Source organism: Ambystoma mexicanum, chromosome 9, assembly GCF_040938575.1.
Source record: "Ambystoma mexicanum isolate Mex_15411 chromosome 9, UKY_AmexF1_1, whole genome shotgun sequence".
NCBI lineage: Eukaryota > Metazoa > Chordata > Amphibia > Caudata > Ambystomatidae > Ambystoma > Ambystoma mexicanum.
The window spans coordinates 18119160-18190164 of NC_090931.1; the positions used below are offsets into that span (position 1 = coordinate 18119160).

A 71005-nucleotide genomic window follows, 5' to 3' on the forward strand; every position below is an offset into this window, starting at 1 on the left:
GTCATATGCCATGCACTGCGATACCCACAGCTCTAGCCTAACCCTAGACGACTTCATGCATCATGTATTCATATCCCATGGCCAGTGATACCCACAGCCCTAGCCTAAGATTAGCAACTCCATGCATCATGTAGTCCTATGCCATGCAGTGCCATACCCACAGCACTATCCTTACCCTAGGCCACTCCATGCATCATGTAGTCATATGCCATGCACTGTGATACCCAGAGCCCTAGCCTAACACTAGACCGATCCATGCATCATGTAGTCCTATGCCATGCACATAGATACCCAGAGCCCTAGCCTAACCCTAGACCACTCCATGCATCAAGTAGTCCTATGCCATGCACTGTGATACCCACAGCCCTAGCCTAACCCTAGACCACTCCATGCCTCATGTAGTCCTATGCCATGTACAGAGATACCCAGAGCCCTAGCCTAACCCTAGACCACTCCATGCATCATGTAGTCGTACGCCATGCACAGAGCTACCCAGAGCCCTAGCCTAACCCTAGACCACACCATGCTTCATGTAGTCCTATGCCATGCACTGTGATACCCACAGCCCTAGCCTAACCCTAGACCACTCCATGCATCATGTAGTCCTATGCCATGCACAGAGATACCCACAGCCCTAGCCTAATCCTCGACCACTCCATGCATTACGTAGTCATATGCCATGCACAGCGATACCCAGAGCCCTAGTCTAACCCTAGACCACTCCATGCACCATGCAGTCCTATGCCATGCACAGCGATGCCCACAGCCCTAGCCTTACCATAGACCACTCCATGCACCATGCAGTCATACGCCATGCACAGCGATGCCCACAGCGCTAGCCTAACCCTAGACCACTCCAGGCACCATGCAATCCTATGCCATGCACAGCGATACCCACAGCCCTAGCCTGACCCTAGACCTCTCCATGCATCATGCAGTCCTATGCCATGCACAGCAATGCCCACAGCCCTAGCCTAACCCTAGACCACTCCATGCACCATGAAGTCCTATGCCATGCACTGGGATACCCACAGCCCTTGCCTAACGCTAGACCACTCCATGCACCACGCAGTCCTATGGCATGCACTGTGATACCCACATTTCTACCCTAACCCTAGACCACTCCAGGCACCATGCAGTCATATGCCATGCACTGAGATACCCACAGCCCTAGCCTAACCCTAGACGACTCCATGCATCATGTATTCATATGCCATGGCCAGTGATACCCACAGCCCTAGCCTAAGATTAGCAACTCCATGCATCATGTAGTCCTATGCCATGCAATGTCATACCCACAGCACTCTACTTACCCTAGGCCCCTCATGCATCATGTAGTCCTATGCCATGCACTGTGATACCCCCATCTCTACCCTAACCTGCGACCACTCCCTGCATCATGTATTCATATGCCATGCACAGCAATACCCACAGCCCTAGCCTAACCCTAGACCCCTCCATGCATCATGTAGTCCTATGCCATGCACAGCGATACCCACAGCCCTAGCCTAACCCTGGACCACTCCATGCCTCATGTAGTCCTATGCCATGCACAGCAATACCCACAGCCCTAGCCTAACCCTGGACCACTCCATGCATCGTGTAGTTCTATGCCATGCACAGCGATAGCCACATCCCTAGCCTAACCTTGGACCACTCCATGCCTCATGTAGTTCTATGCCATGCACAGCGATACTCACATCCCTAGCCTAACCCTAGACCACTCCATGCATCGTGTAGTCATATCCCATGCACGGCAATACCCACAGCCCTAGCCTAACCCGCGACCACTCCATGCATCATGTAGTCATATGCCATGCAATGTCATACCCACAGCCCTAGCCTAACCCTGGACCACTCCATGCATCATGTAGTCCTATGCCCTGCACATAGATACCCAGAGCCCTAGCCTAACCCTAGACCACTCCATGCATCATGTAGTCCTATGTCATGCACAGCGATACCCACAGCCCTAGCCTAACCCTAGACCACTCCATGCATTACGTAGTCATATGCCATGCACAGCGATACCCACAATCCTAGTCTAACCCTAGACCACTCCATGCACCATGCAGTCCTATGCCATGCACAGCGATACCCACAGCCCTAGCCTTACCCTAGACTATGCCATGCACAGCGATGCCCACAGCCCTAGCCTTACCCTAGACCACTCCATGCACCATGCAGTCCTATGCCATGCACATTGATGCCCACAGCCCTAGCCTTTCCCTAGACCACTCCATGCACCGTGCAGTCCTATGCCATGCACTGCAATACCCACAGCCCTAGCCTAACTCTAGACCACTCCATGCATCATGTAGTCCTATGCCATTCACAGAGATACCCAGAGCCCTAGCCTAACCCTAGACCACTGCATGCATCATGTAGTCCTATGCCAGGCACAGCGATACCCACAGCCCTAGCCTTACCCTAGGCCACTCCATGCACCATGCAGTCCTATGCCATGTACATCGATGCCCACAGCCCTAACCTTACCCTAGACTATGCCATGCACAGCGATGCCCACAGCCCTAGCCTTACCCTAGACCACTCCATGCACCATGCAGTCCTATGCCATGCACAGTGATGCCTACACCCCTAGCCTTACCCTAGACCACTCCATGCAGCATGCAGTCCTATGCCATGCACAGTGATGCCCACAGCCCTAGCCTTACCCTAGACCACTCCATGCACCATGCAGTCCTATGCCATGCACTGCGATACCCACAGCCCTAGCCTTACCCTAGACCACTCCATGTATCATGTAGACCTATGCCATGCACAGCGATACCAACAGCCCTAGCCTAATCCTCGACCACTCCATGCATCATGTAGTCCTATGCCATGTACAGAGATACCCAGAGCCCTAGCCTAACCCTAGACCACTCCATGCATTACGTAGTCATATGCCATGCACTGTGATACCCACAGCCTTAGCCTAACCCTAGACCACTCCATGCATCATGTAGTCCTATGCCATGCACAGCGATACCCACAGCCATAGCCTAATCCTCGACCACTCCATGCATCATGTAGTCCTATGCCATGCACTGTCATACCAACAGCCCTAGCCTAACCCTAGACCACTCCATGCATCATGTAGTCCTATGCCATGCACTGCGATACCCACAGCCCTAGCCTAACCCTAGACCACTCCATGCACCATGCAGTCCTATGCCATGTACAGAGATACCCAGAGCCCTAGCCTAACCCTAGACCACTCCATGCATCATGTAATCGTATGCCATGCACTGTGATACACACAGCCCTTGCCTAACCCTAGACCACTCCATGCCTCATGGAGTCCTATGCCATGCATTGTGATACCCACAGCCCTAGCCTAACCCTAGACCACTCCATGCATCGTGTAGTTCTATGCCATGCACAGTGATAACCACATCCCTAGCCTAACCTTAGACCGCTCCATGCCTCATGTAGTTCTATGCCATGCACAGCGATACCCACATCCCTAGCCTAATCCTAGACCACTCCGATGCATCATGTAGTCCTATGCCATGCCCAGCGATACCCACAGCCCTAGCCTAACCCTGGACCAGTCCATGCATCGTGTATTCATATGCCATGCACTGTGATACCCACAGCCCTAGCCTAACCCTAGACCACTCCATGCATCGTGTGTGTATTCATATGCCATGCACTGTGATACCCACAGCCCTAGCCTAACCCTAGACCACTCCATGCCTCATGTATTCATATGCCATGCACAGCAATACCCACAGCCCTTGCCTAACCCTAGACCACTCCATGCATCATGTAGTTGTATGCCATGCACAGCAATACCCATAGCCCTAGCCTAAGCCTAGAACGCTCGATGCATCATGTAGTCCTATGCCGTGCACTGTGATACCCACTGCCCTAGCCTAACCCTAGACCACTCCATGCATCATGTAGTCCTATGCCATGCACAGAGATACCCAGAGCCCTAGCCTAACCCTAGACCACTGCATGCATCATGTAGTCCTATGCAGGCACAGCGATACCCACAGCCCTAGCCTTACCCTAGGCCACTCCATGCATCATGCAGTCCTATGCCATGTACATCGATGCCCACAGCCCTAGCCTTACCCTAGACTATGCCATGCACAGCGATGCCCACAGCCCTAGCCTTACCCTAGACCACTCCATGCACCATGCAGTCCTATGCCATGCTCAGTGATGCCTACAGCCCTAGCCTTACCCTAGACCACTACATGCAGCATGCAATCCTATGCCATGCACAGTGATGCCCACAGCCCTAGCCTTACCCTAGACCACTCCATGCACCATGCAGTCCTATGCCATGCACTGCCATACCCACAGCCCTAGCCTTACCCTAGACCACTCCATGTATCATGTAGTCATATGCTAGGCACAGCGATGACCACAGCCCTAGTGTAACCCTAGACCACTCCATGCACCAGGCAGTCATATTCCAGGATAAGGGACACCAACAGCAGTGTGATATGAAACTCTTGACCATTGTGAATTATTTTGCAGGTGTCCCGGCTGAGGGGCTTCATCAACCAAGACATAAAGCTGGGAGGTCTTGGTCCTGACTACCAGGGGATGAAAGATAAAGTATGTATTTTTCTTTTACTCTGTGTATTTTGTTGTGTCTATCTACAATGTCCTGCTAAATTGAAAAGAAATGATAATACCCTGAGTATTTATGGTCATGAGGTCAAAAGTCCTCACAGTGGTATAATGCAACGTCAGTGGCGCTGACGCAGGCCCCTTCTTCATTACTGCATTGCTTGATGCTCGGTCGAATGCTTGTGCACAGCTGTCTTAAGACCTGGGCTTAATTATGGACAAAGCAATATGAATGCACTGAGTTATTTGCTAATTACCACTGGAACTAAAATACTGCCCATTACAAAGGAGAAAATAGGGCGGTGGTCAACTTAATGGCAGTTTTAAAAGGTATTCCCAAATCTGGAGACCCTTCCACTGGCACCCAGGGCTGCTACCCAGTACCTGCGCCCAAGATCCAGTCACTAGTCGCTGGCATAATCCCCAAAGGCTCATTTCAGTACTCGTGCAGATTGCCCTCCATTTCTGGCTAGTGGTAGTATGTTACTACTCGGTGTGCATGTTTAGCCCATCAGTAAGTACTGAAAGTGTGTCGAGGAAGGAAGCTGGCACAAGGGTGGCCTTTTGGCTGCTACTTTTGTAGCACAAGAAACCCTCATTATCTCCATCTCTATCAGCAGTTTTCCTGCCTAAAACTAATACTAAAGCATCTGTCAGAATGTCCCTCAAAATCACACTCCACTGTCCTGTGTCGCAACCTACTTCTATCCCAAACATCACAACTAAAGAATAACACAATTCAACAAAAGGATCTTTCTCCAGGAGAATGACTCCCTTTTCCTGGTATATGGGTGTGGTTCCCAAATGTTCTCTTGCATAAGTATGCCAGGGCAAGTACTTCTTTCTGCTGATGTCTCTGAAGTCTGCTAAAAAAAGACCTGGTGCCACATCAGGAATCTGGCAGTATCCCGCTCGGTCCGGCACTACTAGCGCCGGATGACGAGTAGCGGTACAATGGGGCTGGGCCGCTATTACTACTGGCGCCAATTGCGCCAGCGGTAATAGCACAGAAAACCGCCGAAAGCGGGTGGTAAGGGGACATTTTTACCTCCAGCAAAAGGCTGGAGGTATAACTCCCACTTACTGCCTGACTCATGATTGGGCCAACCCTTAAATGCGGCAGTAATAGCATTACCGCTGCATTTAAAGGCTAAGGCCCAACTCTTGATGAGGCTGTTAGTTTCCTCACTTTGAGAATGACTCCCTTCTCCTGGTGCTTGAGAGTTCTTTTCCTTATCTTTCAAACTTGGGGTTCTCTTGCTACTCTCGCAATGTATTTGCAAAGTCCCAAGTCATTCTCTGGGTTCCAGTGGACTTAACTCTGCAAATGCCTTTGAGGATATTTTGCCCCGATGCCTATTTCACTTGTGTTGGGGTCACAGATCCTTCTCTCATGACCAGTGAACTTCTCTCTGCCTCTCCTACGACGAAGATTTCCTGGGACAATTAGTCCAATTAGGTGGGGGTCCCAGACCCTTCTCTGGTGGTCAGTGGGCTTATCTCTGCCACTGCCGTGAGGACAACTTCCTCTGATGTTTGCTTTGCTTATTTCAGGGTCCTAGACCCTTCTCTGGTGGTCAGTGGGCTTATCTCTGCCACTGCCGTGAGGACAACTTCCTCTGATGTTTGCTTTGCCTATTTCAGGGTCGCAGACCCTTCTCTGGTGGTCAGTGGGCTTATCTCTGCCACTGCTGTGAAGACGGCTTCCTCAGATGTTTGCTTGCTTATTTCAGGGTCCCAGACCCGACTCTGGTGGTCAGTGGGCTTATCTCTGCCACTGTTATAAGAAAGATTAACTTGGATGCACTACTGACCCTTCTTAGGCCTAACATCCGTATAACTGCTCATGAGTCGAGGAAGCGTCAACTGAGCCCACCCTACTTGCACCCACATGTCCCCTTCGCTCTCCATTACCACCTGTTCCCTTCACTAGGGCTTTGGTATAACACCGAAGCTTCCTGGTAATGGGGTTTGTCTCTCCAGCTTCTCTCCTCCGCTCTCCCTGCACCGCAGCGTTTCAACGCGTGGCTCTGCTCAGCTTTGCTTCTCCTCGGCTTTGTGTCTGGGTCCATTTCAGCAATACGCCCGGGGAACTCTGTCAGCTGCTCACCGGCATCTTCCATTCTTCCCTTCCTCAGGTCTGCCGTCCAGGTTTGAAACTCCCGCTCAGGACAGTCTCTACCTCTGCTGCCTCTCCTGGCTGGGCTTGACAACTTCTTTAGTCTGTCGTCTCTTTTCATACATTGTCCCTCCCTGACCGATTGTCAAAGTCCTTTGTTTGTTTTGACACTTTGATCTTTATGCCTCCTCAGGGCCAACTCATAGAAATACTAGCACAGTCACTAATCTTCATGTCTTCTGTGCTATTCTTCGTCCTGGTACTCTCTGTTTTGGCTGAATCTCTTTTACTACAGTAATACATTGGTCTACTCTCAAGGAAGTGGTTTGGAATGGAATGGGGGCTAGGGAATGTTGGGGTATGATGTTGTTCAATGGGCTGTAGCCCAGGTGGTCATCTTTGTCCTCATAGGGGGAGTCCCTCCCCATGAGGTCCTACCGCATTAAACCACCCTTAGGGGGACTATTGGATAGTGGCTGCACCTCTCTAGCCTCATGGCAAAGGACTCACCCGCTGGGGAGAAGTGACGACACCTGGCAAATCATCACAGTAGAAGGATAATGATTTGTTCTGCCCATGGTATTTTTACCACCGACTGTCATTACGACTAGCAGCGTGTATTAAACATGGTAGCGGCAGATCATTCGTGGTGGCAAGACCCAATTACCTGGAATAACAGAGTCAATTTTGAAGGGGAAAAGTTGGTGATTGTGCAAATATACGGACCAGGAAATCTGCACGCTAACAAATGCAACACTGGGAGGTGGTATAGGGGGGTCCCCTATAGATCACTCAGTCTGCCCTTAGAGCCACTGCTACTCAGTCTGCCAGTGCTGCCACTGCAGCACAGTCTACCAGTAAAGCCACTGCCACACAGTCTCCCACTGCAGCCACTGCTGCACAGTCTACCAGCACAGCCACTGCTTGCACTCTGCCAGTACAGCCACTGCCAGCCAGTCTTCTGTACAGGGGGACCTTCCCCCACACACACCCCACTCCTCCATCAGACATCCATGGATTCTCATGCTCCCATCCATTAAACAGACAGGAAAAAACAGACGCCTGGGAGTCAAAACGTGTTTTTGGTCATCGAGGAAAAAAGAACACACACTCAATGCATTTCTGCCTCCAACCTATCTTTATAGATTTTCCAAGGTAGGCTTTAATAGGGCAAGTTACTTAAAGGGCAAACATCCCTTTGTTACCATTGGATTACTTTATCACATGTGCACAAACATCATATCTTTTTAGAAGATGCTGGCAAATTGTCTTACTCCCATCATCAATAGGTCTAAATGTTCCAGATTGCTGATTTTGCTGCCAGAATTCGTGCGTCAGTCCTTCTCGCTTATCTCAAGACCCCTCGGCATGGCTTATAGTTCCCCAGTATTCCTGGGTTCCATGAGGTCGAGCAGGAGCTCCCTCTACCACCAGCTGCAGGAGCAACCCCATGCAGCATCAAGCCCTGCCTGATGATAGGTACGCCGGGAGGCTAAACCTTTTGCATCTAGGCATCTCCACCTCATCATTTTGAAAATCGCCGAAATCATTATCTAATTTAAGGCCCTCCGCCTGTGCAGCCTTACTAAGCACATCAGCCCTTTCCGAATCTTGGGCACCGAAAACGAAGTCCACATCTAGAATCGTAAATGTAAAAACATGAGGTTTTTGCAATTTAAAGATGGCCGCTGCTTCCTTCTTCTCACTTTGCTTCTTTGCCAAACCCCAGAAGCCTGTTGCCCCGTGATTGGTTGCCTGCTGCCTCTTAACCAATCGGGGTGCACCGGCAGGCTAAAGCTGGCCCCCGACGAAGGCAACCGACAAAGGCTCCTCCTGACTGAGCCTGACCGAGCACTGGCCGTGCTCGCCGTGATCCAGTGCTCGCGTTAACCAGGTGAGATAAACGCCACTCCTGCTTCTCATACGCTCACCTGTTAACCTCCCTCCCCATTCTGCAAGTCACCACATTGTGCGCCGACTGCGACCTGCTCCCGAGCCCTCCCAGCTATAGCTCGTTCGCTCAAGTGACCCTTTTCAATGCCAAGCAGCACGCAAGCCAAGTACATGGCTGCGGGCGCATCTCCCCGCTAAAGATCCTCCTCCTACATCAACCCCATGCCTGCATGTAAAACAAAACTGTACAATGCTCTGGTCTTCAAAGGTATCCTATGCTATCGTGCACTGAACTGAATGACATTTCGCATTCTGGACATGCTAATTTGCTCATCATATGTTGCGCACTGCATTTATAGCTAAACATGCCATGCCCTGCCTCTTCGTAGATGTTCAAGTGCTGTATCTGCTCTAATGTTTAACTGGCCCATCCGTCTGCTCCATTGCACACTTGCCCGCATTATGTCTCCATTAGAAGCTTAGCTAACTTCAGCGTCTCTGGAATTACTGGACACACCTGAATACCTGATAAGCCATTGCCTCCATTTGCCAGATCCTTACGCCCGGCATCTTAGCACTGATATCTGAATTGCAAGCTGTCTTGTGTATAGGCGCGTTACAAATATCATATCATATCATATCTAGTAGCCACCACCTGTCTATGCCTGACCCATTACGAACAATCGATTCCATCAGCATGGTGTGCACCATAGAAAATGATCCTAGACATTGTATCAGCTCACCTGTCATCAGAATCTAAGCATTGTGTCTGCCTACCTGAAATTCGAATCTAAGCATTGTGTCAGCCTACCTGAAATTTTAATCTAAGCATTGTGTCAGCCTACCTGAAATTTTAATCTAAGCATTGTGTCAGCCTACCTGAAATTTGAACCTAGGCATTGCACCAGCCTACCTTGAAATTCGAATCTAGGCATTGCACCAGCCTACCTTGAAATTCGAATCTAGGCATTGTGTCAGCCTACCTGAAATTTGAATCTAAGCATTGTGTCAGCCTACCTGAAATTTGAATCTAGGCATTGTGTCAGCTTACCTTGTAAAGCAAATCTTGGCATTGTGTTAACATACATAACATCTAGGCTTTCTATTGCGCTGCATAGCCGTGGGGTGGGGGTGAATATCTGTGTACTGTTTAGCCTATGTGCCTATCTCGCTTATCCTGCAACCCCAACTGATTGCTAGCCAACTGCTACTTGACTACTATATCCTACCCATAACTACCCCGACCTCTGAGTACATCCTAGCCACATATGCAGTATTTGCTGATTGCCACACACCCTACCACCAACCTGGCCATCCACCTTCAACAAAATGTTCCTGCCAGGCATCTACTCAATACTGTTGAGAACTATTCTCCACCTTATTAATTCTTCATGCCCTCCCAGTTCCACCCTGAGCTTGGCCACCATAGGCACCACTCCACCACCCCCCATAGAGCCTTACGCCACAACCATGCTGCTCCAACTCTCCCTACCATGCAGCCTCTCTGAAAGAAATACCAGATTACGGTCCAGACTACATAACTCTATCCAGTCCAAACTGACTAATCTTTCCACTTACATTAGCACCTGCGCCAACCTTACGCTGGAAATATCCAAGTCCAGCCCACCTAATATTATGCCCAAACACAAAACCTACAACATAGCCACCATCCCCACCACCACTAAGACTATTAAGACCACTAAGACCACTGCCACACCTTTAAAAGGCTCCCTCATTAATGCACGATCCATAATAGCCAATGCTACAGATATAGCGGACCTCATTCTAGCAGAAGATCTAGATTTCTTAGCCATAACCGAGTCCTGGCTCCATGCAGCCGCAGGTCCAGCCCTCTCGTTAGCCATCCCTGACGACTACATCATCCTCCGAGCGGATAGAACAGAATCTAGAGGCGGTGGCCTGGCTGTAATTGCCAAAACACATCTCAACATTAGACTCGACTCCTCGACCCACCTCCCATCATGTGAATCACTCACAGCTAAGCTGCCTACTACTAACTCCCAAACAATATCCATTCACTTACTCTACAGACCTCCCAGACCCTTAGGATCCTTCGAGGAAGACCTCAGCACCATCCTCACCAATAAGCTAAAAAACACCTCCCAGAGCCTTCTCCTAGGAGACTTCAACCTAGGCTTTAAAGACCCCAAAGATCACCAGGCTACCCTCATCAACAATACTCTTTCTGAATTAGGCTTTACCCAAAAAGTATCTGTCCCCACCCATAACAAAGGGAGAACCCTCGACTGGGTAGCAGACTACAACTGCGCGGCCTCCATCACCAATAACTCCCCTCAACCATGGTCTGACCACCTTCTCCTCTCCTTTACCCTCGAAGCCTCGAGCCACATCACCAACAATGTGCTAGCCACAGCCATCCCGAGAAGTAAAAAAAATATCACAGTGGAAAAACTGATCCCTCTCATCCTCCCCACACTTAACCAACTCCCTGCTACTTCCAACCCCCACGACCTTGTAGAAAGCTATAACAAAACCATGCGCACAGCCTTAGACTCCATTGCACCATTAAAACTAAGAAAATGTAAACCGAAATGCATCTCAACCATTGGTTCTCTAGTCACCTTAAAACTCTTAGACTAGAAAAACGCAAAATGGAACAAGCCTGGAGACAATCTCCCACAGACCATAACAAAATATTTCTCAATAAAATAACGTCCAACTACAAAAAAGAAATCATAGCTGCCAAACAAGAGTCGTACAACCAAAGAATTGCACAATCCAACTCCAGCACCAAAGAGCTGTTTACGATCATTAAAGAACTGGAAACACCTGTGCTAACTCCAGACACTTGTGTGAAGCACAAACAATGGTGCACCAGTGTCCAAAATGCCCTAAACAATAAAGTCACAGGCCTACAAACTAAAATTAAAAATAAGAAAGATTCCATAGCTAAACCAACCAACTCCACTAACACGTCCCCGCACCCCACACCCCACACCCCAACACCCTCTTCCCAACACCACTCGCTTCAGCTTCTCCAAAGTCCCCACTCTTGAAGTGGAAAAAATCATTCTCAGCCTAAAACCATCTGTCAGGGCAACCTTTGCCCCCCACAAATTATCAAAGATGCGGCAAGAGACCTCTCGCCATTCATCACAAGACTCATCAACGCCTCCTTCTCCTCAGGCACCGTCCCCAGCAACCTCAAAAAGTCCTGGGTCCTCCCCCTTCTCAAAAGGCCCTCTCTCGACCCCTCCATTCCCACCAACTACAGACCTATTACCACTGTTCCTTTCCTGCTCAAGATTTTAGACAAGACAGCCTACCAACAAATCCAAAAATACCTTGAAATAAACCATCTCCTCGGTATTCGGCAATCTGGCTTCAGACCCCAACACGGGACAGAAACGGCCCTTATCGACCTGAAGGCTCAAATTGACACTCTTCGAGACAATGGGAAAACAACTTTATTGCTTCTCCTTGACCTCTCTGCGGCATTCGATCTAGTCGATCACAAAATCCTATGCAATCACCTGGATTCAGCTGCCCACTTCTCCCAAGAAGCCATTGGCTGGATCGAGTCATTCCTCAGCAACAAATCCATGCATGTCTTCTCCACCACAGCTGCCGCCGACCCCATTCCCATCACATGCGGAGTCCCCCAGGGTTCATGCGTCTCCCCTACACTGTACAACGTGTTTTCTCAAAGCGTCTGGGTATCACCTACACTAACTATGCCGATGATACCCAGATCCTCATCCCGTTGAAGGGAGATTACAACCATGATTTGGCCTTGGTGAACAGGGTGTACCTCATCATCCATGCATGGCTGGCACCTCACAGTCTATGCCTGAATGATGACAAGACTGAACTCACCATACTTGGTTCCACCGCAAACCTAACCAAATTGGACCACAACTACACCAGCTTCATTATAGACGGGAACCCGATCAAAGTAGCCAAGGAAGTGAAAACCTTAGGAATATACATTGACTCCTCCCTCTCCTTCCATAAACAGGTTAGCTCTATGGCATCCTCCACGGCCTACACATATAAGCTTATAAGAGCAGCCAAACCCTTCTTATCCACCCAGAGGTGCATTACGTTAGCCAGAGCCCTTTTATTATCAAAACTGGACTATTGCAATGCCCTCTACGTAGGAGCTAGCAAACAAGTTACTAACAAAATACAGACGCTACAAAACAACGCTCTCAGAGCAGCGCTTAGCGTCCCCAAGAGAGAACACATCTCTAACATTAGGAGAGCCCATAACTGGCTCAACACTACAGATACAATCCTGCTCAAAGTAGCCTCACTCACACACAAATGCCTCAACAATGCTGCCCCCCGCTACTTAGTCGACAGAATAAGTAAATACACATCCATTAGACCTACTAGAACCTCCAATGCTAATCTACTCGCAGTTCCCAGGTTCAAACACACCAAAATGGGTGGCAACAGCTTCCAGGTGAAAGCAACCCAACATTGGAACTCCCTACCACCCTCTCTAAGGACACCCCAAACCTACACACACTTTAGACGCAACTACATACATTGGATAAAGAACAATGACCGCTAATACCATCCTACCCACATCACCTCTATAAACTATGTAAATATGTATATTTGTAAATCCGCAAACTCTTGCCTTTATCGTGACTGCTTCAACCTTCTATTGCCCAACTGTAATTATTGTAATGCATTGTAACGTGTAACCAAGGTGTGAATAACCCTGTTGCTCCTGCGCCCTCATACCCTCGGGTCTGGTGCGCAATACAAATGAATAAACTAAACTAAACTAAACCAGACCCGGCCTTATGGGCCTGGAAACCATTTGCATTTGAGTATCCATTATAAATACATATTTATCTGACACTGTGCTTTTCTTCTATCAGGAATCTATATTCTGCATTTATTTAAGCATTTTCATTTTGTAGACACATTATTCATAATATATCCTTGGGAACTTATGGAGGGTGCACCCTTCATTTCCCCTGCACCCCAAATCAAGTGTGTGTAGTGTCTAATGTCCTTTTTACTTTTAATGAAGGCAATCTAATCCTGATTTCTGCAATAATGGACAGGAGAGTGAACTATTTGACCTACCTACCATTTTATCCATATATCAGTGAGGGCGGAGAAGTTGGCACCCCCTCTACACTCCCAGTGCAGTCACTGCCACCCAGTCTGCCAGTAAAGCCACTGCCAGCCAGTCCCCCAGTGCGGTCACTGCCACCGAGTCTCCAGTTGTCACGCCTCTGCCTTCCTTATGGCACAGCACTTACCTTTCTTGGCAAACCCGCTGGTGCCTGTGTGATCACCTTCCAATGTGTCTATAATGGCGCAGTCACTGGTCCCTTCTCATGGGGGCCACCATCTTGTGGGCTGCACGGAAACTGGCGGCCGGTTTCCACGCATGCACTGTGCATGTGGCTTGTCGTGGTTGCTACGGGTTACCTGGCAAAGCCAAGGAGCCTCAATATCACCAGGGGATACGCGTAGGAACCAGGCGTTGCTATCAGCAGATTGCAACTTCCTCTGCTCAGCAGAAATGTCTCTGCCAGATCTCTGGATCTTTGTCCTAGCATCTCTCCTGTTTTTGTCTCCTGGCTCTGTCTGTTTTCCATGTCCCTCTTCATGAGGGTCTCCTTCCAGGTCCTCTTCAGCCTTGGTCCTGGGCCTTTGTTTCTCTTGCCTTTCTGCCTCTGTTGTTTCCTGCATCTATCTTCTCTACTACTCATTCCTTCCATGCTCTTCCTTGCCTCGGACTCCCGTGTCAGTGTTTACACTGCCTGATACCACGCTAATACATTGGTCCATTCCTGTGGTGTTGGGCGAGGACTCCCGGCCTATGGCTGAGTCTCCCATACTGGGGGCTACGGTAGATCTTTCTTCCCATAAGCTCCCTGGACCGGATTGGACACCAGCACCCGAGGTAACCTGGACCGGCACCAGCCAAGATCTACAGGTACGCCTGAGTCCCAGGGATGGGGTGGACCTAGAGACCAGTGCAGCCACTGCCGCCCAGTCTACAACTGCAGCCACTGCCATGAGCCCCATGACCAGACCTCTTCTGAATCCAAGTTAGAAAACCAGGTCTGAGAATACAATTTAAGAAACCTCATCCAAAAGCACTCAACATCACTCTGCACCCTTGATCGTTGCCCAGAGCTCCCTTCAGATCCTATTCAAGAGTCCTGGGACCTGAGAGTCTGCCGAGCAGCGAGCAGCCCCTTAATACAGGTTTCGGAAATCACGAGACATGCAATCATGCAAAGCTACAACCCATGGGATGCAATTGTCAGACCTACGCTACGCTCTGTAGCAAGTTGATCCCTCTGGGAGCGCTGGGGAATGGTACAGAGTCCTTCTCCTGTTCTGTGATGCACCACCTTGAGCAGTCAGGTCTTTTTCCAAGATGCCACCTGCCAACTGCTCTCTGGCGTTACTGGTGTTGCGGTCATTTTAAGAAACGACGACACTGATAAGTTAGTCTGTCCAGGGAATCGAAGGGGCATCACGCTGGGTGCTGGTGTTATAGCACAGTGAACTCAATAACTGTCTCTGTGTCTCCTTATTGTAGCAGGCACCTGTGTGCATCCTCTGCACTGGAAGGGGTGCACAGCATTGGCAATAAGGCCTGTGTCCTGTGCCTCTCTGTGGTGCCGGATCAGAACATGTGGGGCAGAACATGATATATAGGTTTTGATTACAAGGAGGCTGCCTCATATACTGTTGCAACTGCTGCATTGAATGAGTACTTTAGCCCCATAGTCAATATAGATTATGAACGATTACTACCCTGAGATGCAAAGCAAAGAAAGGACGAGAAACTCAATGCATTTGATGCAAGACTGCGTCAACTGGCGTTCATATGTGTGCTATTTAATGAAGAAGCTGAGATTCGTGATCAGATAATTCAAGGTTGTTTCTCTGTCAAGTTAAGAAAGCAGATCCTGTGTGATCGGCATCACTCTGGCCCATATATTGGAACTGGGACGATCACATGAATTGTCTGATGTGCGTGCATCCACAGTGAATGCCACGTTGAAGCCAGTCAAATTAGAGGATGCCATCGCTGTGAGTAAACAACCAGGCAAATCGTTCAAGAAGGGTGGTTATGTTATACTATGTCAAAGCATTTCTAAAGCGCAGCCTTCACTGACTACGGGCTTACGGTGCTGAGAAAGCAGTACTGTACAGGAAGCTAGAAATCAAGGCTGGACTCAGACTGAAAACAGAAAGGTCGTCGGGGCACGCCGGAATGGCAGATGACCACAGATCTCGTGAAGGGATAGCGGAATTGCTCTGCGTCAACTGTAAAGGAATGGCCTCCCTCCCGAGAGTACTTAAAACATGTGACAAGGATACGCAGGGCAGTGGCAGAGCACGGCCAAAATTTAGTTTGAAGATATTTGTGTCCCATTTTATAGAATGCCCGATGAACAATGCGAAGGGCCTTCCACTTGATCCTTCACTGGAAGACAGTAAAAGGAGTTCAGGATGGGAGAAATGGAAGAGTAGCGGGAGGCACCAATGGCCAACCTAGCTGCAGAGTTCAGAAGGATTTGTAAATGATGTAGAAGGTAAGTGGTTGTGCAAGATAAAGAGAATTGCAATGGTCCAAAGATCCTGAAATCGGGGAAGATACAACCAGGGTACAAAGCTGGCGGTCTGGGGGTAAGGTAGTACTTTTCTCAGTATATGCAGTTTGAAATGGACAGACTGGTACACCACACCTACCTGAGCCTGCATAGACAGAGAAGCAGAGAGCTTCACACCCAGGTCTTTAACCACTGCAGAAAGTATTGAAAGGGCGCCAAGTTCAGTGGGCCAGAAAGCCGGAGATCAGGGCACAGTCTCAGGTGAGGAATCAACTATTAAGACCTCAGTTTTCCCACTGTTAAGGCAAAGCTAGTTGTTTCACACCCAGTGATGGACAGCAGAAAAGCAAGAGCAACAGTGCTTGGCAGTAGGTGGGAGAGAACGATCAAGCCGCACCAAGATCTGGGTGTTGTCCGCGTACGTGTAACACCGAAAACCAAAACAGTGAATCAGTTTAACAAGATGCTGAATATAAACATTGAAAAGAAGCGGAGAAAGAGCAGAACCCTGAGGTACACCACACGTGAGGGGCATAGGAGGTGAGATGAAAGGAGAAAGGGAGAGAGACTGAGAGCGAACAGTAAGAAACGACAGAAAACAACCCAGGACCGTGCCGGAGATACCCGCCGATGACAACCTCTCAACTAAGATGCCATTGTCAACGTGTCAAATGCAGCAGAGTGCTTGAGCAGGATCAGGGCCCTGACACCACCCTGATCCACGATCTGAGCCAAGTCATCGACTGCAGACACAGGGACATATTCAGTTCCCCGGCTAGGCCGAAACCCAAACTGGAAAGGATCAAGGAACCCGGAGTCCTTGAGAAATGAGAGAAGAAGAGGTGTGACCAGAACTCCAAAAGCTTTATAGGAAAGGAAAGGAGAGAAATTGGGCAAAAATTCAAAGAGATAGAGCGATCCAGATTGGCTTTTTAAGAAGAGGACTAATCAGAGCATGCTTAAGTGCTGCAGGAAAATGACTATAAGCAAAAGACAAGTTACCAGCAGCAGATACCAAAGGTGCAATAGAGGAGAGGATAGCTTTAAGAATGCTGAGCGGAATGGCGTCTGCCGGGAAAACCGGCTTCAAGCCCTGTGTGACTAAGATTATATCACAGTCCTTAAAGATTGGAAATTCGGACCACGAGCTGCCTGGAGGTAGCAGTATCTACAGTGGTGCGATGAAGAGTGAAAGAAATACGGAAAATGCAACTTGTAAGGAAGGCATGGCATCGAGCAGTAGACACAGACACAATGGATACAATTTTGAAAAACTTTATTTACTAATTTGGTTGGGATAGTAGAATTCCTAACTTGGTCTAACTGTAAATGGGAGTAATCTCGACCATCAAACAATAACTAATACATCCAAGTCAGTCTGGTCAAAAATAAAAAAGGCCTATTCTAAGAAAATCTAACCTTGCCCTCCTTCTCAAGATAATAAATGTGTTAAAACTGCCAAAACGGAAATGTAACACTTAGAACTCCTATAGAAGGTGTTGGAAAGGGTCCGGTCATTAGGACTGACGCTCCACAGAGATAAGCGTGTGTTTCTGCACAAAAGGTTGAAGTTCTAAGGCTACATTTTTCAGGAGGAGGGCATTTAGTACGATCCCAGGAAAGTAGCGGACATTCTTGCCCAAGCCTTGGTTAATGCGTCTGAGGTGAGGAGTTTTCTGGGCATGGTCACGTACTGTGGACATTTAATCAAACATCTGCTGATGTTTTTTTAGAGTCCCAGAGGAGTCTGACTAAGAAGGACATGTCGTAACAGTGGACCCCGCTAGAAGAGACTGCCTTTCTCGATATCAAAGCAGCTCTCGTGGCCGAGAGCACCATTGTGTTTTTTTACCCTAGCCGATTATCAGAACCAGTGGTAGATGCCATTCCTTTTTCAAGTGGATGAGGGGGGCAGTGTCAAACCTGTGGCATATAGTAGTAGGGCACTCTCTGCCACAGAGCAGTACTATTCTCAAATGGAGCGCAAGGCTCTTGTAGTTCTGTGGGGTTGTCACCACTATCACCTTTTCATTTACAGCAAGCCCATTTTCGTGGTTACAGACCAGAGACCACTCTTCCCCATTATGTCATGGTCATTCATATGGCCCCCGGCTCGAATTGAGAAGTGGCTGTTGGTGTTGGAAGAGTATGATGTAATTCTTCTGTATCGGCCAAGGGCTGATAACTCTGCGGATTACCTGCCCAGACACTCCTCCTTACGTGGTCCAGAGACGGTGAAAGAGGAGAGCATCACAAAAGACTATGTATGTTTAGTTGCGAAAGCTGCAATTCTCAAGACGATATCAATAGATGAGATAAAAGAAGCATATGGGGAAGATAATTGCTTCAGGATCATACGACAAGCTATCATGAATGGGGAATGGAAGCAAGTGCTCGCTCATCTGGACAAGTGCACCCAGCAAGCCAAGATTGCCCTCGAGCAACTATGGAAAATTAAACGTGAATTGACATTTGCATCGCATGGTCTGGTGCAAAGAGGGTCGCAAATTGCTATTTCTGGCCAATCTGGTCCCAAAAGTGATTAACTTGGCCCATCATGGGCATCAGGGAATGGCAAAAATGAAGGCTCGCATTCGACAAAAAGTGTGGTTTCTGGGTCTGGAAGAGAAAGTAGATGAATATGCAAAGACTTGTGTGTGGTGCCAGGGTGCATCCCCAGAAGTGAAAGCTGCCCTGATTCAGTCGATGGAGAGGAGCTCTGAGCCACGGGATAAGATACACCTTGTTTTCGGGTCCACAAGCAGAGATGACCACTTTCTTATTCTGATCGACCAGTGGTCACGCTACCTTGATGTGGAGTTTATACCCTCAACAACCTTGTCTTAAGTAAAACAGGTGATGGGGAAAATGCTTGTGATGCATGGGTACCCCGCTGAGGTCTGCTCTGACAACAGCCCCCCGTTTCAGGGTGAAGGTTTTCGCACATTCATGCAATCGTGTGGGATTCATCACCGCAAGAGTACCCTGCTCTGGCAGCCTAGCGCCAATGGTGGAGCGGAGCGCTTCATGCGCACACTAAACAAGACATTTCGTATCGCTCATAGTCAAGGCATGTGCCTCTGCCGGGCACTGTATCCGTTTTTGCTGGACTACCGCCTCACCCCTCAATGTTCCACAGGGGTTGGCACAGCAGAAGTGCTGTTTCAGCGATGTTCAAAATGGCTGCTTCCCAAACACGAGTCTCAGAACCTCTGTGACCATTGACAATGTGATGTTATGTTATTTGGCATTCATATAGCGCTCTATCTATCATTGGTATGACCTCAAAGCGCTGGTAGGTTGAACGCCCTCGGGGACCGTAGTCCAGGTCAGTTGAGAGAGTAGGGTGTCATAGGGTGCTAGGTGTCTTAGTGGCACAATGGCTCTGTGATAGTGGAGAGACAGAGAGTGAATGAGAAGGCGCCTGCAAAACCATCATCTGGTGATCAGAGTTTCAGTGCTACTACGAAAAATGCCCCTTACCTGCAACCCTCACGCCTTCCATGTGGTGGACACCTATGATCAAAGTGTCCCATGGGGGAGAAGCACTGACCAGGAACTCCATTTTCTTTGGGACGTTTGAGAGGCCTTGGGTTGAGCTGGAGGATGGAGCTAGCATGGTGGGGGCGGATGACCCTCCCGGGGATGGGGATGACCCGGTCCAGGATGATGAGGACGAGAATAGTGGTGGAAAGGCAGAGTTCAGCACCACAGGAGAGGATAAGAGTGATGATCAGGATGGCACGAAGCAAGTGAGTCAACTGGTCAGACTGGGAGTAGGTGGTACCCCCTGAGAAGCTCCAGAGGGCTGCCGAGAACCTACGTAACTATATCATAGTTGTAGAAGTGAGCACTCAGGTGAACAGGAAGGGTTGATGGCACTGGTGAGGTCTGTGCAGTTTTTGGTCATATTATTTGTGGCAATGGCATTGGTTTGTTTTATATTTATGAAAAAGGAGGAGTCCTCTAGTCCCTTTAAGAAAGGATGACACTGATGCATCACTATGTCCAGGGAATAAAAGGGGTGTCACAATGTGTACAGCACGAGCGGACATCGTGAACCCAACAACTGTCTCTGTGTCTCCTTATTGTAGCAGGCGCTTGTGCACCTTCTCTGCACCAGCGGGGGTGCACAACAATTAGGAGCTGCCAAGCAGAGCCGACTGTGTTGAAACCAGCTAATCCTTTCCCTACCTGCTGCTCCATTTTTCTGCCTTCCTTGACCTCCCAGGGACTGTTTTCTCACCTCTGTGGCACTCTGCCCCCAGAACTCCTACTTCCCTGTACCTCCTTCCCTGCCATGCCGTGTCTCTCTCCTGAGCTCTTTGCCTGAAGTCCTTGGGAAACTGTTCTTCCACTGTCCACTGACTTCCAATCGTGGACATGTTTTACCTCTTTTTCTTCTTGAGGACTCTAGTTAATCTCACCCACTTATAGCTTTCGCTCACTGATTACTACCATCTGCATTTCCGTCCTTCTCCCTCTTCCCATCGGTCCCATCTGAATTTCCGTCCTTCTCCCTCTTCCCATCGGCCCCATCTGCATTTTTGTCCTTCTCCCTCTTCTTATCGGTCCCATCTGCATTTCCGTCCTTCTCCCTCTTCCTATCGGCCCCATCTGCATTTCCGTCCTTCCCCCTCTTCCCATCGGTCCCAGCTGCATTTCCGTCCTTCTCCCTCTTCCCATCGGTCCCATCTGCATTTCTGTCCTTCTCCCTCTTCCCATCGATCCCAACTGCATTTCTGTCCTTCTCCCTCTTCCCATCGGTCCCATCTGCATTTCGTCCTTCTCCCTCTTCCCATCGGTCCCAGCTGCATTTCCGTCCTTCTCCCTCTTCCCATCGGTCCCATCTGCATTTCCGTCCTTCTCCCTCTTCCCATCGGTCCCATCTGCATTTCCAGCCTTCTCCCTCTTCCCATCGGTCGCAGCTGCATTTCTGTCCTTCTCCCTCTTCCCATCCGTCCCATCTGCATTTCCGTCCTTCTCCCTCTTCCCACTGGTCCCATCCGCCCCATCTGCATTTCTGTCCTTCTCCCTCTTCCCATCGGTCCCATCTGCATTTCCATCCTTCTCCCTCTTCCCATCGGCCCCATCTGCATTTCCATCCTTCTCCCTCTTCCCATCGGTCCCATCTGCATTTCCGTCCTTCTCCCTCTTCCCATCGGTCCCTGCTGCATTTCCATCCTTCTCCCTCTTCCCATCGGTGCCATCTGCATTTCCGTCCTTCTCCCTCTTCCCATCGGTGCCTGCTGCATTTCCATCCTTCTCCCTCTTCCCATCGGTCCCATCTGCATTTCCATCCTTCTCCCTCTTCCCATTGGTCCCATCGGTCCCATCTGCATTTCAGTCCTTCTCGCTCTTCCCATCAGTCCCATCTACATTTCCATGCTTCTCCCTCTTCCCATCGGTCCAATCTGCATTTCTGTCCTTCTCCCTCTTCCCATCGGTCTCAGCTGCATTTCCGTCCTTCTCCCTCTTCCCACCGGTCCCATCTGTCCCATCTGCATTTCCGTCCTTCTCCCTCTTCCCATCAGTGCCATCTGCATTACCGTCCTTCTCCCTCTTCCCATCGGTCCCAGCTGCATTTCCGTCCTTCTCCCTCTTCCCATCAGTCCCATCTGCATTCCTGTCCTTCTCGCTCTTCCCATCGGTCCCATCTGCATTTCTGTCCTTCTCCCTCTTCCCATCGGTCCCAGCTGCATTTCCGTCTTTCTCCCTCTTCCCATCGGTCCCATCTGCATTTCAGTCCTTCTTCCTCTTCCCATCGGTCCCATCGGTCACATCTGCATTAACGTCTTTCTCCCTCTTCTTACCGGTCCCATCTGCATTTCCATCCTTCTGCCTCTTCCCATCGGTCCCTCCTGCATTTCCATCCTTCTCCGTCTTCCCATCGGTCCCTGCTGCATTTCCGTCCTTCTCCCTCTTCCCATCGGTCCCTGCTGCATTTCCGTCCTTCTCTCTCTTCCCATTTGTCCCATCTGCATTTCAGACCTTCTTCCTCTTCCCATCGGTCCCATCTACATTTCCATCCTTCTCCCTCTTCCCATCGGTCCTGCATTTCCGTCCTTCTCCCTCTTCCCATCCGTCTTTCTCCCTCTTCCCATCGGTCCCATCTGCATTTCCGTCCTTCTCCCTCTTCCCATCGGTCCCAGCTGCATTTCCGTCTTTCTCCCTCTTCCCATCGGTCCCATCTGCATTTCCGTCCTTCTCCCTCTTCCCATCGGTCCCTGCTGCATTTCCGTCCTTCTCCCTCTTCCCATCGGTCCCTGCTGCATTTCCGTCCTTCTCTCTCTTCCCATCGGTCCCATCTGCATTTCAGACCTTCTTCCTCTTCCCATCGGTCCCATCTACATTTCCATCCTTCTCCCTCTTCCCATCGGTCCTGCATTTCCGTCCTTCTCCCTCTTCCCATCCGTCTTTCTCCCTCTTCCCATCGGTCCCATCTGCATTTCCGTCCTTCTCCCTCTTCCCATCGGTCCCAGCTGCATTTCCGTCTTTCTCCCTCTTCCCATCGGTCCCATCTGCATTTCCGTCCTTCTCCCTCTTCCCATCGGTCCCAGCTGCATTTCCGTCTTTCTCCCTCTTCCCATCGGTCCCATCTGCATTTCCGTCCTTCTCCCTCTTCCCATCGGTCCCATCTGCATTTCCGTCCTTCTCCCTCTTCCCATCGGTCCCAGCAACATTTCTGTCCTTTTCCCTCTTCCCATCGGTCCCTGCTGCATTTCCGTCCTTCTCCCTCTTCCCATCGGTCCCAGCTGCATTTCCGTCCTCCATCCTTCTCCCTCTTCCCATCGGTCGCAGCTGCATTTCCGTCCTTCTCCCTCTTCCCTGGTCCCATCCGCCCCATCTGCATTTCTGTCCTTCTCCCTCTTCCCATCGGTCTCAGCTGCATTTCCGTCCTTCTCCCTCTTCCCACCGTTCCCATCGGTCCCATCTGCATTTCCGTCCTTCTCCCTCTTCCCATCAGTGCCATCTGCATTACCATCCTTCTCCCTCTTCCCATCAGTCCCAGCTGCATTTCCGTCCTTCTCCCTCTTCCCATTGGTCCCATCTGCATTCCTGTCCTTCTCGCTCTTCCCATCGGTCCCATCTGTTTTTCTGTCCTTCTCCCTCTTCCCATCGGTCCCAGCTGCATTTCCGTCTTTCTCCCTCTTCCCATTGGTCCCATCTGCATTTCAGTCCTTCTTCCTCTTCCCATCGGTCCCATCGGTCACATCTGCATTAACGTCCTTCTCCCTCTTCCCACCGGTCCCATCTGCATTTCCATCCTTCTACCTCTTCCCATCGGTCCCTCCTGCATTTCCGTCCTTCTCCCTCTTCCCATCGGTCCCTGCTGCATTTCCGTCCTTCTCCCTCTTCCCATCGGTCCCTGCTGCATTTCCGTCCTTCTCTCTCTTCCCATCGGTCCCATCTGCATTTCAGACCATCTTCCTCTTCCCATCGGTCCCATCTACATTTCCATCCTTCTCCCTCTTCCCATCGGTCCTGCATTTCCGTCCTTCTCCCTCTTCCCATCGGTCCCTGCTGCATTTCCGTCCTTCTCCCTCTTCCCATCGGTCCCTGCTGCATTTCCGTCCTTCTCTCTCTTCCCATCGGTCCCATCTGCATTTCAGACCTTCTTCCTCTTCCCATCGGTCCCATCTACATTTCCATCCTTCTCCCTCTTCCCATCGGTCCTGCATTTCCGTCCTTCTCCCTCTTCCCATCCGTCTTTCTCCCTCTTCCCATCGGTCCCATCTGCATTTCCGTCCTTCTCCCTCTTCCCATCGGTCCCATCTGCATTTCCGTCCTTCTCCCTCTTCCCATCGGTCCCAGCTGCATTTCCGTCTTTCTCCCTCTTCCCATCGGTCCCATCTGCATTTCCGTCCTTCTCCCTCTTCCCATCGGTCCCATCTGCATTTCCGTCCTTCTACCTCTTCCCATCGGTCCCATCTGCATTTCCATCCTTCTCCCTCTTCCCATAGGTCCCAACAACATTTCTGTCCTTTTCCCTCTTCCCATCGGTCCCTGCAGCATTTCCGTCCTTCTCCCTCTTCCCATCGGTCCCAGCTGCATTTCCGTCCTCCATCCTTCTCCCTCTTCCCATCGGTCGCAGCTGCATTTCCGTCCTTCTCCCTCTTCCCATCCGTCCCATCTGCATTTCCGTCCTTCTCCCTCTTCCCACTGGTCCCATCGATCCCATCTGCATTTCTGTCCTTCTCCCTCTTCCCATCGGTCCCATCTGCATTTCCGTCCTTCTCCCTCTTCCCATCGGCCCCATCTGCATTTCCATCCTTCTCCCTCTTCCCATCGGTCCCATCTGAATTTCCGTCCTTCTCCCTCTTCCCATCGGTCCCTGCTGCATTTCCATCCTTCTCCCTCTTCCCGTCGGTCCCATCTGCATTTCCGTCCTTCTCCCTCTTCCCATCGGTGCCTGCTGCATTTCCATCCTTCTCCCTCTTCCCATCGGTCCCATCTGCATTTCCATCCTTCTCCCTCTTCCCATCGGTTCCATCGGTCCCATCTGCATTCCTGTCCTTCTCGCTCTTCCCGTCGGTCCCATCTGCATTTCTGTCCTTCTCCCTTATCCCATTGGTCTCAGCTGCATTTCCGTCTTTCTCCCTCTTCCCATCGGTCCCATCTGCATTTCAGTCCTTCTTCCTCTTCCCATCGGTCCCATCGGTCACATCTGCATTAACGTCCTTCTCCCTCTTCCCACCGGTCCCATCTGCATTTCCATCCTTCTGCCTCTTCCCATCGGTCCCTCCTGCATTTCCGTCCTTCTCCCTCTTCCGATCGGTCCCTGCGGCATTTCCGTCCTTCTCCCTCTTCCCATCGGTCCCTGCAGCATTTCCGTCCTTCTCTCTATTCCCATCGGTCCCATCTGCATTTCAGACCTTCTTCCTCTTCCCATCGGTCCCATCTACATTTCCATCCTTCTCCCTCTTCCCATCGGTCCTGCATTTCCGTCCTTCTCCCTCTTCCCATCCGTCTTTCTCCCTCTTCCCATCGGTCCCATCTGCATTTCCGTCCTTCTCCCTCTTCCCATCGGTCCCAGCTGCATTTCCGTCTTTCTCCCTCTTCCCATCGGTCCCATCTGCATTTCCGTCCTTCTCCTTCTTCCCATCGATCCCATCTGCATTTCCGTCCTTCTACCTCTTCCCATCGGTCCCATCTGCATTTCCGTCCTTCTCCCTCTTCCCATCGGTCCCAGCAACATTTCTGTCCTTTTCCCTCTTCCCATCGGTCCCTGCTGCATTTCCGTCCTTCTCCCTCTTCCCATCGGTCCCAGCTGCATTTCCGTCCTCCATCCTTCTCCCTCTTCCCATCGGTCGCAGCTGCATTTCCGTCCTTCTCCCTCTTCCCTGATCCCATCCGCCCCATCTGCATTTCTGTCCTTCTCCCTCTTCCCATCGGTCCCATCTGCATTTCCGTACTTCTCCCTCTTCCCATCGGCCCCATCTGCATTTCCATCCTTCTCCCTCTTCCCACTGGTCCCATCGGCCCCATCTGCATTTCTGTCCTTCTCCCTCTTCCCATCGATCCCAGCTGCATTTCCGTCCTTCTCCCTCTTCCCATCCGTCCCATCTGCATTTCCGTCCTTCTCCCTCTTCCCACTGGTCCCATCGGCCCCATCTGCATTTCTGTCCTTCTCCCTCTTCCCATCCGTCCCATCTACATTTCCGTCCTTCTCCCTCTTCCCATCGGCTCCATCTTCATTTCCGCCCTCCCTCTTCCCATCAGTCCCAGCTGCATTTCCATCCTTCTCCCGCTTCCCAACGGTCCCAGCTGCATTTCCGTACTTCTCCCTCTTCCCATCGGCCCCATCTGCATTTCCATCCTTCTCCCTCTTCCCACTGGTCCCATCGGCCCCATCTGCATTTCTGTCCTTCTCCCTCTTCCCATCGATCCCAGCTGCATTTCCGTCCTTCTCCCTCTTCCCATCCGTCCCATCTGCATTTCCGTCCTTCTCCCTCTTCCCACTGGTCCCATCGGCCCCATCTGCATTTCTGTCCTTCTCCCTCTTCCCATCCGTCCCATCTACATTTCCGTCCTTCTCCCTCTTCCCATCGGCTCCATCTTCATTTCCGCCCTCCCTCTTCCCATCAGTCCCAGCTGCATTTCCATCCTTCTCCCGCTTCCCAACGGTCCCAGCTGCATTTCCAACCTTCTCCCTCTTCCCATCGGTCCCATCTGCATTTCCGTCCTTCTCCCTTTTCCCATTGGTCTCATCTGCATTTCCGTCCTTCTCCCTCTTCCCATCGGTCCCATCTGCATTTCTGTCCTTCTCCCTCTTCCCATCGGTCCCAGCTGCATTTCCGTCCTTCTCCCTCTTCCCATCAGTCCCATCTGCATTTCGTCCTTCTCCCTCTTCCCATCGGTCCCATCTGCATTCCCGTCCTTCTCCCACTTCCCATCGGTCCCATCTGCATTGCCATCCTTCTCCCTCTTCCCATCGGTCCCATCTGCATTTCTGTCCTTCTCCCTCTTCCCATCAGTCCCAGATGCATTTCCGTCCTTCTCCCTCTTCCCATCGGTCCCATCTGCATTTCCGTCCTTCTCCCTCTTCCCATCGGTCGCAGCTGCATTTCCGTCCTTCTCCCTCTTCCCATTGGTCCCATCGGCCCCATCTGCATTTCCGTCCTTCTCCCTCATCCCATTGGTCCCATCTTCATTTCTGTCCTTCTCCCTCTTCCCATCAGTCCCAGATGCATTTCCGTCCTTCTCCCTCTTCCCATCGGTCCCATCTGCATTTCCGTCCTTCTCCCTCTTCCCATCGGTCCCATCTGCATTTCTGTCCTTCTCCCTCTTCCCATCGGTCGCAGCTGCATTTCCGTCCTTCTCCCTCTTCCCATTGGTCCCATCGGCCCCATCTGCATTTCCGTCCTTCTCCCACTTCCCATCGGTCCCATCTGCATTGCCATCCTTCTCCCTCTTCCCATCGGTCCCATCTGCATTTCTGTCCTTCTCCCTCTTCCCATCAGTCCCAGATGCATTTCCGTCCTTCTCCCTCTTCCCATCGGTCCCATCTGCATTTCCGTCCTTCTCCCTCTTCCCATCGGTCCCATCTGCATTTCTGTCCTTCTCCCTCTTCCCATCGGTCGCAGCTGCATTTCCGTCCTTCTCCCTCTTCACATTGGTCCCATCGGCCCCATCTGCATTTCCGTCCTTCTCCCTCTTCCCATCGGTCCCAGCTGCATTTCCGTCCTGGTTGCAGCTGCATTTCCTTCCTTCTCCCTCTTCCCATCGGTCCCATCTGCATTTCCGTCCTTCTCCCTCTTCCCATCGGTCCCATCGTCCCATCTGCATTTCCGCCCTTCTCCCTCTTCCCATGGGTCTCATCGGTCCCATCTGCATTTCCGTGCTTCTCCCTGTTCCAATCGGTCCCATCTGCATTTCCATCCTTCTCCCTCTTCCCATCGGTCCTATCTGCATTTCCGTCCTTCTCCCTCTTCCCATCGGTCCCAGCTGCATTTCCGTCCTGGTCCCAGCTGCATTTCCTTCCTTCTCCCTCTTCCCATCGGTCCCATTGGCCCCATCTGCATTTCCGTCCTTCTTCCTCTTCCCATCGTCCCATCTGCATTTCCGTCCTTCTCCCTCTTCCCATCGGTCCCATCTGCATTTCTGTCCATCTCCCTCTTCCCATCGGTCCCCTCTGCATTTCTGTCCTTCTCCCTCTTCCCATCGGTCCCAGCTGCATTTCTGTCCTTCTCCCTCTTCCCATCAGTCCCATCTGCATTCCTGTCCTTCTCGCTCTTCCCATCGGTCCCATCTGCATTTCTGTCCTTCTCCCTCTTCCCATCGGTCCCAGCTGCCTTTCCGTCCTTCTCCCTCTTCCCATTGGTCCCATCGTCCCCATCTGCATTTCCGTCCTTCTCCCTCATCCCATCGGTCCCATCTGCATTTCCGTCGTTCTCCCTCTTCCCATTGGTCCCAGCTGCATTTACGTCATGGTCCCAGCTGCATTTCCTTCCTTCTCCCTCCTCCGATCGGTCCCAGCTGCATTTCCGTGCTTCTCCCTCTTCCCATCTGTCCCATCGGCCCCATCTGCATTTCCGTCCTGCTCCCTCTTCCCATCGTCCCAGCTGCATTTCCGTCCTTCTCCCTCTTCCCATCGGTCTCATCCGTCCCATCTGCATTTCCGTCCTTCTCCCTCTTCCCATCGGTCTCATCTGCATTTCCGTCCTTCTCCCTGTTCCCATCGGTTCCATCTGCATTTCCATCCTTCTCCCTCTTCCCATCGGTCCCTCCTGCATTTCCGTCCTTCTCCCTCTTCCCATCGGCCCCATCTGCATTTCCGTCCTTCTCCCTCTTCCCATCGGTCCCATCTGCATTTCCGTCCTTCTCCCTCTTCCCATCGGGCCCATCAGCATTTCTGTCATTCTCCCTCTTCCCATCAGCCCCATCTGCATTTCCGTCCTTCTCCCTCTTCCCATCGGTCCCATCTTCATTTCCGTCCTCCCTCTTCCCATCGGTCCCAGCTGCATTTCCATCTTTCTCCTGCTTCCCATCGGTCCCAGCTGCATTTCCGTCCTTCTGCCTCTTCCCATCGGTCCCATCTGCATTTCCGTCCTTCTCCCTTTTCCCATCGGTCCCATCTGCATTTCCGTCCTTCTCCCTCTTCCCATCGGTCCAATCTGCATTTCCGTCCTTCTCCCTTTTCCCATCGGTCCCATCTGCATTTCCGTCCTTCTCCCTCTTCCCATCCGTCCCATCTGCATTTCCGTCCTTCTCCCTCTTCCCACTCGTCCCATCGGCCCCATCTGCATTTCTGTCCTTCTCCCTCTTCCCATCGGTCCCATCTACTTTTCCGTCCTTCTCCCTCTTCCCATTGGTCCCAGCTGCATTTACGTCATGGTCCCAGCTGCATTTCCTTCCTTCTCCCTCCTCCCATCAGTCCCAGCTGCATTTCCGTGCTTCTCCCTCTTCCCATCGGTCCCATCGGCCCCATCTGCATTTCCGTCCTGCTCCCTCTTCCCATCGTCCCAGCTGCATTTCCGTCCTTCTCCCTCTTCCCATCGGTCTCATCCGTCCCATCTGCATTTCCGTCCTTCTCCCTCTTCCCATCGGTCTCATCCGTCCCATCTGCATTTCCGTCCTTCTCCCTGTTCCCATCGGTTCCATCTGCATTTCCATCCTTCTCCCTCTTCCCATCGGTCCCTCCTGCATTTCCGTCCTTCTCCCTCTTCCCATCGGCCCCATCTGCATTTCCGTCCTTCTTCCTCTTCCCATCGGCCCCATCTGCATTTCCGTCCTTCTCCCTCTTCCCATCGGTCCCATCTGCATTTCCGTCCTTCTCCCTCTTCGCATCAGGCCCATCAGCATTTCTGTCATTCTCCCTCTTCCCATCAGCCCCATCTGCATTTCCGTCCTTCTCCCTCTTCCCATCGGTCCCATCTTCATTTCCGTCCTCCCTCTTCCCATCGGTCCCAGCTGCATTTCCATCTTTCTCCTGCTTCCCATCGGTCCCAGCTGCATTTCCGTCCTTCTGCCTCTTCCCATCGGTCCCATCTGCATTTCCGTCCTTCTCCCTTTTCCCATCGGTCCCATCTGCATTTCCGTCCTTCTCCCTCTTCCCATCGGTCCCATCTGCATTTCCGTCCTTCTCCCTTTTCCCATCGGTCCCATCTGCATTTCTGTCCTTCTCCCTCTTCCCATCCGTCCCATCTGCATTTCCGTCCTTCTCCCTCTTCCCACTCGTCCCATCGGCCCCATCTGCATTTCTGTCCTTCTCCCTCTTCCCATCGGTCCCATCTACTTTTCCGTCCTTCTCCCTCTTCCCATCGGCCCCATCTGCATTTTTATCCTCCTCCCTCTTCCTATCGGTCCCATCTGCATTTCCGTCCTTCTCCCTCTTCCCATCGATCCTTGCTGCATTTCCATCCTTCTCCCTCTTCCCATCGGTCCCATCTGCATTTCCGTCCTTCTCCCTCTTCCCATCGGTCCTTGCTGCATTTCCATCCTTCTCCCTCTTCCCATCGGTCCCATCTTCATTTCCGTCCTCCCTCTTCCCATCAGTCCCAGCTGCATTTCCATCCTTCTCCCGCTTCCCAACGGTCCCACCTGCATTTCCAACCTTCTCCCTCTTCCCATCGGTCCCATCTGCATTTCCGTCCTTCTCCCTTTTCCCATCGGTCCCATCTGCATTTCCGTCCTTCTCCCTCTTCCCATCGGTCCCATCTGCATTTCCGTCCTTCTCCCTCTTTCCATCGGTCCCAGCTGCATTTCCGTCCTTCTCCCTCTTCCCATCGGTCCCATCTGCATTTCATCCTTCTCCCTCTTCCCATCGGTCCCATCTGCATTCCCGTCCTTCTCCCACTTCCCATCGGTCCCATCTGCATTGCCATCCTTCTCCCTCTTCCCATCGGTCCCAGCTGCTTTTCTGTCCTTCTCCCTCTTCCCATCCATCCCATCTGCATTTCAGTCCTTCTCCCTCTTCCAACTGGTCCCATCGGCCCCATCTGCATTTCCGTCCTTCTCCCTCTTCCCATCGGTCCCATCTGCATTTCCGTCCTCCTCCCTCTTCCCATCGACCCCATCTGCATTTCCATCCTTCTCCCTCTTCCTATCGGTCCCATCTGCATTTCCGTCCTTCTCCCTCTTCCCATCGGTCCCTGCTGCATTTCCATCCTTCTCCTTCTTCCCATCAGTCCCATCTGCATTTCCGTCCTTCTCCCTCTACCCATCGGTCCCTGCTGCATTTCCATCCTTCTCCCTCTCCCCATCGGTCCCATTCGCATTTTCATGCTTCTCCCTCTTCCCATCGGTCCCATCTGCATTTCCGTCCTTCTCCCTCTTCCCATCGGTCTCAGCTGCATTTCCGTCCTTCTCCCTCTTCCCACCGGTCCCATCTGCATTTCCGTCCTTCTCCCTCTTCCCATCGGTCCCATCTGCATTTCCGTCCTTCTCCCTCTTCCCATCAGTCCCAGCTGCATTTCCGTCCTTCTCCCTCTTCCCATCGGTCTCACCTGCATTTCCGTCCTTCTCCCTCTTCCCATCGGTCCCATCTCCATTTCTGTGCTTCTCCCTCTTCCCACCGGTCCCATCGGTCCCATCTGCATTTCCGTCCTTCTCCCTCTTCCCATCGGTCCCATCAGTCCCATCTGCATTTCCGTCCTTCTCCCTCTTCCCATCAGTCCCATCTGCATTTCCGTCCTTCTCCCTCTTCCTATCAGTGTCATCTGCATTACTGTCCTTCTCCCTCTTCCCATCGGTCCCAGCTGCATTTCCGTCCTTCTCGCTCTTCCCATCGGTCCCATCTGCATTCCTGTCCTTCTTGCTCTTCCCATCGGTCCTATCTGCATTTCTGTCCTTCCCCCTCTTCCCATCGGTCCCAGCTGCATTTCCATCTTTCTCCCTCTTCCCATCGGTCCCATCTGCATTTCCGTCCTTCTCCCTTTTCCCACCGGTCCCATCTGCATTTCCGTCCTTCTGCATCTTCCCATCGGTCCCTGCTGCATTTCCATCCTTCTCCCTCTTCCCATCGGTCCCATCTGCATTTCCGTCCTTCTCCCTCTTCCCATCGGGCCCATCAGCATTTCTGTCATTCTCCCTCTTCCCATCAGCCCCATCTGCATTTCCGTCCTTCTCCCTCTTCCCATCGGTCCCATCTTCATTTCCGTCCTCCCTCTTCCCATCGGTCCCAGCTGCATTTCCATCTTTCTCCTGCTTCCCATCGGTCCCAGCTGCATTTCCGTCCTTCTGCCTCTTCCCATCGGTCCCATCTGCATTTCCGTCCTTCTCCCTTTTCCCATCGGTCCCATCTGCATTTCCGTCCTTCTCCCTCTTCCCATCGGTCCAATCTGCATTTCCGTCCTTCTCCCTTTTCCCATCGGTCCCATCTGCATTTCCGTCCTTCTCCCTCTTCCCATCCGTCCCATCTGCATTTCCGTCCTTCTCCCTCTTCCCACTCGTCCCATCGGCCCCATCTGCATTTCTGTCCTTCTCCCTCTTCCCATCGGTCCCATCTACTTTTCCGTCCTTCTCCCTCTTCCCATTGGTCCCAGCTGCATTTACGTCATGGTCCCAGCTGCATTTCCTTCCTTCTCCCTCCTCCCATCGGTCCCAGCTGCATTTCCGTGCTTCTCCCTCTTCCCATCGGTCCCATCGGCCCCATCTGCATTTCCGTCCTGCTCCCTCTTCCCATCGTCCCAGCTGCATTTCCGTCCTTCTCCCTCTTCCCATCGGTCTCATCCGTCCCATCTGCATTTCCGTCCTTCTCCCTCTTCCCATCGGTCTCATCCGTCCCATCTGCATTTCCGTCCTTCTCCCTGTTCCCATCGGTTCCATCTGCATTTCCATCCTTCTCCCTCTTCCCATCGGTCCCTCCTGCATTTCCGTCCTTCTCCCTCTTCCCATCGGCCCCATCTGCATTTCCGTCCTTCTCCCTCTTCCCATCGGCCCCATCTGCATTTCCGTCCTTCTCCCTCTTCCCATCGGTCCCATCTGCATTTCCGTCCTTCTCCCTCTTCGCATCGGGCCCATCAGCATTTCTGTCATTCTCCCTCTTCCCATCAGCCCCATCTGCATTTCCGTCCTTCTCCCTCTTCCCATCGGTCCCATCTTCATTTCCGTCCTCCCTCTTCCCATCGGTCCCAGCTGCATTTCCATCTTTCTCCTGCTTCCCATCGGTCCCAGCTGCATTTCCGTCCTTCTGCCTCTTCCCATCGGTCCCATCTGCATTTCCGTCCTTCTCCCTTTTCCCATCGGTCCCATCTGCATTTCCGTCCTTCTCCCTCTTCCCATCGGTCCCATCTGCATTTCCGTCCTTCTCCCTTTTCCCATCGGTCCCATCTGCATTTCCGTCCTTCTCCCTCTTCCCATCCGTCCCATCTGCATTTCCGTCCTTCTCCCTCTTCCCACTCGTCCCATCGGCCCCATCTGCATTTCTGTCCTTCTCCCTCTTCCCATCGGTCCCATCTACTTTTCCGTCCTTCTCCCTCTTCCCATCGGCCCCATCTGCATTTTTATCCTCCTCCCTCTTCCTATCGGTCCCATCTGCATTTCCGTCCTTCTCCCTCTTCCCATCGATCCTTGCTGCATTTCCATCCTTCTCCCTCTTCCCATCGGTCCCATCTGCATTTCCGTCCTTCTCCCTCTTCCCATCGGTCCTTGCTGCATTTCCATCCTTCTCCCTCTTCCCATCGGTCCCATCTTCATTTCCGTCCTCCCTCTTCCCATCAGTCCCAGCTGCATTTCCATCCTTCTCCCGCTTCCCAACGGTCCCACCTGCATTTCCAACCTTCTCCCTCTTCCCATCGGTCCCATCTGCATTTCCGTCCTTCTCCCTTTTCCCATCGGTCCCATCTGCATTTCCGTCCTTCTCCCTCTTCCCATCGGTCCCATCTGCATTTCCGTCCTTCTCCCTCTTTCCATCGGTCCCAGCTGCATTTCCGTCCTTCTCCCTCTTCCCATCGGTCCCATCTGCATTTCATCCTTCTCCCTCTTCCCATCGGTCCCATCTGCATTCCCGTCCTTCTCCCACTTCCCATCGGTCCCATCTGCATTGCCATCCTTCTCCCTCTTCCCATCGGTCCCAGCTGCTTTTCTGTCCTTCTCCCTCTTCCCATCCATCCCATCTGCATTTCAGTCCTTCTCCCTCTTCCAACTGGTCCCATCGGCCCCATCTGCATTTCCGTCCTTCTCCCTCTTCCCATCGGTCCCATCTGCATTTCCGTCCTCCTCCCTCTTCCCATCGACCCCATCTGCATTTCCATCCTTCTCCCTCTTCCTATCGGTCCCATCTGCATTTCCGTCCTTCTCCCTCTTCCCATCGGTCCCTGCTGCATTTCCATCCTTCTCCTTCTTCCCATCAGTCCCATCTGCATTTCCGTCCTTCTCCCTCTACCCATCGGTCCCTGCTGCATTTCCATCCTTCTCCCTCTCCCCATCGGTCCCATTCGCATTTTCATGCTTCTCCCTCTTCCCATCGGTCCCATCTGCATTTCCGTCCTTCTCCCTCTTCCCATCGGTCTCAGCTGCATTTCCGTCCTTCTCCCTCTTCCCACCGGTCCCATCTGCATTTCCGTCCTTCTCCCTCTTCCCATCGGTCCCATCTGCATTTCCGTCCTTCTCCCTCTTCCCATCAGTCCCAGCTGCATTTCCGTCCTTCTCCCTCTTCCCATCGGTCTCACCTGCATTTCCGTCCTTCTCCCTCTTCCCATCGGTCCCATCTCCATTTCTGTGCTTCTCCCTCTTCCCACCGGTCCCATCGGTCCCATCTGCATTTCCGTCCTTCTCCCTCTTCCCATCGGTCCCATCAGTCCCATCTGCATTTCCGTCCTTCTCCCTCTTCCCATCAGTCCCATCTGCATTTCCGTCCTTCTCCCTCTTCCTATCAGTGTCATCTGCATTACTGTCCTTCTCCCTCTTCCCATCGGTCCCAGCTGCATTTCCGTCCTTCTCGCTCTTCCCATCGGTCCCATCTGCATTCCTGTCCTTCTTGCTCTTCCCATCGGTCCTATCTGCATTTCTGTCCTTCCCCCTCTTCCCATCGGTCCCAGCTGCATTTCCATCTTTCTCCCTCTTCCCATCGGTCCCATCTGCATTTCCGTCCTTCTCCCTTTTCCCACCGGTCCCATCTGCATTTCCGTCCTTCTGCATCTTCCCATCGGTCCCTGCTGCATTTCCATCCTTCTCCCTCTTCCCATCGGTCCCTACTGCATTTCCGTCCTTCTCGCTCTTCCCATCGGTCCCATCTGCATTTCAGTCCCTCTCCCTCTTCCCATCGGTCCCATCTACATTTCCGTCCTTCTCCCTCTTCCCATCAGTCCCATCTACATTTCAATCCTTCTCCCTCTTCCCATCGGTCCTGCATTTCCATCCTTCTCCCTCTTCCCATCGGTCCCAGCTGCATTTCCGTCTTTCTCCCTCTTCCCATCGGTCCCAGCTGCATTTCCGTCTTTCTCCCTTTTCCCATCGGTCCCATCTGCATTTCCGTCCTTCTCCCTCTTCCCATCGGTCCCAGCTGCATTTCCGTCTTTCTCCCTCTTCCCATCGGTCCCATCTACATTTCCGTCCTTCTCCCTCTTCCCATCGGTCCCATCTGCATTTCCGTCCTTCAACCTCTTCCCATCGGTCCCAGCTGCATTTCTGTCCTTTTCCCTCTTCCCATCGGTCCCAGCTGCATTTCCGTCCTTCTCCCTCTTCCCATCGGTCCCAGCTGCATTTTCGTCCTTCTCCCTATTCCCACCGGTCCCATCGGCCCCATCTGCATTCCCGTCCTCCTCCCTCTTCCCATTGGTCCCATCTGCATTTCCGTCCTCCCTCTTCCCATTGTTCCCATCTGTATTTCCGTCCTTCTGCCTCTTCCCATCGGTCTCATCGGTCCCATCTGCATTTCCGTCCTTCTCCCTCTTCCCATCAGTGCCATCTGCATTACCGTCCTTCTCCCTCTTCCCATCGGTCCCAGCTGCATTTCCGTCCTTCTCCCTCTTCCCATCGGTCCCATCTGAATTCCTGTCCTTCTCGCTCTTCCCATCGGTCCCATCTGCATTTCTGTCCTTCTCCCTCTTCCCATCGGTCGCAGCTGCATTTCCGTTCCTCTCCCTCTTCCCATTGGTCCCATCGGCCCCATCTGCATTTCCGTCCTTCTCCCTCATCCCATCGGTCCCATCTGCATTTCCGTCCTTCTCCCTCTTCCCATCGATCCCAGCTGCATTTCCATCCTGGCCCAGCTGCATTTCCTTCCTTCTCCCTCTTCCCATCGGTCCGAGCTGCATTTACGTCCTTCTCCCTCTTCCCATCGGTCCCATCGGCCCCATCTGCATTTCCGTCCTTCTCCCTCTTCCCATCGTCCCATCTGCATTTCCATCCTTCTCCCTCTTCCCATCGGTCTCATCTGCATTTCCGTCCTTCTCCCTGTTCCCATCGGTCCCATCTGCATTTCCATCCTTCTCCCTCTTCCCATCGTCCCATCTGCATTTCCATCCTTCTCCCTCTTCCCATCGGTCTCATCTGCATTTCCGTCCTTCTCCCTCTTCCCATCGGTCCCATCGGCCCCATCTGCATTTCTGTCCTTCTCCCTCTTCCCATCGTCCCATCTGCATTTCCATCCTTCTCCCTCTTCCCATCGGTCTCATCTGCATTTCCGTCCTTCTCCCTCTTCCCATCGGTCCCATCAGTCCCAGCTTCATTTCCGTCCTGGTCCCAGCTGCAATTCCTTCCTTCTCCCTCTTCCCATCGGTCTCATTGGTCCCATCTGCATTTCCGTCCTTCTCCCTCTTCCCATCGTCCCATCTGCATTTCCGTCCTTCTCCCTCTTCCCATCGGTCTCATAGGTCCCATCTGCATTTCCGTCCTTCTCCCTCTTCCCATCAGTGCCATCTGCATTACCGTCCTTCTCCCTCTTCCCATCGGTCCCAGCTGCATTTCCGTCCTTCTCCCTCTTCTCATCGGTCCCATCTGCATTCCTGTCCTTCTCGCTCTTCCCATCGGTCCCATCTGCATTTCTGTCCTTATTCCTCTTCCTATCGGTCCCAGCTGCATTTCCGTCCTTCTCCCTCTTCCCATTGGTCCCATCGGCCCCATCTGCATTTCCTTCCTTCTCCCTCATCCCATCGGTCCCATCTGCATTTCCGTCCTTCTCCCACTTCCCGTCGGTCCCAGCTGCATTTCCGTCCTGGTCCCAGCTGCATTTCCTTCCTTCTCCCTCTTCCCATCGGTCCCAGCTGCATTTCCATCCTTCTCCCTCTTCCCATCGGTCCCATCGGCCCCATCTGCATGTCCGTCCTTCTCCCTCTTCCCATCGTCCCATCTGCATTTCCGTCCTTCTCCCTCTTCCCATCGGTCCCATCTGCATTTCCGTCCTTCTCCCTCTTCCCATCAGTCCCATCTGCATTTCCGTCCTTCTCCCTCTTCCCATCGGTCCCATTGGTCCCATCTGCATTTCCATCCTTCTCCCTCATCCCATCGGTCCCAGCTGCATTTCCATCCGTCTCCCTCTTCCCATCGATCCCATCTGCATTTCCGTCCTTCTCCCTCTTCCCATCGATCCCAGCTGCATTTACATACTTCTCCCTCTTCCCATCGGTCCCATCTGCATTTCCGTCCTTCTCCCTCTTCCCATCGGTCCCATATGCATTTCCGTCCTTCTCCCTCTTCCCATCGGTCCCACTTGCATTTCCGTCCTTCTCCCTCTTCCCATCGGTCCCACCAGCATTTCCGTCCTTCTCCCTCTTCCCATCGGCCCCATCTGCGTTTCCGTCCTTCTCCCTCTTCCCATCGGTCCCAGCTGCATTTCCGTCCTTCTCCCTCTTCCCATTGGTCCCATCTGCATTTCCTTCCTTCTCCCTCTTCCCATCAGTCCCATCTGCATTTCTGTCCTTCTCCATCTTCCCATCGGTCCCATTGGTCCCATCTGCATTTCCGTCCTTCTCCCTCTTCCCATCGGTCCCATCTGCATTTCCGTCCTTCTCCCTCTTCCCATCGGTCCCATCTGCATTTCCGTCCTTCTCCCTCTTCCCATCGGTCCCATCTATCTAGCTCCTGCATTGATCTAATCTTCTGCTCTCTTCCTTCTTCTTTTCCTGTATGATCCTGTCCCTTTTATGCTTCCGATCATTTTCTTCTTTCTTTTTCTGTGTGTCCTCCTGCTCCACTTACTTCTTCCTCTTCCTCAACTATCTTTACTCGCCATTATCTTTCTTCCTTTGACTCTGTATCCTTTCTTTCTTCTTTGCATTCTTCCCTTCTATCAATCTCCATGTTCTCTTCCTTTTCTCCTGGTATGGCTTCCAGCACTCTGCACTCTTTTTTGCCATCTGTACTTGACTCAGTCTCTCCTTCCCTCTTTTCTCCATGTCATAAAACTCATCAGCCCTGGCTTTCTCCTAACCTTATTTTCCTCCACTGTCGCCTCTGTAAACCCGAACAGCAGTGGAAGAGTTCTCGATCTACTTCCGATCTTACTGCACTTTCAGCTTCACATTCTTCTTTTGGTTCTGCCTTAATTGTCGCAAAAGAAAATCATACTTATCAGAACTTCCACTTTCCCTCTCCCGTCACACTCAATGTCTTTATCAACTTCTTCACAATATCTTGTCTTCCAAACCACCTGATCCATCTGCTTTCTCGTCTCTTTCTTCCTCCGACTTTGCCAACTATTTTACATGTAAAGTGGCAAATCTTCGCTCACCCTTCACTCCCTCTGTTACTTCTCTCTCTCCTCCTTCTCCTAGTCATTGGAGTAACTTTGGTGAAAATGTTGGGGGGGACAGGGGTGGGGTGGAGCGAGGGTGAGTGGTGGCTCTTAGGGATAGTTTCATCCAAATTGTTCGATAAAATTTGGTTGACTCGTAGATTTGACTGAATTCGGTCACCACCTTTAGTTCGAAGCCGAAGATACCGAACATGAAGAGCTGGGGTTGCGGGGGTGTCCCCGCTCCCCATGTTTGGTATTTCTGACTTTGGCGGTTGCGGGGGTGTCCCCTGCTTCCTCAGCATTGGTGGCAGGGTACGCAACAAAAAAAAAAGAAGAAAAAGGGACACTGCGGCGTCAGATCCGACCCGCATTAGATGGATGGATCTGACGCTGCAGGGTACAGGAGAGGCGGCGGATGGAGAAAAGGTAAGTAGGGGGTGTTTATGGGTGTACTGGCGGTTTGGGGGAACATGGGTTTGGTTTGGTAAAAACATATTTGTAGCGAAAATGTCTACGGTCAATTTCACCGTGATTTTGTACCTCGGCCAAACAACCTAAATCCCTGAGGGATAACACTAGACTACTACACCACAAGAGTCCATTGCTGACGCTCTGTTATAACTTTGGCCTATCATTAAAATTCAATTGGGCCCTCACACATCTCCAGCCGGCCTGCTATGCACCCAGTGCACAGCATAACATTCACAAACTTAATTCCAATAGAACATACAAACAATGCATTATTTATCATTCATTCAGACACAAAAATCAACACACATATGCTTGCATACACTCACTCACACACAAATGCACCCAGCACCTCCATTGACATACACTGTGTGCACACATTTATATGTACATATACAATAACACATGGAAACAGTGGCACAACCTCCATTGAGCAGACCAGACTTTATCACTCCCTGATCCCTGAAATTTTGGGCTAAGTTGACTTGACCTAGCTGAACTATAAAGCCATGGCCGAAATGAACAGATTCACTGGAATGTCAGCAATTCCCTTGATTTTTCCTTTCATTCAAAGGCAGAAGCCATTGGTTAATGCAGTGCAGTGGGTGACCAAGTATAATTGGTATTACTTTCTAAATGCCATATATCTCCAAACGTGGGTTCTGCAGAGCACCTTATATGTGTAAGTGCTGATAGAGTGTTTCTGCAAGATTCTGACTGATTAAAATTAAAGTATGTTTTCCTGTGTTCAAATGGCTCCAAGCAGTGGAGTACCAAGCAGGAGAGGCAGGGGGGCAATCTGCTCCCCGTGGCTGTTTTAAGAGCCAGACAAGGACATTTGTCATTGGCACACCTCTTCCTTTCAGCACATCAAAGAGGGTGCCCAACGTCAAAGGTGTCCCTCTGGCAGGACAATGGGCCTCATTACGACCCTGGTGGCCGTGATATGAACGGTGTCGGTAAGGTACCGGCACCGTTCATACCGGGCCGCCACATTACGAGTTTGCTCACGGGTGGCGGTATGCTCTTCTGGTCTGGCCAGAGGTGCATACCGGCACCCGCGAGCAGACCAGGATGCTAACAACGGACCCGTCATTAACAGGTCAGTTGTTAGCATTCTTCCCATTCCCATTGAGCCCTCTAGGGGCTCAAATGGGAAGGGGGATGTACCGGTCCGGGTCCCGAAAATGGGAATTACCGGGCCCGCAAAAGTTGGAATGGCCCGGTAATTCCCTTTTTTCAGGACCCGGACACGAGTTTGGGGGTAGCCATGCCGGTAATGAAGGCATGGCTACCTCCAAACTTGTAAGAGGCCCAATGTGTGCTGAGTAATTCCTGCTCAGCACGCTCAGCAGCAGGACACCTTATCCGTTGCGAATGGTAGAGGTGTCCTGCTGCCAGGACAATGTCCCAAGGTTCTCCGGGCAGCAGAGGGTCCTCACGTTGCTCTGTATCAAAAGAGCATTACAATGTGAGCCATAAGGCACTGATGGGAGGGTGGAGGGGTACTATTGGCAGAGACTTTTGTCCCTTTAGAAATGTGAATGGGAGGGATTGATCAGAAGTGAGAAGGGTGCATAATGTTGAATTCTTTATGAAATAATAACTATGGCTTTAAAACCCAAGGGGGATTTGTTAGGCTCACATTAATCAACATGATGCTATTGTGACTTTGCATGCAGAATGGGGAGAATACAACTAAAGCCATACTCCCATTGCTGAACATATTTCTATGACAATGTATATAGTGTATGGTTAGTTTATTATGTAATGTGGTTGGCTTCCAAGGCATTGCTATAAATAATTATTTAAAAACATGAAATGTAAAGCAAAACCTTAATAAATATCTACATCAACTAAACCTGGAAAGATGTGCACGGTCGCCTAAATTGTCCTCATCCCAGTTTCACCATTTAAACAAGTGTGTGATCCTGAGCAAATCATTTAATCACATTGTGCCTTATCTGCAGCTCTGCAAGTGACCCTGGTTCACTTCAAAGCTTATGTTAATGTATCCTGCCATTATAATGGAAAAGCCTAAGGACTGTAGAGTTACTCCACATATATCAAAAGTGCAATTTAAGTATTTTGCACCACAAAGTTATTTTTTCACTTGGCTTATTTATGGAAACTTATTCTAAAGTCACTTCCGTGGTGCCTCCAAGTATCAAGGACTGATGATGTGCCTTGCAATGTCCTTTTCTGTGAAGTCACTCCTGTTGGTGCAATCTATATAATTATTAGGAGGTTTGCATGTATTTTGCCTCAGAGGGCTTGGACAGAGCTCTAATAGATGAGTTTCCTTGATCTGGAATGATCCTACAGTTTTATGTTTGTTGTTGTGTGTTAAAATGCCATCTTCCACTAATATTACCAAAAAAGTAGATTGGGGCAGGGGTGGGCGGTTTGGGGGCGCCAATGAGACCATGTGGAATTCCACAAACTGCATTTCGTTGCTAAACCCCCCTCTCCAACCCCTCCCCCCACCCTCCCCACACACACACACACACTCTTACAATGCTGGATACTCCCCTGCTTAGTTTGGTAAGTGAAGCAGTTTTGGGGGGCCTGTAACCTGAACCATGACACCCATTTACTAATCTGCACCAAACCGTCCTGAAAAAGTGTCTGCAAAACTCGAAATACTTTTTGCCAGTTTGGTTAAGATTATTTTTGGCGGCAGGGGGAACATACAGGACTCCTAAAAGTGTGCTTTTAACACAAAATCCCATACGGTTCCTTCCGCGCACCTAGAGCAAAAACGGCCTAACAAAAGTTCACCATGTTTTGAAGCCGTATAGCACTCAAATTAATTTCACAGAGTTTGCAGAGTACGACAGTTTTGGGTCACAGGTTTTCTCAGCTTGACTCTTTCCACTCTACTTGGGGAGGGGGCACCTTCCTCCAACTTCATTTTGAAATGATGATGTTGGTGCTTTAGTAGCATCTGAAAAGTGGCAAGACTCCTTTTAGAGGCGTTGCAGAGCTCTGGCTCGCCACAGAGAAAGCACCATTTGTTAGTGTTAATGTGTCTTCATACCTGAGGCCTTAATGTGTACTGTGAGCTCTGCTCACATTGTCCAAATGTGACATGCCCCCTCACTAGGGTCAGCCCGCAACCCAGCCCCCCAACAAACATTCACAAACACAATTAAAAATTATTTTAAAAAATAATAATAATAATAAAGTACCTCTGCTCTGGTTGCAAATGCCGCCCGGGTCACGTCTCATGCTACACCGGCCTCCAGACAGAAACCAGCAAGCTGAATGAGCTTCCTAGTGCCTGTCTGTGTGTCGCACTAACACAAATCCGGAAAGCGATTCTCTGCGCCGCGACCCCTAGAAGTGCGGCTGCTAGCGTGGCAGCCCAGGCGCCAGGCCCTGCAGCACTCAGTTCAGCACCCTGGCTGCTGACTTTCAGTCAGGCCAGCCAGGGTGAGGGACTGAGCCATGCAGGGCATCCCGGCCCTGAATGTGTTGCAGCGCGGCTGCCTGGCATCTCTGCATTATGTAATGAGACAGCGCAAGCCTTGCTGGGCACCCCAGCCAGGCTCTCGCTATACAATTACATACTTGATGGTTGCGGCCCCTCTGCCCCCCCCTCCAAAAGTTGGGGGAGACAAAAAGGCATGCCACAGAAATTGGAGGGGACAAAACCCACAGTCTCCCCCTATAATTACGCCCATGCTCCTAGTCTATCTTCACACTATTTTTCTTCATTTTCCCCCTTGCTGATTCTGACACTTATGCTCTTCCTGCCCGCGCTCATCCTACTTCTTTTACTGATCCTATTCCTTCTTCTCTTATCCCTCAGGTCTATCCTCAACTTCTTCCTTATCTTAACTCTCCTATTAATTATTTATTTTCAAACTCCTGTTTTTCGGCTGCTTTTTACCATGCACCTATTCTTCCTATTCTGAAAAAATCGACTCTTGACCTGTCTGTTCCTGCCAATTCTCAGCCTATCTCGCTTCTGCCATTCCTTTCTATAATCCTTGAGCGAGATGCTTACGCTCAGGTAACTCTTTATCTAAAACGTCACTGTCTTGTCCCACCTCCCCAATCTGGCTTCTGTCCCTCTCGCTCCAGAGGGACTGCTCTTCTACATGTCTCTAACTCTCTTCTATCTGCTCATCACTCTAAGCTTTCTTCTATTCTTCTTGATCTTTCTGCGGCGTTCGGAACTGTTGATCACTCTCTTCTTATATCTTCTGTTTCTACCTAGGGTATTTCGGGGTCTGTTCTTGAATGGTTCTGTTCCTATCTATCTCAGCGGTCCTACTCCATAACGTGGGCCAGACACTCTTCCTCATTTCCTCTTATCTATGGTGTCCCTCAAGGCTCTGTACTTGGTCATCTCCTCTTTTCTCCTTAGACTGCCCTCTGTCTGCCCTTATTTCTCCATTCAATCTTTCCTTTCATCGGTACCAGATGATATTATTTTCCTCCTTTTCTTCCCTTGATTGTACTTTGCACTCCACTGTATCTATCTGATATGTTAGAACTGTTTAAAACTGGATGTCTTCGCATTTTTGCCACCTCAAACCTTCTAAGACTGAGGTTCTGTTGTGCTCTGCCTCAACTATTCCTCCTACTTTCCTCCTCCCTCTCCTTTCCTCCTTCTGTGCCTTTTTCCTCATTTGTGTGTAACTTGTATGTTATTTTTGATCCTGCGCTTTTCACTCCACATCTCTGATACTGCTTGTTCCAGCCGTCATGCACTACTCAACATCCGTCGTGTTCCCCCCCAACTTTCTCTTCATGCTTCTAAACGTCTTCTCTTCTCTCTGGTCTTTTCTCGCGTTGAGTGTTGATCTCTCTGCCTCACATCTTCTCCCTCTTCGTTCTGTTTATAACTCTTCAATTCGTCATCTTTTTTCTTTATCTTCTCGTTCTTCTATTACATCTTCCCTACTCTCCATTTCGCTGCTTCCTTTTGAATCACGTCTCCTTTATCATTGTCTCTTAATTGTCTTTAAATGTGCTTGTGGTCTGGCTCCTTCTTATCTTTCCTCGTTAGCCTTGATCAATGTTCCGTCTCGCGCTCTCAGATCCCAGAATGTATTTATTCCTACTGTTCCTAAACCCCACTGTGCCTCTTTCCGTTCCTTTGCTCTTCTGGCTTCTAAGCACTGGAACTCTCTTCCACTTGTTCTTTGCTCTGCTACATCTCTTCATATTTGTGAATTCAATCTGAAAGCTCATCTTCCATCTTCCCTTCCCCTCTTCTCTTTTTACTCATGTTGCATTATCATGTGATGGTACTGCCTTCTTGGTCATTTTCGTTCAGCGCTTGTGGCAAAAGCACTTTATAAATGTAATAAAATGAAATTAATTACATTTTGAGCACCTGTCACCTCTCGTGGAACAAGAGGTTTTTTTTCTGCGTTGGCTTTTTCCCTCTTGGGGACTTCCTGTTCAGTGCGCCCCTTTTTTCTAATGTTATTAGGCCTATGGAACCAGGGTTTCTCAGTTCAGTGAGCCTGTACCGCTTACGGTGATGCCACCACCAGAATACGGTGGTATGTGAAGCCAGGGTCAGACTGCTGTTCTAACCTGGGCACTGACAGCAACCCACCAGCCTCTACACTGATCAACCTTCACCCGTTCTCTTGTTTTTAAAGTTGTATGAGTAAAAACATCTGCGTTGTAGATGCGGACTGTGTACGCTTACAGGGCGCATTTTTCTAATTACAGGCAGAACAATTGAAACAGCAAAAAGAATATGCAAAAAAGGTGACAGAACAGAACAGGAAGAACGCCTCAAATCCTTCAAAAGCGGCCGTGAAGCCTGCAGTCCAAGCAGAAAGCAAGCCTCCAGTCTCCAGACACAAGGTACCGCCTCAGAGCACGAGTCACCGACAGTCCCCAGGTTTCATGGAGCCTCCTTTAGCAGGGCGGCCATTTTGGAACGGATGTCCTGTCCACTTGGCGGGACGTTTCATGCCCATATTGACTGCATTGTGTGCCAATCATGTGATGTTACTAGAATTTGCTGATTTGTGTACTGTTGGAAAAAAAGTAACGTTTGTGTATCCTTGCCCGCGGACGAATGATCGTGAAGAGTGGGCTACGTACTGTGCTCACTGGTGATTAGTCGACCTGCGCAAAATATTTTAGAGACAAAGTTCGTCTTGTTTCTCCAAAATGAACTTTGTCTGAACTTCGTGTTTTCTACAGCCATTTTGGATGCTTCAGACCAAATTAGTATAAAAAGGGCGTGTGGGCGGAGGAGGCTGCCTGGCAGCTGAAGGCATAGGTGGAATTTAGTTGGAGAAAGCCATCCATCCAGGCATGACCTGCGCATAAAGGGCGTGGTGGGGGATCCCCCGGTACCCCCTATTATCAGGGCCCCGCCAGTGTCTGTCATTCAGAGAAGTTCTCTGGCTGTACACCGGATGTGGGCTTGCTTTGCTTGGCAGGCCACATTGTGCCTCCACAGACGGGCGCTTCTGGCAGGCACACAGGGTGGCGCCATGAATCCTCGGCCTCTGGGAGCCTGCAGAAGAAGGCACGCGGGAGCTCCAAGTCTTGGAGGCGCTACTCCCAGAAGGGCCCTGGACAAAGCTGCTAACTTTACATTCAAGTGGGGAGGTGAGGGGGGGTGCACTGCGTATCCTGGCCTCAGCGATGCTGCGCGGCATACCATGGTGTTTGCTAGAATGTGCTTTCAATAGGACTGGTATTTAGAGATTTGGGGCCTGGATCATGGATTCTTTAGCGCATGGGTTTGCACTGCAAAAATGCACTTTGCGCCGCTCTGTGAATCAGGGTGTTTGCTGGCAGTGCAAAGTCACTTTGCACGGCGCAAAAAGTTCCATGAATCAGGCTCTTCGTCTTGTTACGTGTTCGGCAGCATGGGGAATACTGGTGGTAACATAGTGGTAACGTAATTACTGCCAAGTTACTGCACCACTGAACTCTGAGTGTGGAAGTAAAGTGACTGCAGAGGTACATTTAACACAGTGGAATTTACACTTAAATTAACAAAGATGACATGACACACTGCCCCCTTCATCCATAAGGTCCTCCCTGTGTCATGGCCCGTAGTAATCGACTCTACGGAAACGGGCTGAGCCGAGGGGCCCAGAATTCCATGCTATGAAAGCCAGACAACAGCACCTGATAGGTGAGTCCTCTGTGACGTAGTCACTCTACAGGGAAAGAATGGTGTTTAGGGAAGTGCGCTTTCATGTACTCCACTGTCGATTGCACAGACTCATGTTCAGCTCTCCAGGCCTCACACATCTCAATATCTTTTCATGGCCTGGATTTTGTTTGTGCTATTTTGTCCTTCTTTCGTTTCTTCTCCTTTGAGTATTAATACAATGTTGGTCCTGTTGTTGAGGTTTGCACGGATCAAATCTAAGGGTCTCCTCTTCATGTTTCAGGCCATGGAGTACGCCAAGAAGATCCCGAAGCCCAAACCTGCGACATCATTTAGATCCCCAGATCAAGACCCAAAAGATGAAAGTGTTGCCATGGACATGCAAGGAGACCCCCTACCCCAAATGACGCTGCTGGAAGAGCTACAACTGCGGCACGAGAGAGAGAAGGCGGCCGTGGCAGCCTTCAAAGCGCTTCGCATCCTTTAACTGGTGAATCCCTCTGGATCTCTCAGCATCCCGTGCAGTGTGCTTGGGAGATCCTTCAGCGCCTACCATTACTTTCATGACAAGCTCAGGGTTTAAATCTCTACCTCCAAGTTCAGACCTGGAGCGCTGTTGGCGGGAGAGGCTCATCAGAGGCCCACCTGCAGATCTCTGCATCAGCCTTTTCACGAGTGTGTGGCCATAGCACACCTGCCCCGCTTTCTCTGCTGGTTATTGACCTTGGAAGCGCTAGATGCTTCCGGCAGAGCTGTGGAGGGGGCTGACACCATGCGGCTCTCCTGGTGAGCCCCCTTGGAAAGTGCGTTTGCTTTGGTGCTCCATCACCCCTACCCTTCCACGCTTTGCTTTTGTCCATGTGTTTATTTTTGTGTGCAGGCCACTGTGGAACTTACACTTTGAAACTCACGAAATTGAAATCTATGATGATGTCAACAATGGGTTGGGTTTTGATAGAACCTGCAGTGTCCCCATGGTCTGCCCCTTCCATGAGGTGATCCGTGGTATATTAACCGTCATGTGTGTGTGTGATCTCACGTAGGTGACCCGTTCCATACAGAACTGTGCACTGAGCCCCGCAGGATTCGTGACAAACACTCCTTTCTGCCCCCACTTGAGGCCATAGTCCAGATTACCCAGAGTGCAGCAGGACACACCAAGAGTGATCTAGCTTCGTTTCAGATGAGCATGGTGATCACTACCACAAAAATAAAGGATCCCGGCTAAAGACCCCCTTGACATGAAATCCACTGCAGGTGCCCCCCAGAGCCTCCTTCAATGCATTCATCCTTTGTTGTGTTCTTTTTAGGGGTCCAGACTCTTTCTCAGTTTCCATCCAGAGAAATTGGCAGAACCCCACCCCCCCCCCTGAAACTCCCCTCCCAACAAGCGTAGAATCTAGTCCAGCTTTCACGAGGGGCACAATCAACATGAATCAGCATAATTTACTCAGAGTGGATCCCAATGGGGATTCATTTACTCACAGTGGATCCCAATGGGGATTCATTTACTCACAGTGGATTCCAATGGGGATTAATTTACTAGGAGTGGAAACCATTAGGGATTCAATTACTCAGAGTGCATTCCACTAAGAGTGGTGTCGACTAGGGATTCATTTACACACAGTAAATTCCAATAGGGGTTCATTTATTCCAGGGAATTCCAATGCGGATTAATGTACTAAGAGTGGAGTCCAATGAGGATTCGTTTACACACAGTGCATTACAATGGGGATTCAATTACAGTAGATTCCAATAGGCAATCATTTACTCACAGTGGATTCCACTGTGGGTTCCAGGACTCACAGTGGATTCCTATTGGGAACCATGTATTCTCAGTGGGTTTCAATAGAGATCCCCCTGCTTACATTGGATTCTTAAGGACATAAGGCCTTCTTTAATCCACGACTGGGTTTTACAAGTCTGTGGCTGAGCAGCGCGGTTGCATTGCATATAAAAGTGTGAGCATTAGGACAGAGATGCTCAGGCCGCTAACGCCGTCACAGTAGAGAGCAAGGAGTCCCACAGTTCTAATATTTGTTGACAGTCATTGGGGTAAAGCCACCGCTTGGATCTCACCCAATCTTAGTGTAGTATTTCTGCACCTGCAATGACAGGACACGGTCTGGTGGGTGTGCATTCGTGCTACTGTGCAAAGACATTGGAATGTCCTTCATGATCCTGAACAGTGGGGCTCTTGGGTATTGTGGTGAGTGTGCATTAGTGCTACTGTGCAAAGGCATTTGAATGTCCTTCATGATCCTGAACAGTGGGGCTCTTGGGTATTGTGGTGGGTGTGCATTAGCACTACTGTGCACTACTGTGCAAAGGCATTGGAATGTCCTTCATGATCCAGAACAGCGGGGCTCTTGGGTATTGTGGTGGGTGTGCATTAGCGCTACTGTGCAAATGCATTGGAATATCCTTCACGATCCAGAACAGTGGGGCTCTTGGGTATTGTGGTGGGTGTGCATTAGCGCTACTGTGCAAAGGCATTGGAATGTCCTTCATGATCCTTAACAGTGGGGCTCTTGGGTATTGTGGTGGGTGTGCATTAGCGCTACTGTGCAAAGGCATTGGAAGGTCCTTCATGATCCTGAACAGTGGGGCTCTTGGGTATTGTGGTGGGTGTGCATTAGCGCTACTGTGCAAAGGCATTGGAATGTCCTTCATGATCCGGAACAGCGGGGCTCTTGGGTATTGTGGTGGGTGTGCATTAGCGCTACTGTGCAAAGGCATTGGAATGTCCTTCATGATCCAGAACAGCAGAGCTCTTGGGTATTGTGGTGGGTGTGCATTAGCGCTACTGTGCAAAGGCATTGAATGTCCTTCATGATCCTGAACAGTGGGGCTCTTGGGTATTGTGGTGGGTGTGCATTAGCGCTACTGTGCAAATGCATTGGAAAGTCCTTCATGATCCAGAACAGTGGGGCTCTTGGGTATTGTGGTGGGTGTGCATTTGCGCTACTGTGCAAAGGCATTGGAATGTCCTTCATGATCCTGAACAGTGGGGCTCTTGGGTATTGTGTTGGGTGTGCATTAGCGCTACTGTGCAAAGGCAGCGGAATGTCCTTCATGATCCTGAACAGTGGGGCTCTTGGGTATTGGGGTGGGTGTGCATTAGCGCTACTGTGCAAAGACATTAGAATGTCCTTCATGATCCAGAACAGCGGGGCTCTTGGGTATTGGGTGGGTGTGCATTAGCGCTACTGTGCAAAGACATTAGAATGTCCTTCATGATCCGGAACAGTGGGTCTCTTGGGTATTGTGGTGGGTGTGCATTTGTGCTACTGTGCGCAGGCAGCAGAATGTCCTTCATGATCCTGAAAAATGGGGCTCTTGAGTATTGTGGTGGGTGTGCATTAGTGCTTCTGTGCAAAGACATTGGAATGTCCTTCATGATCCAGAACAGTGGGGCACTTGGGCATTGTGGTGGGTGTGCTTTAGTGCTACTGTGCAAAGGCAGTGGAATGTCCTTCATAATCCAGAACAGTGGGGCTCTTGGGTATTGTGGTGGGTGTGCTTTAGTGCTACTGTGCCAAGGCAGTGGAATGTCCTTCATGATCCAGAACAGTGGGGCTCTTGGGTATTGTGGTGGGTGTGCATTAGTGCTTCTGTGCAAAGACATTGGAATGTCCTTCATGATCCAGAACAGTGGGGCTCTTGGGCATTGTGGTGGGTGTGCTTTAGTGCTACTGTGCAAAGGCAGTGGAATGTCCTTCATGATCCAGAACAGTGGGGCTCTTGGGTATTGTGGTGGGTGTGCATTAGTGCTACTGGGCAAAGGCATTGGAATGTCCTTCATGATCCAGAACAGTGGGGCTCTTACGTATTGTGGTGGGTGTGCATTAGTGCTTCTGTGCAAAGACATTGGAATGTCCTTCATGATCCAGAACAGTGGGGCTCTTGGGCATTGTGGTGGGTGTGCTTTAGTGCTACTGTGCAAAGGCAGTGGAATGTCCTTCATGATCCAGAACAGTGGGGCTCTTGGGTATTGTGGTGGGTGTGCATTAGTGCTACTGGGCAAAGGCATTGGAATGTCCTTCATGATCCAGAACAGTGGGGCTCTTAGGTATTGTGGTCGGTGTGCATTAGCGCTACTGTGCAAATGCATTGGAATGTCCTTCATGATCCAGAACAGTGGGGCTCTTGGGTATTGTGGTGGGTGTGCATTAGTGCTACTGTGCAAAGGCAGCGGAATGTCCTTCATGATCCAGAACAGTGGGGCTCTTGGGTATTGTGGTGGGTGTGCATTAGCGCTACTGTGCAAAGACATTGCAATGTCCTTCATGATCCAGAACTGTGGGGCTCTTGGGCATTGTGGTGGGTGTGCATTAGTGCTACTGTGCAAAGGCAGTGGAATGTCCTTAATGATCCAGAACAGTGGGGCTCTTGGGCATTGTGGTGGGTGTGCGTTAGCGCTACTGTGCAAATGCATTGGAATGTCCTGCATGGTCCTGAATAGTGGGGCTCTTGGGGATTGTGGTGGGTGTGCGTTAGTGCTACTGTGCAAAGACATTGGAATGTCCTTCATGATCCGGAACAGCGGGGCTCTTGGGTATTGTGGTGGGTGTGCATTAGTGCTACTGTGCAAAGACATTGGAATGTCCTTCATGATCCAGAACAGCGGGGTTCTTGGGTATTGTGATGGGTGTGCATTAGCGCTACTGTGCAAAGACATTGGAATGTCCTTCATGATCCAGAACAGTGGGGCTCTTGGGCATTGTGGTGGGTGTGCATTAGCGCTACTGTGCAGAGGCATTGAATGTCCTTCATGATCCTGAACAGTGGGGCTCTTGGGTATTGTGGTGGGTGTGCATTTGTGCTACTGTGCGCAGGCAGCAGAATGTCCTTCATGATCCTGAAAAATGGGGCTCTTGAGTATTGTGGTGGGTGTGCATTAGTGCTTCTGTGCAAAGACATTGGAATGTCCTTCATGATCCAGAACAGTGGGGCTCTTGGGCATTGTGGTGGGTGTGCTTTAGTGCTACTGTGCAAAGGCAGTGGAATGTCCTTCATGATCCAGAACAGTGGGGCTCTTGGGTATTGTGGTGGGTGTGCATTAGTGCTTCTGTGCAAAGACATTGGAATGTCCTTCATGATCCAGAACAGTGGGGCTCTTGGGCATTGTGGTGGGTGTGCTTTAGTGCTACTGTGCAAAGGCAGTGGAATGTCCTTCATGATCCAGAACAGTGGGGCTCTTGGGTATTGGGTGGGTGTGCATTAGCGCTACTGTGCAAATGCATTGGAATGTCCTTCATGATCCAGAACAGTGGGGCTCTTGGGTATTGTGGTGGGTGTGCATTAGTGCTACTGTGCAAAGGCAGCGGAATGTCCTTCATGATCCAGAACAGTGGGGCTCTTGGGTATTGTGGTGGGTGTGCATTAGCGCTACTGTGCAAAGACATTGCAATGTCCTTCATGATCCAGAACTGTGGGGCTCTTGGGCATTGTGGTGGGTGTGCATTAGTGCTACTGTGCAAAGGCAGTGGAATGTCCTTAATGATCCAGAACAGTGGGGCTCTTGGGCATTGTGGTGGGTGTGCGTTAGCGCTACTGTGCAAATGCATTGGAATGTCCTGCATGGTCCTGAATAGTGGGGCTCTTGGGGATTGTGGTGGGTGTGCGTTAGTGCTACTGTGCAAAGACATTGGAATGTCCTTCATGATCCGGAACAGCGGGGCTCTTGGGTATTGTGGTGGGTGTGCATTAGTGCTACTGTGCAAAGACATTGGAATGTCCTTCATGATCCAGAACAGCGGGGTTCTTGGGTATTGTGATGGGTGTGCATTAGCGCTACTGTGCAAAGACATTGGAATGTCCTTCATGATCCAGAACAGTGGGGCTCTTGGGCATTGTGGTGGGTGTGCATTAGCGCTACTGTGCAAAGGCAGTGGAATGTCCTTAATGATCCAGAACAGTGGGGCTCTTGGGTATTGTGGTGGGTGTGCATTAGCGCTACTGTGCAAAGGCATTGGAATGTCCTTCATGATCCAGAACAGCAGAGCTCTTGGGTATTGTGGTGGGTGTGCATTAGCACTACTGTGCAAATGCATTGGAATGTCCTGCATGGTGCTGAATAGTGGGGCTCTTGGGGATTGTGGTGGGTGTGCACTAGTGCTACTGTGCAAAGACATTGGAATGTCCTTCATGGTCCTGAGTAGTGGGGCTCTTGGGTATTGTGGTGGGTGTGCATTAGTGCTACTGTGCAAAGGCAGTGGAATGTCCTTCATGATCCAGAACAGTGGGGTTCTTGGGTATTGTGGTGGGTGTGCATTAGTGCTGTGCATTAGTGCTACTGTGCAAAGGCATTGGAATGTCCTTAATGATCCAGAACAGTGGGGTTCTTGGGTATTGTGGTGGGTGTGCATTAGTGCTGTGCATTAGTGCTACTGTACAAAGGCATTGGAATGTCCTTCATGATCCAGAACAGCGAGGCTCTTGGGTATTGTGGTGGGTGTGCATTAGCGCTACTGTGCAAAGACATTGGAATGTCCTTCATGATCCTGAACAGCAGGGCTCTTGGGTATTGTGGTGGGTGTGCATTAGCGCTACTGTGCAAAGGCATTGGAATGTCCTTCATGATCCAGAACAGCAGGGCTCTTGGGTATTGTGATGGGTGTGCATTAGCGCTACTGTGCAAAGACATTGGAATGTCCTTCATGAGCCAGAACAGTGGGGCTCTTGGGTATTGTGGTGGGTGTGCATTAGCGCTACTGTGCAAAGGCATTGGAATGTCCTTCATGATCCAGAACAGCGGGACTCTTGGGTATTATGGTGGGTGTACATTAGTGCTACTGTGCAAAGGCAGTGGAATGTCCTTCATGATCCAGAACAGCGGGGCTCTTGGGTATTGTGGTGGGTGTGCATTAGCGCTACTGTGCAAAGGCAGTGGAATGTCCTTCATGATCCAGAACTGTGGGGCTCTTGGGTATTGTGGTGGGTGTGCATTAGCGCTACTGTGCAAAGGCATTGAATGTCCTTCATGAGCCAGAACAGTGGGGATCTTGGGTATTGTGGTGGGTGTGCATTAGCGCTACTGTGCAAAGGCAGTGGAATGTCCTTCATGATCCTGAACAGTGGGGCTCTTGGGTATTGTGGTGGGTGTGCATTAGTGCTACTGTACAAAGGCATTGAATGTCCTTCATAATCCAGAACAGTGGGGCTCTTGGGTATTGTGGTGGGTGTGCATTAGCGCTAGTGTGCAAATGCATTGGAATGTCCTTCATGGTCCTGAATAGTGGGGCTCTTGGGTATTGTGGTGGGTGTGCATTAGCGCTACTGTGCAAAGACATTGGAATGTCCTTCATGATCCAGAACAGTGGGGTTCTTGGGTATTGTGATGGGTGTGCATTAGCGCTACTGTGCAAAGACATTGGAATGTCCTTCATGATCCAGAACAGTGGGGCTCTTGGGCATTGTGGTGGGTGTGCATTAGTGCTACTGTGCAAAGGCAGTGGAATGTCCTTAATGATCCAGAACAGTGGGGCTCTTGGGCATTGTGGTGGGTGTGCATTAGTGCTACTGTGCAAAGGCAGTGGAATGTCCTTAATGATCCAGAACAGTGGGGCTCTTGGGCATTGTGGTGGGTGTGCATTAGCGCTACTGTGCAAATGCATTGGAATGTCCTGCATGGTGCTGAATAGTGGGGCTCTTGGGGATTGTGGTGGGTGTGCACTAGTGCTACTGTGCAAAGACATTGGAATGTCCTTCATGATCCAGAACAGTGGGGCTCTTGGGCATTGTGGTGGGTGTGCATTAGTGCTACTGTGCAAAGGCAGTGGAATGTCCTTAATGATCCAGAACAGTGGGGCTCTTGGGCATTATGGTGGGTGTGCATTAGCGCTACTGTGCAAATGCATTGGAATGTCCTGCATGGTGCTGAATAGTGGGGCTCTTGGGGATTGTGGTGGGTTTGCACTAGTGCTACTGTGCAAAGACTTTGGAATGTCCTTCATGATCCAGAACAGTGGGGCTCTTGGGCATTGTGGTGGGTGTGCATTAGTGCTGTGCATTAGTGCTACTGTGCAAAGGCATTGGAATTTCCTTCATGATCCAGAACAGTGGGGCTCTTGGGTATTGTGGTGGTTGTGCATTACTGCTACTGTGCAAAGGCAGTGGAATGTCCTTAATGAACCAGAACAGTGGGGCTCTTGGGTATTGTGGTGGGTGTGCATTAGTGCTACTGTGCAAAGGCAGTGGAATGTCCTTCATGATCCAGAACAGTGGGGTTCTTGGGTATTGTGGTGGGTGTGCATTAGTGCTGTGCATTAGTGCTACTGTGCAAAGGCATTGGAATTTCCTTCATGATCCAGAACAGTGGGGCTCTTGGGTATTGTGGTGGTTGTGCATTACTGCTACTGTGCAAAGGCAGTGGAATGTCCTTAATGAACCAGAACAGTGGGGCTCTTGGGTATTGTGGTGGGTGTGCATTAGTGCTACTGTGCAAAGGCATTGGAATGTCCTTCATGATCCAGAACAGTGGGGCTCTTGGGTATTGTGGTGGGTGTGCATTAGCACTACTGTGCAAATGCATTGGAATGTCTTTCTTGGTGCTGAATAGTGGGGCTCTTGGAGATTGTGGTGGGTGTGCATTAGTGCTACTGTGCAAAGACATTGGAACGTCCTTCATGATCCAGAACAGTGTGGCTCTTAGGCATTGTGGTGGGTGTGCATTAGTGCTACTGTGCAAAGGCAGTGGAATGTCCTTAATGATCCAGAACAGTGGGGCTCTTGGGCATTGTGGTGGGTGTGCATTAGTGCTACTGTGCAAAGGCAGTGGAATGTCCTTAATGATCCAGAACAGTGGGGCTCTTGGGCATTGTGGTGGGTGTGCATTAGCGCTACTGTGCAAATGCATTGGAATGTCCTGCATGGTGCTGAATAGTGGGGCTCTTGGGGATTGTGGTGGGTGTGCACTAGTGCTACTGTGCAAAGACATTGGAATGTCCTTCATGATCCAGAACAGTGGGGCTCTTGGGCATTGTGGTGGGTGTGCATTAGTGCTACTGTGCAAAGGCAGTGGAATGTCCTTAATGATGCAGAACAGTGGGGCTCTTGGGCATTGTGGTGGGTGTGCATTAGCGCTACTGTGCAAATGCATTGGAATGTCCTGCATGGTGCTGAATAGTGGGGCTCTTGGGGATTGTGGTGGGTGTGCACTAGTGCTACTGTGCAAAGACATTGGAATGTCCTTCATGATCCAGAACAGTGGGGCTCTTGGGCATTGTGGTGGGTGTGCACTAGTGCTACTGTGCAAAGGCAGTGGAATGTCCTTCATGATCCAGAACAGCGGGGCTCTTGGGTATTGTGGTGGGTGTGCATTTGTGCTACTGTGCAAAGGCATTGGAATGTCCTTCATGATCCTGAACATCGGGGCTCTTGGGTATTGTGGTGGGTGTGCATTACTGCTACTGTGCAAAGGCAGTGGAATGTCCTACATGATCCTGAACAGCAGGGCTCTTGGGTATTGTGGTGGGTGTGCATTTGCGCTACTGTGCAAAGGCATTGGAATGTCCTTCATGATCCAGAACAGCAGGGCTCTTGGGTATTGTGATGGGTGTGCATTAGCGCTACTGTGCAAAGACATTGGAATGTCCTTCATGATCCTGAACAGTGGGGCTCTGAGGTATTGTGGTGGGTGTGCATTAGCGTTACTGTGCAAAGGCATTTGAATGTCCTTCATGATCCAGAACAGCGGGACTCTTGGGTATTATGGTGGGTGTGCATTAGCGCTACTGTGCAAAGGCATTTGAATGTCCTTCATGATCCTGAACAGCGGGGCTCTTGGGTATTGTGGTGGGTGTGCATTAGCGCTAGTGTGCAAAGGCATTGGAATGTCCTTCATGATCCAGAACAGCGGGACTCTTGGGTATTATGGTGGGTGTGCATTAGCGCTACTGTGCAAAGGCATTTGAATGTCCTTCATGATCCTGAACAGCGGGGCTCTTGGGTATTGTGGTGGGTGTGCATTAGCGCTACTGTGCAAAGGCATTGGAATGTCCTTCATGATCCAGAACAGCGGGACTCTTGGGTATTATGGTGGGTGTGCATTAGCGCTACTGTGCAAAGGCAGTGGAATGTCCTTCATGATCCTGAACAGTGGGGCTCTTGGGTATTGTGGTGGGTGTGCACTAGTGCTACTGTGCAAAGGCATTGAATGTCCTTCATGATCCAGAACAGCAGGGCTCTTGGGTATTGTGATGGGTGTGCATTAGCGCTACTGTGCAAAGGCAGTGGAATGTCTTTCATGATCCTGAACAGTGGGGCTCTTGGGTATTGTGATGGGTGTGCATTAGCGCTACTGTGCAAAGGCAGTGGGATGTCCTTCATGATCCAGAACTGTGGGGCTCTTGGGTATTGTGATGGGTGTGCATTAGCGCTACTGTGCAAAGGCATTGGAATGTCCTTCATGATCCAGAACAGCGGGACTCTTGGGTATTATGGTGGGTGTGCATTAGCGCTACTGTGCAAAGGCAGTGGAATGTCCTTCATGATCCTGAACAGTGGGGCTCTTGGGTATTGTGGTGGGTGTGCACTAGTGCTACTGTGCAAAGGCATTGAATGTCCTTCATGATCCAGAACAGCAGGGCTCTTGGGTATTGTGATGGGTGTGCATTAGCGCTACTGTACAAAGGCAGTGGAATGTCCTTCATGATCCAGAACAGTGGGGCTCTTGGGCATTGTGGTGGGTGTGCATTAGTGCTACTGTGCAAAGGCAGTGGAATGTCCTTAATGATGCAGAACAGTGGGGCTCTTGGGCATTGTGGTGGGTGTGCATTAGCGCTACTGTGCAAATGCATTGGAATGTCCTGCATGGTGCTGAATAGTGGGGCTCTTGGGGATTGTGGTGGGTGTGCACTAGTGCTACTGTGCAAAGACATTGGAATGTCCTTCATGATCCAGAACAGTGGGGCTCTTGGGCATTGTGGTGGGTGTGCACTAGTGCTACTGTGCAAAGGCAGTGGAATGTCCTTCATGATCCAGAACAGTGGGGCTCTTGGGTATTGTGGTGGGTGTGCATTTGTGCTACTGTGCAAAGGCATTGGAATGTCCTTCATGATCCAGAACAGCAGGGCTCTTGGGTATTGTGATGGGTGTGCATTAGCGCTACTGTGCAAAGACATTGGAATGTCCTTCATGATCCTGAACAGTGGGGCTCTGAGGTATTGTGGTGGGTGTGCATTAGCGTTACTGTGCAAAGGCATTTGAATGTCCTTCATGATCCAGAACAGCGGGACTCTTGGGTATTATGGTGGGTGTGCATTAGCGCTACTGTGCAAAGGCATTTGAATGTCCTTCATGATCCAGAACAGCGGGACTCTTGGGTATTATGGTGGGTGTGCATTAGCGCTACTGCGCAAAGGCATTTGAATGTCCTTCATGATCCTGAACAGCGGGGCTCTTGGGTATTGTGGTGGGTGTGCATTAGCGCTAGTGTGCAAAGGCATTGGAATGTCCTTCATGATCCAGAACAGCGGGACTCTTGGGTATTATGGTGGGTGTGCATTAGCGCTACTGTGCAAAGGCATTTGAATGTCCTTCATGATCCTGAACAGCGGGACTCTTGGGTATTGTGGTGGGTGTGCATTAGCGCTACTGTGCAAAGGCATTGGAATGTCCTTCATGATCCAGAACAGCGGGACTCTTGGGTATTATGGTGGGTGTGCATTAGCGCTACTGTGCAAAGGCAGTGGAATGTCCTTCATGATCCTGAACAGTGGGGCTCTTGGGTATTGTGGTGGGTGTGCACTAGTGCTACTGTGCAAAGGCATTGAATGTCCTTCATGATCCAGAACAGCAGGGCTCTTGGGTATTGTGATGGGTGTGCATTAGCGCTACTGTGCAAAGGCAGTGGAATGTCCTTCATGATCCTGAACAGTGGGGCTCTTGGGTATTGTGATGGGTGTGCATTAGCGCTACTGTGCAAAGGCAGTGGAATGTCCTTCATGATCCAGAACTGTGGGGCTCTTGGGTATTGTGATGGGTGTGCATTAGCGCTACTGTGCAAAGGCAGTGGAATGTCCTTCATGATCCAGAACTGTGGGGCTCTTGGGTATTGTGGTGGGTGTGCATTAGCGCTACTGTGCAAAGGCATTGAATGTCCTTCATGAGCCAGAACAGTGGGGATCTTGGGTATTGTGGTGGGTGTGCATTAGCGCTACTGTGCAAAGGCAGTGGAATGTCCTTCATGATCCTGAACAGTGGGGCTCTTGGGTATTGTGATGGGTGTGCATTAGCGCTACTGTGCAAAGGCATTGAATGTCCTTCATGAGCCAGAACAGTGGGGATATTGGGTATTGTGGTGGGTGTGCATTAGCGCTAGTGTGCAAATGCATTGGAATGTCCTTCATGGTCCTGAATAGTGGGGCTCTTGGGTATTGTGGTGGGTGTGCATTAGTGCTGTGCATTAGTGCTACTGTGCAAAGGCATTGGAATGTCCTTCATGATCCAGAACAGTGGGGCTTTTGGGTATTGTGGTGGGTGTGCATTAGTGCTACTGGGCAAAGACATTGGAATTTCCTTCACGATCCAGAACAGTGGGGCTCTTGGGTATTGTGGTGGGTGTGCATTAGTGCTAATGTGCAAAGACATTGGAATGTCCTTAATGATCCAGAACAGTGGGGCTCTTGGGTATTGTGGTGGGTGTGCATTAGCGCTAGTGTGGAAAGGCATTGGAATGTCCTTCATGATCCAGAACAGCGGGCTCTTGGGTATTATGGTGGGTGTGCATTAGCGCTACTGTGCAAAGGCATTTGAATGTCCTTCATGATCCTGAACAGCGGGATTCTTGGGTATTGTGGTGGGTGTGCATTAGCGCTACTGTGCAAAGGCATTGGAATGTCCTTCATGATCCAGAACAGCGGGACTCTTGGGTATTATGGTGGGTGTGCATTAGCGCTACTGTGCAAAGGCAGTGGAATGTCCTTCATGATCCTGAACAGTGGGGCTCTTGGGTATTGTGGTGGGTGTGCACTAGTGCTACTGTGCAAAGGCATTGAATGTCCTTCATGATCCAGAACAGCAGGGCTCTTGGGTATTGTGATGGGTGTGCATTAGCGCTACTGTGCAAAGGCAGTGGAATGTCCTTCATGATCCTGAACAGTGGGGCTCTTGGGTATTGTCATGGGTGTGCATTAGCGCTACTGTGCAAAGGCAGTGGAATGTCCTTCATGATCCATAACTGTGGGGCTCTTGGGTATTGTGATGGGTGTGCATTAGCGCTACTGTGCAAAGGCAGTGGAATGTCCTTCATGATCCAGAACTGTGGGGCTCTTGGGTATTGTGGTGGGTGTGCATTAGCGCTACTGTGCAAAGGCATTGAATGTCCTTCATGAGCCAGAACAGTGGGGATCTTGGGTATTGTGGTGGGTGTGCATTAGCGCTACTGTGCAAAGGCAGTGGAATGTCCTTCATGATCCTGAACAGTGGGGCTCTTGGGTATTGTGATGGGTGTGCATTAGCGCTACTGTGCAAAGGCATTGAATGTCCTTCATGAGCCAGAACAGTGGGGATATTGGGTATTGTGGTGGGTGTGCATTAGCGCTAGTGTGCAAATGCATTGGAATGTCCTTCATGGTCCTGAATAGTGGGGCTCTTGGGTATTGTGGTGGGTGTGCATTAGTGCTGTGCATTAGTGCTACTGTGCAAAGGCATTGGAATGTCCTTCATGATCCAGAACAGTGGGGCTTTTGGGTATTGTGGTGGGTGTGCATTAGTGCTACTGGGCAAAGACATTGGAATTTCCTTCACGATCCAGAACAGTGGGGCTCTTGGGTATTGTGGTGGGTGTGCATTAGTGCTAATGTGCAAAGACATTGGAATGTCCTTAATGATCCAGAACAGTGGGGCTCTTGGGTATTGTGGTGGGTGTGCATTAGTGCTACTGTGCAAAGGCAGTGGAATGTCCTTAATGATCCAGAACAGTGGGGTTCTTGGGTATTGTGGTGGGTGTGCATTAGTGCTGTGCATTAGTGCTACTGTGCAAAGGCATTGGAATGTCCTTCATGATCCAGAACAGTGGGGCTCTTGGGTATTGTGGTGGGTGTGCATTAGTGCTAATGTGCAAAGACATTGGAATGTCCTTCATGATCCAGAACAGTTGGGTTCTTTGGTATTGTGGTGGGTGTGCATTAGTGCTACTGTGCAAAGACATTGGGATGTCCTTCATGATCCAGAACAGTGGGGCTTTTGGGTATTGTGGTGGGTGTGCATTAGTGCTACTGTGCAAAGACATTGGAATCTCCTTCACGTTCCAGAACAGTGGGGTATCTTGGGTATTGTGGTGGGTGTGCATCAGTGCTAATGTGCAAAGACATTTGAATGTCCTTCATGATCCAGAACAGTTGGGTTCTTTGGTATTGTGGTGGGTGTGCATTAGTGCTGGTGTGCAAAGACATTGAAATGTCCTTCATGATCCAGAACAGCGGGGCTCTTGGGTATTGTGGTGGGTGTCCATTAGCGCTACTGTGCAAAGACATTGGAATATCCTTCATGATCCTGAACAGTGGGGCTCTTGGGTATTGTGGTGGGTGTGCATTAGCGCTACTGTGCAAAGACATTGGAATGTCCTTCATGATCCTGAACAGTGGGGCTCTTAGGTATTGTGGTGGGTGTGCATTAGCGCTACTGTGCAAAGGCATTTGAATGTCCTTCATGATCCAGAACAGCGGGGCTCTTGGGTATTGTGGTGGGTGTGCATTTGTGCTACTGTGCAAAGGCATTGGAATGTCCTTCATGATCCTGAACAGTGGGGCTCTTGGGTATTGTGTTGGGTGTGCATTAGCGCTACTGTGCAAAGGCATTTAATGTCCTTCATGATCCTGAATAGTGGGGCTCTTGAGTATTTTGGTGGGTGTGCATTAGCGCTACTGTGCAAAGGCATCGAATGTCCTTCATGATCCTGAACAGTGGGGCTCTTGGGTATTGTGGTGGGTGTGCATTAGCGCTACTGTGCAAAGGCAGCGGAATGTCCTTCATGATCCAGAACAGCGGGACTCTTGTGTATTGTGGTGGGTGTGCATTAGCGCTACTGTGCAAAGGCAGCGGAATGTCCTTCATGATCCTGAACAGTGGGGCTCTTAGGTATTGTGGTGGGTGTGCATTAGCGCTACTGTGCAAAGGCATTTGAATGTCCTTCATGATCCAGAACAGCGGGGCTCTTGGGTATTGTGGTGGGTGTGCATTAGCGCTACTGTGCAAAGGCATTGAATGTTCTTCATGATCCAGAACAGTGGGGCTCTTGGGTATTGTGGTGGGTGTGCATTGGTGCTACTGTGCAAAGGCAGTGGAATGTCCTTCATGATCCTGAACAGTGGGGCTCTTGGGTATTGTGGTGGGTGTGCATTAGCGCTACTGTGCAAATGCATTGGAAAGTCCTTCATGGTCCTGAATAGTGGGGCTCTTGGAGATTGTGGTGGGCGTGCACTAGTGCTACTGTGCAAAGACATTGGAATGTCCTTCATGATCCAGAACAGTGGGGCTCTTGGGTATTGTGGTGGGTGTGCATTAGTGCTACTGTGCATTAGTGCTACTGTGCAAAGGCATTGGAATGTCCTTCATGATCCAGAACAGTGGGGCTTTTGGGTATTGTGGTGGGTGTGCATAAGTGCTACTGTGCAAAGACATTGGAATGTCCTTCATGATCCAGAACAGTTGGGTTCTTTGATATTGTGGTGGGTGTGCATTAGTGCTACTGTGCAAAGACATTGGGATGTCCTTCGTGATCCAGAACAGTGGGTCTCTTGGGTATTGTGGTGGGTGTGCATTAGTGCTAGTGTGCAAAGACATTGGAATGTCCTTCATGATCCAGAACAGTGGGGCTCTTGGGTATTGTGGTGGGTTTGCATTAGTGCTACTGTGCAAAGGCAGTCGAATGTCCTTCATGATCTAGAAAGGTGGGGCTCTTGGAGATTGTGGTGGGCGTGCACTAGTGCTACTGTGCAAAGACATTGGAATGTCCTTCATGATCCAGAACAGTGGGGCTCTTGGGTATTGTGGTGGGTGTGCATTAGCACTACTGTGCAAATGCATTGGAATGTCTTTCTTGTTGCTGAATAGTGGGGCTCTTGGGGATTGTGGTGGGTGTGCATTAGTGCTACTGTGCAAAGACATTGGAATGTCCTTCATGATCCAGAACAGTGGGGCTCTTGAGCATTGTGGTGGGTGTGCATTAGTGCTACTGTGCAAAGGCAGTGGAATGTCCTTCATGATCCAGAACAGTGGGGCTTTTGGGTATTGTGGTGGGTGTGCATTAGTGCTACTGTGCAAAGACATTGGAATGTCCTTCATGATCCAGAACAGTTGGGTTCTTTGATATTGTGGTGGGTGTGCATTAGTGCTACTGTGCAAAGACATTGGGATGTCCTTCGTGATCCAGAACAGTGGGTCTCTTGGGTATTGTGGTGGGTGTGCATTAGTGCTAGTGTGCAAAGACATTGGAATGTCCTTCATGATCCAGAACAGTGGGGCTCTTGGGTATTGTGGTGGGTTTGCATTAGTGCTACTGTGCAAAGGCAGTGGATTGTCCTTCGTGATCTAGAAAGGTGGGGCTCCTGGGTATTGTGGTGGGTGTGCATTAGCGCTACTGTGCAAAGACATTGGAATGTCCTTCATGATCCCGAACAGCAGGGCTCTTGGGTATTGTGGTGGGTGTGCATTAGCACTACTGTGCAAAGGCATTGAAATGTCCTTCATGATCCAGAACAGCAGGGCTCTTGGGTATTGTGGTGGGTGTGCATTAGCGCTACTGTGCAAAGACATTGGAATGTCCTTCATGATCCAGTCAGTGGGGCTCTTGGGTATTGTGGTGGGTGTGCATTAGTGCTAATGTGCAAAGACATTGGAATGTCCTTCATGATCCAGAACAGTTGGGTTCTTTGATATTGTGGTGTGTGTGCATTAGTGCTACTGTGCAATGACATTGGGATGTCCTTCATGATCCAGAACAGTGGGGCTCTTGGGTATTGTGGTGGGTGTGCATTAGCACTACTGTGCAAATGCATTGGAATGTCTTTCTTGGTGCTGAATAGTGGGGCTCTTGGGGATTGTGTTGGGTGTGCATTAGCGCTACTGTGCAAAGGCATTTAATGTCCTTAATGATCCTGAATAGTGGGGCTCTTGGGTATTTTGGTGGGTGTGCATTAGCGCTACTGTGCAAAGGCATTGAATGTCCTTCATGATCCTGAATAATGGGGCTCTTAGGTATTGTGGTGGGTGTGCATTAGCGCTACTGTGCAAAGGCATCGAATGTCGTTCATGATCCTGAACAGTGGGGCTCTTGGGTATTGTGGTGGGTGTGCATTAGCGATACTGTGCAAAGGCAGCGGAATGTCCTTCATGATCCAGAACAGCGGGACTCTTGGGTATTGTGGTGTGTGTGCATTAGCGCTACTGTGCACAGGCATTGAATGTTCTTCATGATCCAGAACAGTGGGGCTCTTGGGTATTGTGGTCGGTGTGCATTGGTGCTACTGTGCAAAGGCAGTGGAATGTCCTTCATGATCCTGAACAGTGGGGCTCTTGGGTATTGTGGTGGGTGTGCATTAGCGCTACTGTGCAAAGGCATTGAATGTCCTTCATGATCCAGAAGAGTGGGGCTCTTGGGTATTGTGGTGGGTGTGCATTAGCGCTACTGTGCAAATGCATTGGAAAGTCCTTCATGGTCCTGAATAGTGGGGCTCTTGGAGATTGTGGTGGGCGTGCACTAGTGCTACTGTGCAAAGAGATTGGAATGTCCTTCATGATCCAGAACAGTGGGGCTCTTGGGTATTGTGGTGGGTGTGTATTAGCACTACTGTGCAAATGCATTGGAATGTCTTTCTTGGTGCTGAATAGTGGGGCTCTTGGGGATTGTGGTGGGTGTGCATTAGTGCTACTGTGCAAAGACAATGGAATGTCCTTCATGATCCAGAACAGCGGGGCTCTTGGGTATTGTGGTGGGTGTGCATTAGTGCTACTTTGCAAAGGCAGTGGAATGTCCTTAATGATCCAGAACAATGGGGTTCTTGGGTATTGTGGTGGGTGTGCATTAGTGCTACTGTGCATTAGTGCTACTGTGCAAAGGCATTGGAATGTCCTTCATGATCCAGAACAGTGGGGCTTTTGGGTATTGTGGTGGGTGTGCATTAGTGCTACTGTGCAAAGACATTGGAATGTCCTTCATGATCCAGACCAGTTGGGTTCTTTGATATTGTGGTGGGTGTGCATTAGTGCTACTGTGCAAAGACATTGGGATGTCCTTCGTGATCCAGAACAGTGGGTCCCTTGGGTATTGTGGTGGGTGTGCATTAGTGCTAGTGTGCAAAGACATTGGAATGTCCTTCATGATCCAGAACAGTGGGGCTCTTGGGTATTGTGGTGGGTTTGCATTAGTGCTACTGTGCAAAGGCAGTGGAATGTCCTTCATGATCTAGAAAGGTGGGGCTCTTGGAGATTGTGGTGGGCGTGCACTAGTGCTACTGTGCAAAGACATTGGAATGTCCTTCATGATCCAGAACAGTGGGGCTCTTGGGTATTGTGGTGGGTGTGCATTAGCACTACTGTGCAAATGCATTGGAATGTCTTTCTTGTTGCTGAATAGTGGGGCTCTTGGGGATTGTGGTGGGTGTGCATTAGTGCTACTGTGCAAAGACATTGGAATGTCCTTCATGATCCAGAACAGTGGGGCTCTTGAGCATTGTGGTGGGTGTGCATTAGTGCTACTGTGTAAAGGCAGTGGAATGTCCTTCATGATCCAGAACAGTGGGGCTTTTGGGTATTGTGGTGGGTGTGCATTGGTGCTACTGTGCAAAGACATTGGAATGTCCTTCATGATCCAGAACAGTTGGGTTCTTTGATATTGTGGTGGGTGTGCATTAGTGCTACTGTGCAAAGACATTGGGATGTCCTTCGTGATCCAGAACAGTGGGTCTCTTGGGTATTGTGGTGGGTGTGCACTAGTGCTACTGTGCAAAGACATTGGAATGTCCTTCATGATCCAGAAGAGTGGGGCTCTTGGGTATTGTGGTGGGTTTGCATTAGTGCTACTGTGCAAAGGCAGTGGAATGTCCTTCATGATCTAGAAAGGTGGGGGTCCTGGGTATTGTGGTGGGTGTGCATTAGCGCTACTGTGCAAAGGCATTGGAATGTCCTTCATGATCCCGAACAGCAGGGCTCTTGGGTATTGTGGTGGCTGTGCATTAGCACTACTGTGCAAAGGCATTGAAATGTCCTTCATGATCCTGAACAGCAGGGCTCTTGGGTATTGTGGTGGGTGTGAATTAGCGCTACTGTGCAAAGACATTGGAATGTCCTTCATGATCCAGTCAGTGGGGCTCTTGGGTATTGTGGTGGGTGTGCATTAGTGCTACTGTGCAAAGGCAGTGGAATGTCCTTCATGATCCAGAACAGTGGGGCTCTTGGGTATTGTGGTGGGTGTGCATTAGCACTACTGTGCAAATGCATTGGAATGTCTTTCTTGGTGCTGAATAGTGGGGCTCTTGGGGATTGTGTTGGGTGTGCATTAGCGCTACTGTGCAAAGGCATTTAATGTCCTTAATGATCCTGAATAGTGGGGCTCTTGGGTATTTTGGTGGGTGTGCATTAGCGCTACTGTGCAAAGGCATTGAATGTCCTTCATGATCCTGAATAATGGGGCTCTTAGGTATTGTGGTGGGTGTGCATTAGCGCTACTGTGCAAAGGCATCGAATGTCGTTCATGATCCTGAACAGTGGGGCTCTTGGGTATTGTGGTGGGTGTGCATTAGCGCTACTGTGCAAAGGCAGCGGAATGTCCTTCATGATCCAGAACAGCGGGACTCTTGGGTATTGTGGTGTGTGTGCATTAGCGCTACTGTGCACAGGCATTGAATGTTCTTCATGATCCAGAACAGTGGGGCTCTTGGGTATTGTGGTGGGTGTGCATTGGTGCTACTGTGCAAAGGCAGTGGAATGTCCTTCATGATCCTGAACAGTGGGGCTCTTGGGTATTGTGGTGGGTGTGCATTAGCGCTACTGTGCAAAGGCATTGAATGTCCTTCATGATCCAGAAGAGTGGGGCTCTTGGGTATTGTGGTGGGTGTGCATTAGCGCTACTGTGCAAATGCATTGGAAAGTCCTTCATGGTCCTGAATAGTGGGGCTCTTGGAGATTGTGGTGGGCGTGCACTAGTGCTACTGTGCAAAGAGATTGGAATGTCCTTCATGATCCAGAACAGTGGGGCTCTTGGGTATTGTGGTGGGTGTGTATTAGCACTACTGTGCAAATGCATTGGAATGTCTTTCTTGGTGCTGAATAGTGGGGCTCTTGGGGATTGTGGTGGGTGTGCATTAGTGCTACTGTGCAAAGACAATGGAATGTCCTTCATGATCCAGAACAGCGGGGCTCTTGGGTATTGTGGTGGGTGTGCATTAGTGCTACTTTGCAAAGGCAGTGGAATGTCCTTAATGATCCAGAACAATGGGGTTCTTGGGTATTGTGGTGGGTGTGCATTAGTGCTACTGTGCATTAGTGCTACTGTGCAAAGGCATTGGAATGTCCTTCATGATCCAGAACAGTGGGGCTTTTGGGTATTGTGGTGGGTGTGCATTAGTGCTACTGTGCAAAGACATTGGAATGTCCTTCATGATCCAGACCAGTTGGGTTCTTTGATATTGTGGTGGGTGTGCATTAGTGCTACTGTGCAAAGACATTGGGATGTCCTTCGTGATCCAGAACAGTGGGACTCTTGGGTATTGTGGTGGGTGTGCATTAGTGCTAGTGTGCAAAGACATTGGAATGTCCTTCATGATCCAGAACAGTGGGGCTCTTGGGTATTGTGGTGGGTTTGCATTAGTGCTACTGTGCAAAGGCAGTGGAATGTCCTTCATGATCTAGAAAGGTGGGGCTCTTGGAGATTGTGGTGGGCGTGCACTAGTGCTACTGTGCAAAGACATTGGAATGTCCTTCATGATCCAGAACAGTGGGGCTCTTGGGTATTGTGGTGGGTGTGCATTAGCACTACTGTGCAAATGCATTGGAATGTCTTTCTTGTTGCTGAATAGTGGGGCTCTTGGGGATTGTGGTGGGTGTGCATTAGTGCTACTGTGCAAAGACATTGGAATGTCCTTCATGATCCAGAACAGTGGGGCTCTTGAGCATTGTGGTGGGTGTGCATTAGTGCTACTGTGTAAAGGCAGTGGAATGTCCTTCATGATCCAGAACAGTGGGGCTTTTGGGTATTGTGGTGGGTGTGCATTGGTGCTACTGTGCAAAGACATTGGAATGTCCTTCATGATCCAGAACAGTTGGGTTCTTTGATATTGTGGTGGGTGTGCATTAGTGCTACTGTGCAAAGACATTGGGATGTCCTTCGTGATCCAGAACAGTGGGTCTCTTGGGTATTGTGGTGGGTGTGCACTAGTGCTACTGTGCAAAGACATTGGAATGTCCTTCATGATCCAGAAGAGTGGGGCTCTTGGGTATTGTGGTGGGTTTGCATTAGTGCTACTGTGCAAAGGCAGTGGAATGTCCTTCATGATCTAGAAAGGTGGGGGTCCTGGGTATTGTGGTGGGTGTGCATTAGCGCTACTGTGCAAAGGCATTGGAATGTCCTTCATGATCCCGAACAGCAGGGCTCTTGGGTATTGTGGTGGCTGTGCATTAGCACTACTGTGCAAAGGCATTGAAATGTCCTTCATGATCCTGAACAGCAGGGCTCTTGGGTATTGTGGTGGGTGTGAATTAGCGCTACTGTGCAAAGACATTGGAATGTCCTTCATGATCCAGTCAGTGGGGCTCTTGGGTATTGTGGTGGGTGTGCATTAGTGCTACTGTGCAAAGGCAGTGGAATGTCCTTCATGATCCAGAACAGTGGGGCTCTTGGGCATTGTGGTGGGTGTGCATTAGCACTACTGTGCAAAGACATTGGAATGTCCTTCATGATCCAGTCAGTGGGGCTCTTGGGTATTGTGGTGGGTGTGCATTAGTGCTACTGTGCAAAGGCAGTGGAATGTCCTTCATGATCCAGAACAGTGGGGCTCTTGGGTATTGTGGTGGGTTTGCATTAGTGCTACTGTGCAAAGGCAGTGGAATGTCCTTCATGATCTAGAAAGGTGGGGCTCTTGGAGATTGTGGTGGGCGTGCACTAGTGCTACTGTGCAAAGACATTGGAATGTCCTTCATGATCCAGAACAGTGGGGCTCTTGGGTATTGTGGTGGGTGTGCATTAGCACTACTGTGCAAATGCATTGGAATGTCTTTCTTGTTGCTGAATAGTGGGGCTCTTGGGGATTGTGGTGGGTGTGCATTAGTGCTACTGTGCAAAGACATTGGAATGTCCTTCATGATCCAGAACAGTGGGGCTCTTGAGCATTGTGGTGGGTGTGCATTAGTGCTACTGTGTAAAGGCAGTGGAATGTCCTTCATGATCCAGAACAGTGGGGCTTTTGGGTATTGTGGTGGGTGTGCATTGGTGCTACTGTGCAAAGACATTGGAATGTCCTTCATGATCCAGAACAGTTGGGTTCTTTGATATTGTGGTGGGTGTGCATTAGTGCTACTGTGCAAAGACATTGGGATGTCCTTCGTGATCCAGAACAGTGGGTCTCTTGGGTATTGTGGTGGGTGTGCACTAGTGCTACTGTGCAAAGACATTGGAATGTCCTTCATGATCCAGAAGAGTGGGGCTCTTGGGTATTGTGGTGGGTTTGCATTAGTGCTACTGTGCAAAGGCAGTGGAATGTCCTTCATGATCTAGAAAGGTGGGGGTCCTGGGTATTGTGGTGGGTGTGCATTAGCGCTACTGTGCAAAGGCATTGGAATGTCCTTCATGATCCCGAACAGCAGGGCTATTGGGTATTGTGGTGGCTGTGCATTAGCACTACTGTGCAAAGGCATTGAAATGTCCTTCATGATCCTGAACAGCAGGGCTCTTGGGTATTGTGGTGGGTGTGAATTAGCGCTACTGTGCAAAGACATTGGAATGTCCTTCATGATCCAGTCAGTGGGGCTCTTGGGTATTGTGGTGGGTGTGCATTAGTGCTACTGTGCAAAGGCAGTGGAATGTCCTTCATGATCCAGAACAGTGGGGCTCTTGGGCATTGTGGTGGGTGTGCATTAGCACTACAGTGCAAATGCATTGGAATGTCCTTCATGGTGCTGAATAGTGGGGCTCTTGGGGATTGTGGTGGGTGTGCATTAGTGCTACTGCGCAAATACATTGGAATGTCCTTCATGATCCAGAACAGTGGGGCTCTTGGGCATTGTGGTGGGTGTGCATTAGTGCTGTTCATTAGCGCTACTTGCAAAGGCAGCGGAATGTCCTTCATGATCCAGAACAGCAGGACTCTTGGGTATTGTGGTGGGTGTGCATTAGCGCTACTGTGCAAAGGCAGCGCAATGTCTTTCATAATCCTGAACAGCGGGGCTCTTGGGTATTGTGCTGGGTGTGCATTAGCGCTACTGTGCAAAGGCATCGAATGTCCTTCATGATCCAGAACAGCAGGGCTCTTGGGTATTGTGGTGGGTGTGCATTAGCGCTACTGTGCAAAGGCATTGAAATGTTCTTCATGATCCAGAACAGCAGGGCTCTTGGGTATTGTGGTGGGTGTGCATTAGCGCTACTGTGCAAAGACTTTGGAATGTCCTTCATGACCCTGAACAGCGGGGCTCTTGGGTATTGTGGTGGGTGTGCATTAGCGCTACTGTGCAAAGGCATTGAATGTCCTTCATGATCCAGAACAGCGGGGCTCTTGGGTATTGTGGTGGGTGTGCATTTGCGCTACTGTGCAAAGGCATTGGAATGTCCTTCATGATCCTGAACAGCGGGGCTCTTGGGTATTGTGGTGGGTGTGCATTAGCGCTACTGTGCAAAGGCATTGAATGTCCTTCATGATCCAGAACAGCGGGGCTCTTGGGTATTGTGGTGGGTGTGCATTTGCGCTACTGTGCAAAGGCATTGGAATGTCCTTCATGATCCTGAACAATGGGGCTCTTGGGTATTGTGGTGGGTGTGCATTAGCGCTACTGTGCAAAGGCAGCGCAATGTCTTTCATAATCCTGAACAGCGGGGCTCTTGGGTATTGTGGTGGGTGTGCATTAGCGCTACTGTGCAAAGGCATTGAAATGTCCTTCATGATCCAGAACAGCAGGGCTCTTGGGTATTGTGGTGGGTGTGCATTAGCGCTACTGTGCAAAGACATTGGAATGTCCTTCATGACCCTGAACAGCGGGGCTCTTGGGTATTGTGGTGGGCGTGCATTAGCGCTACTGTGCAAAGGGATTGAATGTCCTTCATGATCCAGAACAGCGGGGCTCTTGGGTATTGTGGTGGGTGTGCATTTGCGCTACTGTGCAAAGGCATTGGAATGTCCTTCATGATCCTGAACAGCGGGGCTCTTCGGTATTGTGGTGGGTGTGCATTAGCGCTACTGTGCAAAGGCATTGAATGTCCTTCATGATCCAGAACAGTTGGGTTCTTTGATATTGTGGTGGGTGTGCATTAGTGCTACTGTGCAAAGACATTGGGATGTCCTTCGTGATCCAGAACAGTGGGTCTCTTGGGTATTGTGGTGGGTGTGCATTAGTGCTAGTGTGCAAAGACATTGGAATGTCCTTCATGATCCAGAACAGTGGGGCTCTTGGGTATTGTGGTGGGTTTGCATTAGTGCTACTGTGCAAAGGCAGTGGAATGTCCTTCGTGATCTAGAAAGGTGGGGCTCCTGGGTATTGTGGTTGGTGTGCATTAGCGCTACTGTGCAAAGACATTGGAATGTCCTTCATGATCCCGAACAGCAGGGCTCTTGGGTATTGTGGTGGGTGTGCATTAGCACTACTGTGCAAAGGCATTGAAATGTCCTTCATGATCCAGAACAGCAGGGCTCTTGGGTATTGTGGTGGGTGTGCATTAGCGCTACTGTGCAAAGACATTGGAATGTCCTTCATGATCCAGTCAGTGGGGCTCTTGGGTATTGTGGTGGGTGTGCATTAGTGCTAATGTGCAAAGACATAGGAATGTCCTTCATGATCCAGAACAGTTGGGTTCTTTGATATTGTGGTGTGTGTGCATTGGTGCTACTGTGCAATGACATTGGGATGTCCTTCATGATCCAGAACAGTGGGGCTCTTGGGTATTGTGGTGGGTGTGCATTAGCACTACTGTG

At 50.3% G+C, this 71005-nt stretch overlaps 2 protein-coding genes across 2 annotated transcripts; both read right to left on the reverse strand.

The window, feature by feature from the left end:
- Nucleotides 1-21534: 21534 nt before the first annotated feature.
- On the reverse strand, nucleotides 21535-27480 carry LOC138487223 (S-antigen protein-like). Its single transcript, XM_069613861.1, has 4 exons — nucleotides 26607-27480; nucleotides 25608-26520; nucleotides 24167-24753; nucleotides 21535-21926 (listed from the first exon to the last, which is right to left on the reverse strand). The coding sequence occupies exons 1-4, from the start codon at nucleotides 27478-27480 to the stop codon at nucleotides 21535-21537; spliced, it is 2766 nt and encodes a 921-aa protein (XP_069469962.1).
- Nucleotides 27481-29023: 1543 nt separating this feature from the next.
- LOC138487224 (S-antigen protein-like) lies at nucleotides 29024-35876 on the reverse strand. Its single transcript, XM_069613862.1, has 5 exons — nucleotides 35363-35876; nucleotides 33034-33594; nucleotides 31362-31973; nucleotides 29804-30429; nucleotides 29024-29356 (listed from the first exon to the last, which is right to left on the reverse strand). The coding sequence occupies exons 1-5, from the start codon at nucleotides 35874-35876 to the stop codon at nucleotides 29024-29026; spliced, it is 2646 nt and encodes an 881-aa protein (XP_069469963.1).
- Between the last annotated feature and the right edge of the window lie 35129 nt (nucleotides 35877-71005).

Bases quoted from the DNA above. Each gene is read 5' to 3' on its own strand.
- LOC138487223 (XM_069613861.1), bottom strand. From the start codon at position 27,480: ATGCAGATGGGACGATGGGACCGATGGGAAGAGGGAGAAGGACGGAAA. The intron at 26,521-26,606 runs GCAATGCAGATG...GACGAAATGCAG, and splicing joins TGGGAAGAGGGAGAAGGATG to ATGGGACTGATGGGAAGAGG. The intron at 21,927-24,166 runs GTTGTTGGGACC...ACTGAAATGCAG, and splicing joins AGAGGGAAAAGGACAGAAAT to ATGGGACCGATGGGAAGAGG.
- LOC138487224 (XM_069613862.1), bottom strand. From the start codon at position 35,876: ATGGGAAGAGGGAGAAGGAAGGAAATGCAGCTGGGCCAGGATGGAAAT. The intron at 30,430-31,361 runs GTAATGCAGATG...GATGAAATGCAG, and splicing joins TGGGAAGAGGGAGAAGGACA to ATGGGACCGATGGGAAGAGG. The intron at 29,357-29,803 runs GCAGATGGGACC...GCCGATGGGAAG, and splicing joins AGAGGGAGAAGGACAGAAAT to AGGGAGAAGGACGGAAATGC.